Source organism: Gracilinanus agilis, chromosome 1 (assembly GCF_016433145.1).
Source record: "Gracilinanus agilis isolate LMUSP501 chromosome 1, AgileGrace, whole genome shotgun sequence".
Lineage (NCBI taxonomy): Eukaryota > Metazoa > Chordata > Mammalia > Didelphimorphia > Didelphidae > Gracilinanus > Gracilinanus agilis.
In genome coordinates this window covers 579,378,214-579,450,302 of record NC_058130.1, presented here as the reverse complement: position 1 = coordinate 579,450,302, position 72,089 = coordinate 579,378,214, and the positions used below count along the sequence as shown (strand labels likewise).

Genomic DNA, 72,089 nt, shown 5'->3' with positions numbered 1-72,089 from the left:
TTTCCATGCTGGGCAGGTGGCAGGCAATCAATAATTATTTACTGATTGATCATGATTCATTAATGAAATAACTGAATTGCAATATTTTATAAGTTTCTTGAGTTAGCAGTCGAGACACTCACAAGACTTCAAGACGGAAGGAATCTTCAAGATAATCCAGTTCAATTCTTCCATTTTACAGATGAAGGAACTGCATTCCAAGCTTAAGTGATTCTCCCAAGTTGAGGCTCAAACCTAGGTCTCCTGACTGAATCCCCGGCTCTTTCCGTTGCGCCTCTCCCGGTATTAGAACAAGCATAAGAAATACCATTCCATTTTGGAAGCTAGTTTTCGAGTTTGGAGACTTTGGCGCATCTAAGTTAAAGAATCTCAACTCAACTAAGTCGATTTTTGGAATCATGACCTGTATTTCGTGAGCAACCACCTTGGCTTGGAAGAGAGAACTCGCCGTGGGGAGTGCTTCACGCGTTCATATTCTAAATTCGGGTGCTTTGTGGGCAGGCGCGCAAGCTCAGCGGATTGCTTTTTAAGTGCAGTTCCCATGAGTGCTTTCGGCAAGAAGCACGGTCTCTTATTACAGGCAACAGAGTTGGCAAAAAGGTTGTGGTACAAAAATGTAATCTTTGATACTGTCCCTCCCTTTCAACACCTCTCTCACCCAGTCCCCTCAGCGAGTCCCCGATTCCCCAGGCACCCCTCCGAGATGACCGCTAAGGTCCCTTACAGCTTTAAATCTGAGATCCCATGATTCCTTCCCTGGAAGATCTTGATCTATGCTACAAGACAGATATCCTCCAAAAAGCTTAATATATGACCGTTAACAGGTGTAAGACTGAAAAAGAATACTCTGAGTATTTAAATTTAATAGTATTTTAGAACTACAAAAGTGAGAGAGAAAGGGTTCCTTCAGCCGAGTGAGTGGAGCAAAGAGCCAAAGACCCAGAAGGCTGCCCCACTCAAGCCAAAGAAAAGAAAGCCCCCAGCGGTGAGTTTCAGCAAATTTATAAACAAACCCACCCCAGGGCAGAACAAGGGGACGCAAGGCAAGGGAACCCTGGGAAGAGTAAAGAATGCTGGGAAATGAAGTCCCCAGGGTACAACTTTTTTAAACACACACAGGTAGTATTCTTTCAGGAGAGAATGACAACCCAAAGGAAAGTAATAGTTTTCTTTTTATTATTAATTAATTAATTAGTGAATTAATTAGCTAATATTTATTATGTGTTAGGTACTATTTGTATTTTACAACAACACCGGAAGGAAGGTGCTATTATTATTTTCATTTTACAGTTGACAAAACTTTCAAAAACAATTAGCCACAGAGGCTAACTGACTTATCCAAGGTCATACGGTTTTAGTAAATGTCTGAGACCATCTTTGAACCCAGATCTGCTGACTCCAGCCCCAATGTTTAGTCCCTGTGCTACCTACTTTGCCTTCTAAAAAAACGATCCTTACTAGTGACGATTGTAATTTAAGTCATTCTAATAAACCTTGGGAGATCCTTTGGGATAGATGGACTTTGGGTACTCCTCAAGTCATCACAGAGACCTGGCCCTGAAAGGAGAGGTCGATAGCGGAGCACAGTCACAGTACCAGGGAAACCGCCTGGTATCTCGACAAGGCTAATAAACCACAGTTTCCATTATTGCCTTTGCTCTGTGGCTAAGCTGCCATAGTGCCCCATCAAGATCCCCTTCTCTCCATGGCAAAGCCCCCAAATAGTGAGGCTGAGAGAAGAATAATTTGCAGATGACACGGTGAAAATAACGTGGTTCTCTGCTAGAATCATTTCAATTCAATGTGGGAAACCTTTGTCGAGCTCCTACGATGAGCTCCTATAGTAGCTAGAAAAGGACATTTTTGATGTAGTCTCAGGCTAGGCATTTGGGATCGAGTTGAAAACGCAAACCATCTCACACACAAATTAGGTTGTGATAGGAGGCCGAACACAGTAAGTGGTCAAACCAGGGATAGAGAAAATATTTATTAGAGAAGTTCAGGCAAAGGAAAGGGTGGTAGGAGCTTGTCTGGGAAGAGAAGGAATCCTGGAGATGGGGACATCCAATTTGGACTTCAGAATGAGGAAAATTTGGTTGAGGAGAGTAATCCAGATGAGGAGAATTACATGAGCAAAGGTCCAGAGATAGGAGTGAAGGATTGATGCCCCTCAGCTAAAAGTCTCTTCTCCCTCATCAGATTTCCCCAGAGCACTCTGGTTTCTCCTTCATCCTTATCACATTCCACCTGGTGTCATACCTTGATAGATGTTATACACACACATTATTCCTTGTAGATTGTAAACTCCTTAAGGGTAGGTAGGGACTATGTTATTTTTTTTTAAGCCCTTTATCTTCTATCTTAGAATCAATACTGTGTATTAGTTCCAAGGGAGAAGAGTGGAAAGGAATAGGCAATGGAGGTTAAGTGACTTGTCTAGGGTCACCCAGGTATCTGAGACCAGATCTGAATCCAGGTTCTCCTAACTCCAAGCCTGGCACTCTATCCGCTGTGCCATCTAGTTGCCCCAAAGGTTATTTTTAATTTTGCATTCTTATGTGCCTGGCACATAGTAGGAACTTTAACTGTCTAACAATTTCCAGTAAGGAGGCAGACCATTTCTGATCCTTCCATTTTAGTTTTCTTTCTCTTACTAATTCTTATCTTTGTCCTTTTTCGGCTTTCTTGACCAATTTCTTCCCCATTCTTTTGGAGATTTCTCATGAAATAGCACTCTCATTAGAAAGCAGCCAAAGGGCGGGGATGGCTCAAGCTAGATGATGTCCAAGATTCCTTCCAGCTCCAATCATGAAGTCATCGATATTATCAGGACTATCTCACTTAAACCAAGAAGCTGGCAGCCAAAAATGACCCTTGTAAAGGTAGAACAGCCATATCCTTTACTCCCTAGAAGATGCCATCACTTAGTTATTGACTATTAGATCACACACAGTTCTAACAAGCTCGATTACAAGGTCTGAAGTTCACAAGAAATTAAGTAAACAGCGACTGAATGGGAGGGGGGTGGATTCACAGGAATCCTGACGGCACTGAGAAGAGACTTTGGCAGGGAGTGAAGACAGAAAAAAAAAATGATAGAAAGTACAAGAATTAGGGTGGCTCAGTGGATAGAGAGCCAAGCCTGGAGAGGTCCTGGGTTCAAATATAGATTCAGACACTTCCTCACTGTGAAACCCTGGGCAAATCACTTAACCCCAGTTGTCTATACTTCACCACTCTTTTTGCCTTGGAACTGATACTAAGTATTGATTCTGACAGTTTTAGAAGAGAAAAGACGAAAGTGTAAGTAGCATAAAAGAAGGATGTGACCATTTAGGCATATAAGCACAAAAACTAAAATTCAAAATGATGATCATATTAAAAAAATAATGAGTATAAATGATCAAGACTAGGTTTTTAAGGGAGGCAGCCTGGCATAAAGGAATGATGTTTGAATGGAAGTCAAGGGTTCTGGATTCTAGTCCCTATTCTGCCACTAACAACAGCAAATTAGCAAGTCACAGTTTCTCTGAGCCTTCTTTGAATAGCCAGCTCTTACAAGGTTGGGGGTTAGTGACTCACTTCCCTAGTTTGCTCTCAGCATTTGTCATTTAATTCATAGCTGTTCAAATGCCAGTGATCTCAGAAATACATTCTCACTTGTCTTTCTTAGGATTCTTAGTTAACTCTTTAAGGGAGATATTTAAATCTCCCTTGACTCATTTTCTGTGCATCAGGCAAGTCAGCATTACTTTCTTTCAAACCCCACAAAGTTTTTGATTTTTTTGTGTGTTTTCATGGTCTTAACATCCTTGACACTGGGCAAGGGACAGGAAGGAAATTACTGACTTCATGAATCATTTATTTGTTCCTATGAACAGTCTACAATTGGAAATAAGCTCCAGTGGATTTCTCTAAAATGGGAAAGTCTGAATCTTCCTTTAATGAACACCACTAGCTTCCTAACCCTTTCCTATCTGTAGAGAGGGAGATATATTCCCACACATGACATAAACAATTTGACCGAAAAGAGATTTCCTCATAAGTATGGTAAGTTTACTCTTTGGGGATCCTAGGAACAAGAATTTCTTTGAAAGAGTTTTTGCAGATTCCAACTTGACTAGGTTGTGGCTTATTTTTTTCCCCTCAGAGAGTAAGCAAGGATGTTCCGGACAGTCTATTGGACCATTAGCTACATTAAAAAATCTTCGATAGCCCTAGCAGAGTGTCTTGTGTTTTTTAGGTGTAGACTAAATAGTTTAGAATGAAACAATGATCCAATCAAGCTCTAGCTTTCATATCTCACCCTATAGACTTAAGAAGATGATAAATAAAATAAAATAAAATAAAAATAAATAAAACTAGAAGATAATGAAAGGAGATCTTTGTGGACAGATGTGAGGAAATCATGGGATATATTTTTTAAAAGTGTTGGGCTCTGTTCAAATGTGTTTTTAAACATTTAATTTAATATTTCAGGTGAGGACTTAGCATTAACTTAAAGGTACAAATGGTTTTGTTTATTAGATCTGTATTATATCTAACTTCTAGCCCAGTTCCTGGCACATACTAGGCACTTAGTACATGTTTGTTAATTAATTCAAGGATCTAAATCTCAACTCAATTGTTCTTCCAGGTCTTTTTAGATTACTATGGCCAGAAATGAGTTAGGCTAGTCCTTAGATGACAGACATGTAGTCTCTTCCCAGGTATATTATAGAAATAGATACATATTTAAATATGTAGAGGTATTTGTATATAGCAACATTTGTAGACAAACATATACATAAATAGACTTGAAAATGTATTTTCTAGAGAAGAGCTATGATTCTTTAGAAGAAGACTGGAAGAATTGGGAATCAGCTAGAGCTATTTATAAAGGGGCCAACTACATAGGGATGCATATAATTAATTCGTCAAATACATGATGGAAAGGGAAAAATCCTCTTTTGAGGAGATAAATGATCTCTTCCTTATTGTAAAAAGAGCATTGCTGGAATTCCATATTATTGGCCTTTATGCATAGGGGGGTAACAATATTTTGTTTGGAGTTTTCTAAACCTCTGGAGCAGAATCCATTTTCTCCTTCATGCAAAGGACCGGTTAGATAAATAGTGAGAATGAAGCACTGGCTACAAAATGAGAAGTCCTTGTTAATCAAAAGGCTAATAGTTAAAGCCTCAAGCAGGAAAAATGCTGTGAAGGTTTGTTAATACCTAGTAGATTTGGCTACAGATGTCAGAGGAAGTAATTTGCTTCAAGCATAAAGACAGAACCAGATTTATGTGTAGCAATGATTTCTAACCCTCAATGTTTACTAGAAAAGGCAGCAGAATTGGCTGGGAGTCTGCACACTTTTTTAAAAAGCATAATTGGGTGGGAAAACATGCTCATCTATCTTAATTGACCATCTTAGGATAAAACTAGTCATTTAAAACAAGAACTTAGCACAGGCACAAGATTCACTTGTCGAGAGTTTACCTGTATCACAGCCACGTGGGTTTTCTAAGAATATGCCATTTCATGTAGGCTAGCTTTGCAAAGGGAAAACTATTCAGTGACAGCAAAACTCCTAGGATAGGTTTAAGATGGAAATCTGGACTTCATACTATTTGAACTAACTAAATTTAAGAGGATATGGGAGGACAGCTGGTAGAAATTTGATCCGTGATACATACACCATATTAAAGGAAAGTGTTGGGCTAGTCTTGGGTTCCATTTTTCATGAAGATACCTTGGCTAAAGAAAAGGCAATAAAAATTAGTTAGCAAAAAAGATAAGATAGTGGAACTGAATGACAGTTTTTTATTTTGAGTGACCTTTTATCTAGAACAAGAGTCTTTAAAGTGTTCTGAATAACAATTTATGGCCTTCAAACTAGTTTCCTATCATTTTGACATTTATAGCATCATAATATCTACATTCCAGAATAGGTATCAAGTGATAACAATTGTATAACCCAGTGGAATTGCTTGTTGGCTCTGGGATGTGGGAGGGAAGAGAGGAGGGAAAGAAAATGAATCATGTAAACATGGCAAAAAAATTTTTTTAGTGCTTTTCATAAGAAAGAAAGGAAGAGAGAAGAAGAAAGAAGGAAGAAAAAAGAAGAAAGAAGGAAAGAAAGAAAAGAAGGCTCTAGAAAAGCCTGGACTAATCAAATTCCTTTGTTATCCCCTTCAAAACTTGATCATTAGTACAAGGATGACTCTAGTTCAAGAAAGGGGTGATGCCAAACTTCCTGAACATCTCCTACTGGCAGGAATCCATGGTAAAAAATACACCTGCATCATCAAGGCATACTCTTTTTCACATTAGTTTATTTATGTTTTGATTTTGGGGTTTTGATTTTTATATGTGTATTCTCTTATAACAATGACCAATATGGAATTTTACAAATATACAAATCAAATTGCTAACATTTCTAAGAGTGGGTAGGGAAGGGATGGAGGGAGGCAATTTGTTTCTTATAATCCTAGAAAAAAATATGCTGAAATTTTTTATTACAAGTAACTAGAAAAATAAAATATCTTTGAATAAAAAAATCTATATTCCAGGAAGAATTTATTTTTGTTATCTCTTCAGAAGGACAGCATGAAATACTAGACAGAAAGGTAGTGAAGGAGTCAGGATAACCTAGGTTAAAGTCTCCCCACTGATACTCTCTGGCTATGTGAACCTGGGCAAGTCATTTGACTTCTCATTGACCCAGGCAGTTCATAAATGCTATAAATTGGTGAGAAAAAAAATGTTTTTCATTTCAGTGAGGGAAGTGTGGACTACAGGTCTGGTCCAAAAAAAAAAGCTTTTTTTCTTAATGTCCCCTCTGAATTAACCTAACCTTTTTTTAATAATTGGGAGTAGTTTCTGTTTTTGTTGTAGGGAGTGTGAAAGGAGGAAGAGAATTTGCAGGTGACACAAATGTTCCATGGGGTTTGCTGCTGTCCGGCCAGAGTGGTCTAGACTGAGAAAAGCATTGGAAATTAGAGGGAAGAACTGTGGGTATAACTTTCTTTGCAGTAAGTAAACAAACCAAAAGAAGGCCTTGTCTAAATTTGATTTCTAATAATAAAAAATAGTAGCATCTAGTATTTATAAAGTATTTGAAAGTTTTGAAAGGACTCAAATATTTCCTTATTTTATTCTAACAACAACCCTAGGAGATGGGTGTTATTATTATTCCTATTTTATAGATGAGGAAACCGAGGCAAAGAGACATTAAATGACTTGCCTAGAGTCACACAGATAGATCTAGTAAGTACCTAATTAATTAATTAGAACTCAGGTCTTCCTGTCCCCAGATGCCATGTTGTATCCAACCCACCATCTAGCTGCCTTCTTTCTGTTTCCTATCTGCAGATGAAGACTGCTCTGTGCTTCCCTTTTGGTCACTTGGGCTTCCAAAACAATTAGCTTTTTCTTGCTTATTTTCAATAAGGACTTCCTTCCCTCAGGAACAAAATTACAACTTGCATTTCTGAACTTCTCCAAATGGAGGCTCCATTCAAGGCATGAGAGAGACATAATGTGCATTTTGTGGAAAGAGAACCAGGAAGGAAAAAACAAGGAATCTGAATGCTATTCCCACTATTTCCAACTTTCTTTTAAAGAGATGAAGACAGTTAGTAAAGAAAATATTAATTTGTGCTGAAAAGGCAATGATATTTTTGTAGGGGAGCAGGAAGTGGGTATGTCTGCATTATGCTCTAGTTCGGGAACTTTGCACATTCTACTCTTGATTCTTGTGGCCTAGCAAGAGATCTAGTATTACGGGTATTTTATTTATTTATTTTTTTAAAAACCCTTACCTTACGTCTTGGAGTCAGTACTGTGTATTGGCTCCAAGGCAGAGGAGTGGTAAGGGCTAGGCAATGGGGGTTAAGTGACTTGCCCAGGGTCACACAGCTAGGAAGTGTCTGAGGCCTGGTTTTAACCTAGGACCGCCTGTCTCTAGGCCTGGCTCTCAATCCACTGAGTTACCCAGCTGCCCCCTATCACAGGTACTTTAAAGAGAGATTAAAAAAAAAAGGCAATTGTAATCCCATCTCTAGCAAAGGGTCAATTGACAAGAATTACTTTCCCCAATCCACCCCTAGCAAGGAATTTGGTATTCTGTGAGATTTTTTTTTTTTTTTCGTTTAAATTCTGATCAGGGTATAAATCCTGAGCAGTGGCTATTCTGCTCCTCTAAACTCCACAAAGGATCAGTGACATGTAGTGATTATGATACAACCAGATCAGAAAACTCTCCCTCCACTTCCTATTTCGCCCCCATAGGACAGCATCCACTGTGGTTCTTTATTCTCCTCATTGAATTCCAGGCACCATTATATCAGGCTTTTCTCCTTCATTGTTTATGGTCCATTGACAGGCCAGGGAATGTTCCTAAGTTCTCCACTGTTTACTTCTGGCTCCACATCAGAAATAAAATTCTAAACATTTCCTCAAAGCTTTATACTATTTCTTGGGGAGTTCCCTGACTCAACCTGAGACTCTCCAGAAACAAAGCAGGGAAGGAGTTGGGGGAAGGATAGTTATTCAATCTGATGCATCTTTGTGCTTCAATATCCCTCATCCTCCTCTGTAGTGTGTAACCTCTTTCCATTTTGATGTACCTATTTCACAATGATAAAACACCAGGTCCATTTTTTTGCCTCTGTTCTTCAAAGAACATGCAGTAGCTATCTCATATTTACCATAGTGAAGAACCTGGCTGGCACCGATTTGGGCAATGGTCACTCCAGAATAAGTAGCTAAAAAAAAACAATAAAACTTTGATGAAGAGGAATCCTAATCACACCCTATTCAATAAGGTCAGAAAATAGAAATCATTCCTAGCATCCACTTGGTCTGTATGAGAAAAGTGAGAAGGAAAAAGAAAAACACCCACTTGATTGGATTAATTAAGTGAAATTCTGAACTCCTAAAAATTAAATTTTCTATAGCTTTAGAAGAAATGCCATTTCAAGCATATATAGAAATCAAAATTGTTAACAAAGTGTTTCTGCATAAAGATATTTCAGAGCTTGATTTCTATAGATAAGACTCCTTTGTACTGCTCTACTCCTCTACAAGAAGCTCAAGTTTTGATTTTCCTTAAGTAGGTTAAGCACAACCCCTGCAATGTTTCGAACTCTGCAGATCCATTCTTTTCTCTAGCCTGGGTTGAAGGATCACCAGTCTTAATCAACAGTCTGAGCAGGGGTGACTTTGCTGTACTCACCATTCTTTTTAGTTTGGGATCCATTTGGATGCTGATCTGAGCCCTGATGCAGTGACCCTGGACTCGGAAGGGGAAAGAAGAGAGAATGAAAGCAGAAGGTGCTGAGCCAAGCTCATTTAATAGCTGTACAAGCATCCCGTCAGTTCATGCCCCCTCTCAAGAGGAAGATGAGGGTCACATGATGGAGCTATTCTTATTATGAAAACAAAGATGCTTCAGAGAGATTCAGTCCAGTTCTACAGTTGAGAAACAAACAATGTGTCTCACACTAATGACAATGGGATGAGGTAGTGGTCTGAAGGTCAAAAGATGCTATTGAAAATCAACTTGCTCAGGGACCTTCTCAGGACACTGACCAAGATCTAAAACAAAGGGTGAGAATCTTTCTTTTTTCTTTTCTTTTAAAATTTTCTTTATTTAAAAAAAATTTATTATCATGCAAAACTCACTTCCATATTGGTCACTGTTGTAAGGACAAATTCACCCATAACCAAAACCCCCAAATAAAATCATAAATACACTGATGACTCCAACAGCTCTTCCCTGGAGGTGCTTGACATTCCCTGTCATAAGTCTTTCAGGATTGTCCCAGATCAGTACATTGCTGAAAGTAGTCAAGTTTTCACAGATAATCATCATACAAATATTGCTGTTATTGTGTACAATGTTCTCCCGGTTCTGCTTGTTTCGCTCTGCATCAGTTTCTGCAGATCTTTCCAGATTTTTCTGAAATTATCTTGCTTATCATTTCTTTAGGAGAATCTTTCTTTTTTTTCTTACTTGTTTTTATTTCACCTCTTCTAAGCACCCAGAATCAATAACTGGATTTTAGAAAGATTCCTTTAAGAAACACAGAAGAAAAACAACTGCTTGATCACATGGGCTGATGGAGATATGATTGGGGATATAGACTCTAAGCAATCACCCTAATGCAAATATTAACAATATGGAAATAGGTCTTGATCAATGACACATGAAAAACCCAGGGGAATTGCTTGTTGGCTATGGGAGGGGGTGGGAGGAGAAGAGGGAAAGAACATGAATCATGTAACTATGGAAAAACATTCTTAATTAATTAATTAAAAATTTTCAATTAAAAAATAATTTACCTCAAAGTATTTAGGGAGGATGAGGTATGGTAGTAGGTTGCTGGTAACACAACCTGAGTGCTAGCTTTGGTTTATTTTCTTTAAATTCACTCAATTTTCCAGAGACTCTGACCAGGCATCAGCAGGACCAAAGAAACTTGGAGAGTGCCCCTGTGTTGTTCTTTTACTCTCAGAGAAACATCAGAACAGGAAAATTAATATGAATAATTGGAAGATGAAGCAATGACCAATCTCCATTCTTGTCCTTAGTGTCTACCTTACCTGGCATTGCTCCTTAAAAGGAGAGGAATTCAAAAGAAATTTCTGAGAAATAATGAAAAACTTTTCAAATATTGAGGCCAATTTAAATGACTCTCTCAGAAATGGGATCTGTTCAGAGTATTGCATTTCCAAGCCCAAGAAAATGGGGCATTTCTGTCATATACTACATAGCTCCATCCGAAAGAATGAAGATGATCAATATGGAGGATGTTCTAAGTTGGAAACAAATTTCCTTAATAATTATGACTGTTGGCAGATGGCATCATAAGAGTGACCTAAAATAAAGCTTATTCATGTTAATGAATTATTTGAGCAATTGTAAGAGCAAGTTAAAATCTGATTTTATGTTTTTGAACCAAGAAGGAAAGGTGGGATTTTAGGGATTTTATTTGAAGGCATTATATTTATGGTTGTTGCTCTGAAAATATTATGCAAAGTCAAAGTTAGCAAGAATAGATATAAACGGGACAGCAAAGAGGAAGGGTAGATAGAGAGCCAGAACTAGAGTTGGGACGATCTGGGTTAAAATCTGGTCTCAGACACTTTGTGTGATCCTGAGCAAATCACTTAACCCCAGTTACCTACCCCTAGCCCTTCTTTCTTAGTCATTACTAAGACAAAGTAAGGGTTTTTTAAAAAAAGAATAGATAAAAGGGTCCCCAGAAAAACAAAACAACTAAGAGGCTGTAGTAAGCACACCAAGCATGTGCCAGTGAGGCCCAAACATCACCATGAACTGGACTGTTTAAGGAAGAAGGATGCATGGAACCTAGCCAGGGCCAGATGTACCAGGCACAACTTCACCAAGTGGAAAAGAAGGCACTGAGGGAGTGTAGGAAAATATTTCACTCTTAGAGGTTGGGACAACCATTTCAATTTCCCTGTGGGCTTGGTACAACTCCTTTCATGCCAGTTCATGGTCATTATATATGGCCTCTGTATGATAAATCTACAAAGGCAAGGATAATTTAATGGGTATATCTGTGTGCCTATGTGAGTGGATGTGTGTATATGTATATATGTCCAAGCTTGAAGGTTGATGAAGCTTTTTATTCACCTTTGGAAACTGAAATTCTGTGCCCCTTGGTGGTTTGTCTTGGTCTCTCTCTATTCCAGGGCACCCCAGGGATGCTGGCTTCTTGAAGGCTTTTCTAATCTGACAGCATCACATCACTGTTACCAACATTCATGTGACTGTAGCCTCTTCTGCTTCTACTGGTGCCAACTTTGAGCTGTACCAGCTACTAGATGGTCTTTTGGCTTCTGTTCTATAATAAAAGGGGAAGATGTTTTCTTTCCTCAATGAATCCCATGTCTGGTCAGATTTTAATGTTCTGTCCTTCCCTTTCTTCCCCTGTTGCTGCCCCTCTCCACTTTGCTGTCATCTAAAATACTGATGCAAAACCAGAAGAAGAAAAAGAAACAAAAGCATTTGTATTTAACAATAAGAGCCTTTGCTGTGTCTGAGAGGCTGGGGGGCTGCATCCTTCCCCTCTCCCTTAAAGAGCTCTGCTTCTTCTAGACTCTTCTGGACTCTGGTTCCAACCTGGGAGAGTCTGACCTCCAAAAAGAAGGGACAGGCTCTTTTGTCTCATTTCTTTAGCTATTTGCATTCAGGAGCCTTGGGGAAAAATACTTAAAGCTTAGGTTTTGTTCAGTTCAAGGGTCTAGGATCTCCCCTTAAGAATTATCCAAGGCATAATGTAGATCAGGTATAGAACTTACAGTTTTGTTTTCTATTTATTTTCCCCTTAGCAAGGAAATGCCAAAAATATAAGATTCATAAGCATGTATTGACAAAAACCTAAAGAAACAACAGTAATAATTTATAACTACTATTACACTACTCTCCCAGTAGGCTGATACTTAAAACATCAAGATGTGAAGCAGTTTGCTGGATTGCTGGACAGTCTACACTGTTCAAACAATGATTCCTTCCAGGTTCATGTCTTCTGGCAAACTATGCCTGAATTTGGTGTCTGGTCATCTTCTTCTTCAACAAGTCCTATGGATAGAGAGAGGGTACCTCTTGTTCTAAGGACCCAGGATTTCTTTGAACTTGAAAGTCTCCAATCTTGAACATGTCCATCTTTGGCTTGATATTTGGTCATCTAACCTTTGGGAAGAAACACAAAACAGAGGAGGTAGCCAGAGTTCTGAGATCCAGCCCCAGGTTCACCGAGGTAGGTCATGTACTTTAGGGTGTATAAATGGAGACTTTGAACCTTGAACTTCATCCTCCAGAAATCCCTTAGGAATTCCCAAAATTCCCTTTAATCTCTCCTGCGCCACCACGTCTGCATGGTCACGTTATTGTTTTATAAGTTCTGTAGCTCCTCCTTCTTCCTCTTTCTTCTTCACAAGCGCGGCTGAGTTAGTTTAGAACCTCTTCACTCTAGTTTTTTATGTTAGTTTATTAATAAAATTTTATAAAAATATAATATTTAGTTCTTTGCATATTAATTTTAATCTCTACAAAGGAGAGGAAACAAGCATTTATTAAATGCCCAGTATATGCCAGGCACTGTGCTAAGTGCTATACAAATATTATCTCATTTGATTCTTAACCTAAAGAAGTAGGTGCTATTATTATCCCCATTTTATAATCAAGGAAACTGAGACAGAAAGAGGTAAGTGATTTGCCCAGGGTCATCCAGCTAGTCTAATGTCAGATTTGAACTCAGGTCTTCCTGATTCTGCTTTCCTCCCCCCTTTTCTGATTGTGAGTTTCTTGAAGGCAGGAACTATCTTTTGCCTCTTTTCATATCTTCAGCACTTGGCATATAGTAGGCACTTAAATATTTATCACTTGGCTGATTTGAGACCCAGTTCTCTATCCATTCTTCCATTTTAGCAGCAGTGTCTTCACAGCCACCACCAAGAGGCTAGAGGAGAGGTAGGTCATCAGCTTCTTCTTGTCCTCCTGGAGGGAGAAGCTAAAATAGGATGGTCAAGATCTCCAGACAGAGATAGAAGAGAGATCCAAGGGCTCCACGGAGAGTCAGTGAGTCAGGATCTCCTCCTGTTCAGTGGGCAAGGAGGGGATTCTTGGTCATCTCGAAGCACAAGCTCTTCAGTGCTGAGCCCTGGCAGTGGTCAAAGGAGCCCTGGAGCACCTTTCCTGGAGTGGCTCCTGTAGACCCACCTCTGCACAAGATCTTGGAGGTACTTCTCCAAGGCTGCGAAATGCTTCATCTGTCATCACATCTGATCTTCTCAATAACCACGTAGGGTAGGTACTCTCCCAGGACTCTCCTTATGCAGATCCCAATCCATTCCTGTTCCTCAGTCTTGTACAATGTCTTCCTATACATTCAACATGGAGGATATTCCTATTCAACATGTTGGGGCCATCACTGTTTTCTCTTAACAACGTGACAATATTGATTGAGTCCTTGGACTGTGTGCACCTGCTAGCTCTCACTTTGTCTAAATAACAACTTATTTTTATATTACAATCTCAATAAATTTAATTTATTTACTAATAAATTAATAAATTTTAATAAATAGAAAAAATTACATAACTTGAAATGAATTTGTAGCACATTATTCTCCAATTGCGAGAAATAGTTCTAAGTACCAAATTGTTATTTCACTTATGAGGAATAATTCCAAATTGAGAACATATTTTTTTTTTAAGTTACTAACAAAGTTTCAAAAGCAAGTAACAAAACTAGGTAGAGACCAATATCTCACACCCTATAGCAAGATAAGGTCAAAATGGATATGTGACTTTGACATAAAGAGTGATACCAAAAGCAAATTAGAGGAGCATAGAATAATTTATCTTTCAGATCTATGAATATGGGAAGAATTTATGACCAATCCAGAGACAGAGAACATTATGAGATATAAATGGAATCATTTTGATTATATTAAATTTAGAAAGATTTTGTACAAACAAAACCAATGCAACCAAGATTAGAAGGGAAAGAATAAACTGGGGGAAATTTTGTAGCAAATTTCTCTGATAAAGGAAAGGCTTCATTTCTCAAATATATAAGAACTGAATCAAATTTAAAATAATACAAGTCATTCCCCAATAACAAATGGTCAAAGAATATGAACATGAGAGAACTCTTTTTGTAGTGGCAAAGAACTGGAAATTATGGGAATGTCTGTCAATTAAGGAATGGCTGACCAAATTGTGGTATGTGCTCGTGATGGAATACTATTGTGCTATAAGAAATGATGAGCAGGATGATCCCAGAAAAAAACTGGAAAGACTAGCATGAACTGGTGCAGAGTGAAGTAAGCAGAACCAGGAACCCATTGTACATACTAACAGCAATAATGTATAATGATCTACTGTGAAAGACTTAAACTATTCTCAGCAATGCAATGATCTAATTCTGAAAGACATGACAAAGAATGTTAGCCATCTCCAGAAAAAGAATTGATGGAGTCTGCAGGCTCATCAAATACTATTTTTGATTTTATTTTGTGTGTTTTTATTTTTAGGGCTTTGATTTTATATACGTATTCTCTCAAAATAGGAGCAATTTGGAAATATATTTTGTTTGTTTTTTAAGCCCTTAACTTCTGTGTATTGGCTCCTTGGTGGAAGAGTGGTAAGGGTGGGCAATGGGGGTCAAGTGACTTGCCCAGGGTCACACAGCTGGGAAGTGTCTGACGCCAGATTTGAACCTAGGATCTCCTGTCTCTAGGCCTGACTCTCAATCGACTGAGCTACCCAGCTGCCCCTGGAAATATATTTTGCATGATCATACATGTGTAAGCCAGATCAAATTGTTTACCATCTCAGGGATGGGGAAGAGAATGTAGGGAGATAATTTGTATTTTATAATTTCAAGGAAAACATGTTTAAAAATTGTTATTTCATGTAACTGAGAAACAAATATATGTTAAAAAATAAAGCAAGTAACATCAAAAAAACGTTTTCTGGTAAGGGGATCCAGTACAGTCTTCTCTCCATTTCCCACTAGCTATCCTACTTTTGAATTTCTTTGATCTTTTCTATCATTCCCTATCCCTCTGATTGTCAACATCCTATTGTGTGTAATCTTCCCCCATTAGACTGTAACCTCCTTAAGGGCAAGAAATGTCTATTTTTATTTATATTTGTGTCTTCAGAACTTAGCATGGTGCTTGGCACATGAAAGGCACTTCATAAATGTTTATTGACTATTGGTATAGAACCAAAACTATAAAAAAGTTGTGTCTGAGTACCTGGAGAGTGCATCTGACTTACAAAAGGGAAATTTTAACAATATTTAGTTGATTGTCCATAGCCCACACAGACTTACAACTACACACGTTCATAGCAACATGTTGATAGATCCTAAAGAAAATGACACATTTTAAAAATGAAAAATTTAAAGTCATAACCCAGATGTTCTTTCATTTGGCAAACTCATGTTTGACTCCTAAGCTTATTCTATAAAATGATGTTTAGGAAATTTTTTGCAGATATTTTGAGTCACTCTTGGAAGTAAATAAAATAAAGGAGAAATAAATTAAAAGAGGCTTGTAAGCTGAAAAAAAAGTGCTTTCCAATATTTTCTCCTGACTTAAGTCTTGCAGTCTAATTAATGCAACACATTCCTTTTCTTATTTTCTGTATTGATGTCTATTTTCTCTGAAATAAATGCCATAGAAAGGTGGTCCAGCCATATACTTTAAATCCTGACCTTCCTGTTCTACAGAACAATGAAGAGTTCCTAAATGGCTTTAGCCAATTCCAAACCCAGCTGTAACAAGAGAAGAGTGAGCCCAGATCCTTCTGGTACCCAAGTAACTTGATGAAATCTGAATTGGCAGTGGGGTAGGAATAGTGTGGGATGGGGAATCTCAGTTTTCAGTTAAGACTTGGGAGCTCATTTTCTCCAATGATTAGCAATGATATCCCTGAAGTATTTTTCTTCTTGAGTGAAGTTTTGTTTCCTTAGGTGGTTAGCTTTCTTCTGTGGAGAAATGTAATCCTTAAGGTCATTCATCAATGGAATGTGCTCTTTCAGAGACAGTGTTTCCCTGATGCTTGAAATTCATTTTATAAGAGAGAGAAGTAGCACAATGACAGCTCTCCAGTAATGTTCTGATGGAGGGGAAGAGGAGTTTGCAAAGAGGGTCACCACCCTGAAAGGGTAGTTTCTCCACTGGAAAGGGAATCAACATTTATAGAGGGCTTTATCTGTGCCAGGACTTGTAATTGCTTTTACAAATAATGTTATTTGATCTTCATTAAAATCCTATAGGGAAGGTGCTATCATTATTCCTTTTTTCAGCTAAGGAAGAAGCCTGAGGCAAATCAGTTAAGTGACTCACTGGGAGTAAAAGCTAGTTATCTCATTTGAACCCAAAACTCCATCACCTGCACCATCTGCAGCCTCTGGGAATCTCCCTCTCTACCAATGAAATCCCATTCAAGCTTGTGAAGATGGGATTAACTCTCCCCTGCCCATTTTTAGATTTAATCACCTAAAGCATATACACCCCACTTATCCGTAAGTATGGGGAGGTCTGTGACCCACATGTGTGAAAGTGGGTGATGAATCAGAATTGACTGACTACCCCATGGGCAGTCCTAAGCAAAGCTTTAGCTGTTCTTTTAAAGTGGAAGGAAGGCACAGGAAGTGACGAAAAGGAATGGTCTTTAAAAGTGGCAAGAACTTCCTGTGAGGTCTTCTTGCCTTCAACTTGACCCTGGAGCTCTGGATGAGGACTGCTTTCTATTAGGACTACCATGTGGGTGAGTGAAAAAGGCTGATCCTTTCCCTGGAAGGTTCTGGAGGTACTAGCTTCTGGATAGGTCCCTCATCTTGGAGAGGCCTTGAGGCTAAAACTCATGTTTAATTTACCTCTGGGCCCCCTTTGCTGAGGCCTCTTAAGCCCTGCCTGGTTCTGATTGGGCCAGAGTAAATATCTACTCTCTCTCATTTTCTTACGTTCACACTTTCTCCTTTTGTAAATAAACTACCATAAAAAGTTATTTGGAATTGAGTGATAATTCCTGGCGACCACACTCATAAATTTAGTCCAACCCTTTTATTTTTACCCCTAACATTCTGGCCCTTTACAGGCTCTATTCCTATCCCTTATGTGGAACTGAAACCTTCCTCCCTGTAACGTCTATCTGTGGGCTCCAGCTGTCTTCTCTGCGGCTAGGCAGGAAAGATGAAACACTTTTCGGCTCCTCAGATACTTGATCCAGTCCAGGGGAGCAGCTCTAGACCCTTCAATAGATCGTGGTATTCTGTTTTTCATTTTCTCGACATTTTGATCATTCTCTTCTGGACTTGCCCCAATTTGTCAATGTCCATATAATATACTGTACTTAGAAATGGATTATTTCAGATGTGGTCTGGGCAGGGTAAGTGGACCCTGACTGCATCCTCCTGAACCCTGGGCTTCTGTGAGTGGTGACTGCAGGGCTGGTGGTACAGCTGTTCCTGTTGGCAGGAGCCATGAGCTTGGTAGAGGCAGAAAGATGGCGGCAGGGAGTAAAGGGCCTCGGTGGCTGTTTTGTGAGGACAGGTCAGAAGGAATAGAGGAAGGCTGGATTCCTCCCGGGCAGCCGGTGCAGAGGAGAGATTGGACCTGGAGTGGGGAAGACCCAAGCTGAAATCTAGGCTCTTGCCAGCTGACTCTGGGTGAGTCATTTCATGTGCTTGCCTCAGTTTCCTCGATTATAAAATGAAGACAGCAACAGTACCTGCCTCACAGGGTTGTTGTGAAGATCCAATAAGACCAATTTGTAAAAATGGGCTCAGTTCAGAGTCTAGAATTTGCTTATTCCCTTACTTGCCCCTGCTCTTGAAAATGAAGCCAGTGGTGTTTGCCATGAAAGGGTGGTAAAAGTTTAGCTTTATGGTGCCTGGCTCGCAGGTGCTTTCTACATAATATTCTTTATATCTTTGAGCTTTTTCTATTTCCTATAAGGCATTATTGGTTGTTTAAGTGATCTATGATTCGTGTTAGTTAATGCTAAGGTTTCTTCAATGGGAGGAAGAAGGGCTAGAATCTTAAAGTTTTACCTTAATAATAACTTTTATAATCTCCTGAATAGCAGATCACCCACATGATTTTAAGACTGTGCACCTACTAGGCTAAGAAAGTGTGGTAAAGAAGACAAGGCAATTTTTGTTTTAGGAAACCTTCAGCCTCTGACAGGAAGGGGGCAGAGTGGAGAAATGGACCAAGTAAAGATGCTGCTTCCTGTGTCAATGAAGAGAAAGATGTTGGTGCCTGGAAAAAAATCTGCCCTATTTCTGCAGTCAGGAGAGAGTGACACTTCCTTGTTTGCTTTCCAGCCTAAACCTCCCAAACCTTGCTAACTGGCACCATTTGCTAGTTCTACTTGTATTGATAATCTTACATCAGTCACAAAGGCTTTTTCTGGCTGCCACTTTAGTTTGCAGTACACCTAAAACTCCCACAAATTGCTCTCCAGTCATGTTTCCATTCTGTCACACCACTCAGTATTTGCATGTTCTAGAATTGTTTCATGTTTTAAGTTCCTTACTCAATTAAAACAAATTATATACAAATACAAATTGATATTAGGGAGTACTGAGTGATCAAAATGCTGTCTAGAAGATATTTACAGCCTTACCCAACTTAAAAACCCGTGAACCCAAGAAACCACTCTGTTTTCATAATGACTTTATTTTGTATTATTTCCTGCAAGAATCTGGCCAGTAGATGGCACTGATAGACATGGACTTTTCATGGATACTTTCCTGAAATTCTCACTGAATTGTTTACTTTAGAACTTAGGATCAGAAGATTTTAAAGTATTTTGCCTAGGGATTACATATTCTGATTTTTATTCAGTTTTTATAGTGTTGCATCTTTAGTCAAATCTCTCCCCTATTATTGTCTCAATATGGATTTTCTAGTAGTTCTTTGACCCTTTTTCCCTAATGACTAAATGTGTTTCCCAAGGTTATTTTATTACCTAAGTTAACCAATTCATTTAAATTCTCAAGAGAAATCTTGCAAAGTTTTTTCTTTTAGATGCATTCCTTACTTTTCATTCTCTTCCCAAGTCTGTTGTGATTCTGTGAATCTGTAAAATTTTTTGTTAACAAATTGTGGACACTAGCAGAGGGTTCTTGATTAAAAGGGAGAACACAGCTTCCGTGTTAAGGCAGTTTGGGAATAAGTGGACTAAGCTACCCTTTTCTGGAATGCAATGTTGAAGTAGGACAACAGTGTCAAGGCTTGTCTTACTTTCCTCAGTTCTTTTGGCAACATCATGGCATGCATTAAACAGAACCAGTTTTGCTCATACCAAATTGATTTCTTATCTATCCTTCCTATAACTGAACTTCCAAAATAACCAGATAAAATAACTTGGATTTTGTCTTCATGGTAGGCGATGAGAAACTTAACGTCAGCTCCAAAAGCACCTGATCTTAATGGCAAAATGATAGACTTCACTGAATACATTTTTTGGATTAAAAGAATTCATCTAGTAGCCCGGCTCACCCAAGCCTATCACTTCATTAACTCTTCAGGGCCCAGGAAAGGATGTCCACTGAGCAGTCAAATGGGGTTAGAGTGGGGGGAAGATCTGGACACGCGAGCTCATGGGTGTACAGTAGTCCCAGTGTATTAAACTAATTGCTTCTACCAGTGTGGATAAGCATGTGTTCTACACTCTGCAGCTAACCTTTAAGGTGTCGGGAGACCCTGACAAGTTTAATTACCTGCCAGGCTCACACTGTCAGAGGGACTGAGCTTGGCCTCATGTTCCTATGTCTGCCCTCAGCAGCACACCCTGCTGACGTTCAGATGAGAGGAAAAAAAATTCACAATGAGAGACAAGACATCATCTCTCCAGTTCCAGCATGTGAAGCTTGTAGGTACATATCAAGCATTGTTTCAATGAATGCTCCAGAACAAGTTAGGAGGTTTCATTTAAAATTTTTATTTAGCAGCACAGACATGAAAAAACAAAGGAGTTACTCTGGTTAAGTTCAATAGTCTGTCTATTATTTAAAGATAGGAAGGTCCGATTGCCAAAATCTTGAAGAAAAATAATGACACAGCTGCACTGCAGCAAGATAATGAGATGTTGTTAACAAAAGCCAAGGTGACTACCTTAATTGCTTCTAAAATTATTCAATATTTCCCTTATAAAATACATACATTAGGTGAGTCAGCTAAAAAAAGGAAGACATAGATAAGTAATAAATATTCACAAACTTAAAGCAATCTGTTGTTTGAAACATCAAGTCCTATTATTGAAGAGAGTTCACCAATTAAATAACATTTCTTTTAGAAGTCTTAGTTATTAGGGATTTTTAACCTGGGGTTCAGGAATAGATTTCAGAGGGTCTGTGAACTTAGATGGGAAAACAATCTTATTTTTCACTAACCTTTATATTCATTTGGAATAAAAAGCTATTCTGTAGCAACTTGGGAAATGGCCCAACTTGGACAAGGATATGTAAATTCAGAGCCCCTTGGTAGAGCTTAGGAAAACAAATATTTAAGACATCCTTATGTCTCCAAGTGGTTCCAGTTTTATAAAACAGAGCAATATGTATAGTGAAGGCAGATCTTCAAAGCTTTTGTAGGTACTTGTTTATATGGAAGAAAAAGAAAAAAAAAACAAGGCCTCTACTGAAGAGACTACTAATGAAAAATGGTCCAGGGACCAGCTTTCCAATCAGATGACACTCTCCGAGAAAGGGCGAATTAAGTATATGGCTCAGTTGAGTTGAGATACTTCATAGAGGTATGCACCCAGCATTTTAGTGCCTTCTATGTAGTTATGCCTAAAGAAAAATAGGAGAGGGTTATCAAATTGGCTACTGTCATAAGATTTAATAGCCATATGGCTGCTGAGCACACATTTGTATTTTACTTCTGAGGTCAGCAAACCTTTTCAAATATGCCAACAATACACAAAAAAGAATCAGGGAAACTTTTGATGAGTGGCAGGAGTAAGAGAGAGGCAAAAAAGAAAGCCTAGGCTAAGTTCTGTATGTAAAAAACCAACTTCTTTCTCTTCTCCACGGAACCCAAATTTGTCCTCCAATCACCTCACTGTTTTATCAACCAACAGAGGATGAAAGAAAGAAATGGTAGGAAGCAACCTCAGTTGGTTAGAGAACCTAAAGTATCTTGCTATTTCCCCTCTCCTCAAAAGTTGTACGAGGGAGAGCAGGGAATTAAAAAAAGGTCTTGACTTCCATAAAGGCTTGTCTACTCTACACCAGCAAATTATATAAGAGGTTTCTAGAGGCTAGCAAACTAAATGCAGCTATTCAGAACAGCTCCACAATAATAATAAATGGCATTACAATCAATCTAGAATTTGGGGGAAAGGATATTTATTTAACTCTTCTTGGACCAACACTAATACTGCTAATGGCAGCCTGGCTTAAGAGCCAACATCTACCCAAGGGTGTTACTCTAAATAAGCAGGCCTACAGATTTTCTAAATCTATACCACAGGAATATCATGGAGAAAATCTTAATATGTAATCAGCAGTTCCTAGACCTCTTTGGGCTTACCTGTTGAGTTTTTCATTCTGTGAATGAGCGCCATCATCCGAGGACCCAACAGGAAGCAGCATTACATTTTTACCTGTTGCCTCCTGGAAGGTCAAGGTCACAGGAATACTGCCCCCTTCCCTGGTCAAGTCTGGCTCAACACCAAAAACTGGGAAGAATGTGGAAAAACAGTTAAAAGCCTATTTTAAAAGAAAACAAAAAATTTTGTTGCTAATGTTGATTTCTGTAACCCAAGTTGTAAAATTTTAATCCCTGTATTTTGGGCCAGTGCTGCAAGAGCAGTGAAGTGTGAAACACTAGGAGGTAAGTGCAGGGTTTGGGGGAAGGGAGATGGCAAACATTTCCAGGAGTGACTGGTGAGTTACATAAGAATGTATACATACACTCTTCCCTGGCTAAGAACCCTGGCCACCAGGGCCTGAGAGAATGACCTTGTGGAGGTTTGGGTGAAAAACAAAGAAAACCCTCTTTTAAAAAATCAAGAACATTTTTCTGTATTGCTGGAAAGAGTTCTCAAGCTGAAGATAGCATGAATTTTTCAAAACACCAAAGAAAGAAGTAATGTGATGTAACACTTAGTTACCTAACTGTAGCATAGTGGATAGGAGATTGGCCTTAGAATAAGAAGGTATGGGTTCAAGTCATACCCCTCAGTGTTACAGATAATGCTCTAAGACCATAAATTGAAGGTCTTCATTGAGAGAAGGCATTTCCTGAAATAGTTCTATAAAGAAGGAAAATCTATTTGGATCCACCTAAATCCTGCTCAGGATGATAAGGGCAGAGGCCTTTTAGGGATGACTAAGCTACAAAGCCAACACCTGCAGCTTGATTCTGGATCTGCCAGGGGCATTTCCTTCCACTGGGTTCAAAGAATTATGTCAATCTGTCCCACTGATGGCCTGATAGTACCTTGAGCCCAAACAAGCTCAGAGTCTAAGGAAGTATGTCTGACCTCTTTTCAGGGCTTTTCTCCCAGCCATGTAATGAGGATGATTGAAGTCAGACACCCAGGGTTTTCCACCATGGCCCATATACGCCTTGAACTTGTTGGGACTCTTCAGCTCAGCAAACTTTGCATTCAAGTAACTTACAACCTTTTGTACAAATAAACAAAAAACAAACAATTGACCATAAATGTCACACTAACTGACTGACAATTAACAAACACTGAGTATTAAACTGCTTACTCAATATTGTTCTTTACAGATATCAATAATGAATGAATCTAACTAAATTATCAAGATAATTTCACTGCAGGGCAAAACAATAGTAAATTTTAGTTACTACAAAGGAACAAATAATACTGACACCTAGAATGGATGACTATATTAGCTTAAAGTGATATTCATTTTCATACTTTAAATGATGATGTGCATTCTAAGTTAGAACAAAAAAAGCAATGTTTCCTTATACTCATTTTTATGGTGAACCAAGGCCAAAGGTCTTATTTAATTTAAACTAAGATTTCCAGAACATCTAAAAGAGTGTATGTAGGTGATTCATTCACCCATTTATTAAGCATTTACTATGTGCAAAGTACTAGAGATGATAATTAGCCTTAGGCCACAACATTAGTTCTAAGCAGATTCACTCCTCAAAAGACTTACATCTTCTCTCCTCATGAAACCTGCAACCATCCATCACAAATCCTTTTGCTTCATTTTCTACCAAACAGAATTTACAAAATATTCGTTTTGTGTGTAATGAAATTTCACCAAAACAAAAAATCTGTTAGAGAAGAACATATATTTGGGAGCTCTAAATCTTCACTACAAACTGAGGTGCATTTCAGCAATACTGGTAGAAACTTTACTTCAGCAATATAAGTCCACAGTATTGACCATACCTTATTTGAATAATTATTTTTATATGCTTTATGTGTAAGAACACATATTATTTTATAACTCTTCATTTTGTACAGTACCTTAATATAGTGCTAATATTTGGTAGTTTATTAACATCTATCATTTACTTACTCATTTGGCTTGATATTCATGACCTGTTCCCAATTTATTTCTAACAACTGAGTTTAGAGAAATTAAAGATTAGGACCCTGCAGGCTTATGCTTAAAGAAATTCACATGGGCAAACTTTATAATAAATTGCAATTCTGACTATCAGAAAGCTGGATAACTGTTGTTCCATGGCAGACCCCATCCCAAAATACCTGTTTTTCAACAACCTCAGGTACCATATTTGGCACCAATCTTATTGAGAATTTGCCAGTCACTTTCCTAGGAATCACAGTTTTAGCTCCTGCTCCAGAGAATGCTCCTTCAATTCCATGGAGAGAGAGGGATGGGTATCTCCATCTATGCATTAAGATATCTTCCTGTAGGAGAAAGATGATATCTTTAATGAGATTAAGGAAAGTAAAACCAATTCACGTGTTGTTTTCAAATGCCAATGATAAGAAGAGCTAGTCATTTGCTTCTGAGACTGGAAATGAAGATCAGACACCTATAGGTACATTAGATAGGTACATTAAGCCTTAGTTCACTTGATAAATCTGAATCCAGGGGCCTCCCTCTCATGAGACCTTTGAGCCAGATTTGCAACAATTACCATCTAAGAGTTGTGTAGTTACTGTATGACTACACAATTCAGAACAAGCAATGTGGGTCTTCTTTTACAACATGAAGAACATGAAAATGTGTGTTGCATGATAGCACATGTATAACCTATATCATATTACCTGCTGTCTTGGGAAGAGAGAAGGGAGGAAGAGAACATGGATTGCAAAATGTCAGAAGATTTTGTGTAATAGAAGCAGAGTGAACATGGATAAAAAGTTGGCCTCAGAACCAGGGAGACCTACATCCCAGCCTGCCTCTGACACGTACTATTCTGTCTTGGAACCAATACATAGTATTAATTCTAAGATAAATGTTTTTAAGAAAACCCAACAAACAGAAAAAGCCCCATCAAACATCAGACTGGAGACTCATTCACTTGAGTGAGATCACGAAGCCCCTTCTGACTCAGCAGTGCTGATTGATACACACAAATTGAAGTCCTGAGGAAAGAGGAGATCAATCAGAACAATGGGGGCCATGGGCTAACTGGGATACAGGACAACTCAGAGGCCAAGTGACTTACTTATTCATGGCTACTGGCTAGTGAGTGTCAGAGGCAGGCTCTGAGAAACCACTTGCCACCTGAACACTTGTCCTGGAAGCAAGAACACAGCACTGTGTGTGGAAGAGAAGCTGCTGAAGACAGCGCCATAGGCACATCCTGTCAAAAAGGCTGAGATTGATTACATCCATTTTCTCTACTTATCTTCTGTGATTCAAGCAGTCCTGGTAGAAATCCTTTTTCCCCCAGCTATCTTTTCTTTTTGACAGTCACAAACATAGCATGTACTAAAGGTCAGGTCTCAAGATCTGATGGACAATTGCGTTTGTGTCAACAGAGACAGTGTCAGCATAATACTCTAAACCCATACCTTTGAGTCATGCAGAAGTTTCTTTGCTCCTACATCTTTTGCATATTCTTCCAAATCAAAGTCAATCTTCTGATATGACGAGAGCTCCTCATCACTAAGAGGAGCCACTGCTTCATTAATACCAGGAATAAGAATGTGTCCCTTTCTGTCCACCAAGCAGCCTGGAGAAAAATGACACAATATTAAAAACTCTCCATAAACATCCAGTACTTTACCATAGTCAGACAATTATTAAATGTACTAACTTGAGTACCCCACTCTGTAGGTTTTCTCATGCCGCCGTGGCACAAAGGCAAACCTGAATTTTTTGAATTTGGCCATGCCAAAGGAGCACAAACTCTGGGGACAGTTCCAAACACAATGGAAAGATTGTGAGCATGACATAGAATGGTCTAGCCTTGCTGTGTTCGGAAATACTAATTTCCAAAAAGTCGACCACAAATGATCTATTTTGACCCCAGCAACTCATAAAAGAGGGCAGCTAAATAGTGCAGTAGATAGAGTGCTGAGTCTGGAGTTAGGAGGATTCATTTTCATGAGTTCAAATATGGCTTCAGACACTTATTAGCTGTTACCCAGGTCAAGTCACTTCACCCTGTTTGCCTCAGCTTTCTCATCTGTAAAATGACCTAAAGAAGAAAATGGCAAACTACTCTAGTATCTTTACCTCTTTGCCAAGAAAATCCCAAATGGGATTATAAGGTATTGGACATGACAACTCAAAAATAAATACTATGGCAGGTAAGGACTGTATCTCTGCATACTCTGCATCAGTAGAGAAGAGTGTCTTCCTTGGTCAAAGTCAGAGTTTTTGAAGCAAAAGAATAATTACATTTACTATAAAAAACAAACAATACCAAATCCTTAAAAATCATTCTACTCAGAGTGAGAGGGGAAAGGACTCAAGGGAAGCTGTAACACGGTCAATCCAGCATGAGCCTTGCAATGATATTGACACTACATAAATAGCAGGAATGGCAAATACTAGACAAGAGTCCAATATACTTTAGCCTTTTTTTCAACAAAGAAAATTACATTTTACAGAGGCAGTAGCTGTGATATCTCTTTTTTATTTTTCTCGAGTGTGATAGTAGACACTTGGTAAGTATTTGTTGATTTTAGAGGGAAATGTTTGTGAGATTCATCGATGTGCACCTTTGGTACAGGCCTGTACCAAAATATAATTCACCAAGATTGGGTGAAAATGTAATACGATTGAATTTAGTGAATCTAGTGAATGAAGGTGCACATTCCTGGCATATTTTCACTGGTGTCTACATAGAAATCATTGATGAATCTCACAAACATTTCCCTCTAAAATCAACAAATACTTACTGAGTGTCTACTATCACACTCGAGAAAAATAAAAAAGAGATATTTGGAATGGACCATTCTGGTCAAAGTAACTTCTGCTTTCATGTAAATAAATAACTGATTATACTTTGTTAATAACCTTGGTAACTAAGCTTACCCATCAGAGTAATGAGATCTGACATGGCTTCATGCACCGAACCACCATACACACCAGAATGAAGGTCTTTGTCAGAGCATTCCACCTGGTTTGAAATAAGCATATTCTTACTTTGATGCATGGTAGGGGAAACTTAAAAAAAAAAGTGAGTGGAAACTATGTCAGTTCATGAACAAAACTGCTTTCTGCAATGCAAAATCATGAATTCCTCAAATTATAAGGCTTTAGTGGGGCCTGAAAATTGTAGACACAAAAACTTAAAATATGTCATTATATATTCATTGCAGCTTCTGTTTATTTTCAACTCCTCTGGCAAGAAGAGATGCAAATATAGTTTAAAAAATCTAACTGTCTATATTTGCTATAGGATAATTCTAAGATTTACGTTAACATTTCAGTTACTTTGCATAGACAATGTACAGTTCCATATAAATTTATGTTTTGGATGAAAATGATAATTTTTGATGAAAATTTAAGAGGCTATGCTTCCCTACTTCTCAATGCTAAACAGAATTTAATCTTTTCTTGACATTTTAGCATCATTTAAGAATAGTCATTCATCTGACAATTATCTGTTCATTATTATAGTATGATAATTTATGCTGGGGTGCCTATCCCTATACCAAAGAGCTGTTCTTACTTTATTCTTCTTTTTTTTTTTTTTTTTTTTTTTTTTTTTAAATTTTAAACCCTTAACTTCTGTGTATTGACTTATAGGTGGAAGATTGGTAAGGGTAGGCAATGGGGGTCAAGTGACTTGCCCAGGGTCACACAGCTGGGAAGTGTCTGAGGCCGGATATGAACCTAGGACCTCCTGTCTCTAGGCCTGGCTCTCAATCCACAGAGCTACCCAGCTGCCCCCTGTTCTTACTTTATTCTGTTTCTTCATAATGATACTTTCCCCCCTTTGCTTCTAAAATAACCTAAAATTCACAATCCTGCTGCCACCTTGGCTGTCTGCTAAGTTCTTTTCTGCCTTTCTTTGCTGTATGTCTGTTTTCCTGCCAAGCAGCAGAGGGTATATATCCATTACTAATCAGGGAGAGAGCTGCTAGCTTCTAAGCTGGTGAATTCCACCCATCACATCACATTGGGAGAAACCTTTGGTTTTCAGGATATTTTCTTTCAGTTATGACTGCTGTGTGTTTTTTTTTTAACCTATGGATTTCAGTCCTGGTTTTGATGGCTGACAGAGCCAGAAGCTTTACCTCTCTGCACATCAGAGGTATGTATCTAAGACATGAATACAGCACAGTAAGTGTTTGCCCAGAAGAACAATCTGCTTAAATGTATAATCTCGATGCTATTATATCAAATATAAGCATTACCTTAATGTCTTGGGGGGAAACAGGAGAAATGGCCAAGGATGAAACTCAGAAGCCTACCTCCATAAAAAAGTAGCAAATTCCTCTGAGGCCATATGTAACACAGGGCTTCTTTTTCCCCAACCAGTAGTTGTCAGAGATACAAACATAGTCCACATCTTTGAAGAAAGTATCTTTCTTAGAGAAAATCAAGTCATCCAGGCCTTCAGAACCAGATTCCTCCATGCCTTCTAGACAAAATTTGACATTGACAGGGATATCCTTTGAAAATAAAATAAGAAATCTCAGTAAACATCCAGCTTCTGACTATTTTTATAGCTTATCTTCTCTATCTTAAAGATAGAGAAAAGTATGTTTCAAACCACAAATTTTTATAAGTCATACTTTCAAGATATCTAAGATAGATCATGGCCAAGTCAGACCATCAATGTTGGAGATACTGTTATAGTGATCATAAATCTCAGATTTTTTTCATTTCAGGAGAAGAAACTCTATTTGTAAAAAAAAAGTTTCCCTCTTCAGACCAGATGTCCTGATTTTTGTTTCAGAAAATACAGTCACCATATGTACAACTAGTGCCAGACTCTTTTATAGATCTATCCCTGCCTTGATAAATTCAATCAAGAAATGTACAAGTGGGAAGTGTCTCTAATATAGTGTATATAAGTTACCTTATATTTTAAATTAATTTTTATTCTGAACTTAATAAACACAAAATAAGATGAACATCTATGTATACATGGAACAGAAAGAGGTCTGAACATGAAAGGACAGATCTCCACCCTATACAGTTTTTTCTTCTTTCCAAAGCTAAAACAAATGTAGCCTATCCTTACATAAACTATTTAAAAATAAAAGCAGGGTCATAAAATAATTACCATTAGTAATTTATAATATGAAAACAATATTTGCAATATTGGAATCATTCAATTCATTGAAAGATGGGCAAAATCCCTTTGATTTACAGTTCTCTTCTTTTTCAGATGCTAAATATGCATTTATCTAAGTTATCTGCTAAAAAGACTAATAATTAAAAACATCATCACTTTATATTTATATAGTTCCTTACAGTTTTCAAATAAGTTTCACATAATTAATTATTGAAATTCTCACAGCAACTCTGTGAGGTATGCAGAAAAAGTCACAAAGCTGCAAAGGCTCATTGTTCAGACTAGGCCAATGTTCCAATTATGCTATTTGACTTTCTAATCCAGTCCAACAAATATTTATTAAGCACCTAATATAAGCAAGGCATCATGCTAGGTACTGGAGATACAAAGAAAAAAATCCTAAAAACAGTGTTTGTCTTCAAGGAACTAAAATCCTTTACTAGGAGATCTTAACTACCACTCAAAACACTTCAGGTAACCTTTGGTTTAAGAAAAAACAATGCTCAAATATACAAAGCCTTCCAAACAATTAATGAGCTTATATTTGTATTACAGGAGAACTTATCACAGAGCTCCTGTAGATTCCATTTCCTTCATGTATTTAAACTATTACTTAATTTATGGCTATAGTTAGCTGAGCTGGGAAAATAAGGACATAGAGCCAGAAGCCCTGCCAGAGTCAGCCCTTGGGAACAATAGGGATTTCTTTTATGTAGGAGTTAGGCTGCATAACGACACGGCTCCTTTTCTCTCAAATTCTGCAGTTCTGTAACTCAAAGGACTCTTAGACCTCAAGCTAAGTGTTGCCTTTTGTCAAGTTGCTCAACTTCTCTAGGACTCATCTTCTTAAATTTTTTAAAACCCTAACCTTCTGTCTTAGATTCAATACTATGTACTGGTTCAAAGAGTGGTAGGGACTGTGTAATGGGGGTTAAGTGACTTGCCCAGGGTCACACAGCTAGGAAGTATCTCAGGCCCGATTTAAACCCAAGATCTCCCAAATCCTAGCCTGACTCCTTTACCACCATGCCACCCACCTTGTCCCCAGTACTACCAGTTTTGACTCAGACTAAAAGTTAAAATTCAACTTTAAATCAGAAGTTAATGAGAGAAAAAAAGCATAGTGATTTGAGTTAGTGCTGATTTATGGAATTGTGTTTCAAACTCCAAGGACTCAATCTTTATATAATAAGGATGATTATCCTGTACTACTTAGGAAGCAAGGTACACTTGGAAAAATGTGATTGACATACCTGATTTATTTGCTGAAAAGCTTCAAGGGCATTTAGCCAGCCAAGTACTGGTCCCTTGTCATCGGTTGCACCTCTTCCATACAGCTTTCCTAGAAGAAATGACAGCAAATTTGTGGGGAATCACAAATAAGACTGAAGGAAAAGTTCATTTCAAGTAAAAATCCAATATTTTGACTCTTGAATCCAGATATAACTTCATTTTCTGAATCAGAAGCACTCATTTCATCCCCTAAGGAGATTATCTCTTTTCTGAACTATCTTTAACAAGGAAATATGTCTAAGTAGGCTGTCTATACACATGTCAGATGTCTATAACCAGGGCACTTACCTAAAAGCAGGTGCATAATTGACCAGTATCACTGATAAATGGTCATAAAACTCTGTCACTGCTACAAAAGTTTAATTCACTATCCATCTATATTACAAGATCATATTTTTTCTACCTTTTTTCTCTCTCAACATAGCACATTTTTATGCAGAAGACGCTGACATTTTTTGAAATGAATATCATATATAGCCTGTATAATCTATATCAGATTGCTTGCCATCTCAGGGAGAAGGAAAAGAATTTGGATTTCAAAATGCCAAAAAACAAATGTTAAAAATTGTTTCTATGTTTACTTGGCAGTGGGCAGAAGGGTGGTAGTGGTGGTGAGCAACAAAATGAGGGGAAAAAGCAATGAACATCAGGAAGAAATGGCAAATGCTTATGCTAGCCACTATTTGACAACATTAAAATGTAACTTGAGGTCTTTCAAGAGATTCTTTCGTTCTCATCCTTTGTTTTTGAAGAGAACCTATGGCATCATGGGGTGATATCTTAACTTGTCAATGAAATGGATTTAAGTGAGGCAGGGCTGCACAAACTCCAAACCTCAGTGGCAAAGAAAAAAGTCAGGAGGACTGGTGATGACCTGGGATGCAGTGAATGACCTTGGCATCTTCCGTGTCTAAGCAGGCTTTCCGTGTCCTCTACAGCATTTGTTTCAGCTGCTTTCATGGCCATTCAAAAAATCTGCTCTCAACTGTCCATTCTGCCAGGGAAGTCTTGGGGTGGATATCCCCCTACCTCACCTATTGCTCTGTTGGTAGCCTGATTTAGTGGGCCTGTCCAGACAGTTTTACTGGGCTGGGACTGCTGCAGCTTCTTGGAGCCACAGGTGAGAGATGGGTCAAAGGTGAAAGAGCAGCCCTGAAAAGAGCTCAGCAAACCCTCACACCAGAAATGCTAGTGGCCCCTGAACACCCCATACACCCATTAATAATAATCACGTTGTTAATATAATGTCCATTTTCTCTTGGTATCTGTTTCTTTTAGTGTTACAGAACTTTCTGTTTAGCCAGGTGAGAGGAAACCACAAGTCACTTAGAGTAAGGAAGGAAGATTTATGATTATGTACACACACGAGGACCCAGAAGAGATCTTTCCTCACAGTTCTGGGCCCGTGGGAAGGGGCTCTGGGTATTTTATACACCATCAATCGGGGAGGATTTCCATAGGTTACATGATACCTACACAAGTTTCCATGTATGATACATACACAATCAGGGTTTCAATGGGTTATGAACACAAACATGATGGGCAAGCACGGGCATCAGAACATAGGCAAGGACAGACAGCGAGGGGTCAGGCAGACTTGTAGAGTCCTTAGTATGGTACAGACGGTACATCAATCCATCATGGATTTGTCAGGTCACAGCATGGGAAGTAACAGCACCCTAGAAAGTGGAACCACTTGCTTTGTCCTGGAGTCCCAGCAGGTGCAGGGGAAGGGAGGGGGGCATTGGTCACCCTGTTTGTAGCAAGCTTCTGGGTATGTCAGCCTTGCAAAGCCAGTCCTTAGAGCATAAGGGGGTCCCTAAAGGGGAGATCTGAGGATTTTCTTTTACATTACAACTATCCATTTAGAGCTGTATGTAGCTAAAGGGTGGCAAACAAGCTGCCAAACAGACAGGCTGAGCTAAAGGAAATGGATGTCCTATAGTGACCCCAGTGGTCAGGCCCACATTTATAACCGCTTTTCTATCTGAGAGGTCAAACTTAGTTAACTGTAATTCCACAGTTGCAGAAATGCTTCATTTCAGGATATGCTCTGGTCAGTGACATGGCTCTCTTCAGCTTGGATCTACCACCACCAAAATCACACACACACACACACACACACACACACACACACACACACACTTATACTGGGGCAGAAATGAACAGTATGGCAAGGTGGAAAAAACTTGCTTGATTTAGAGTTATAGAACCTGGGTTCAAATCTTGGCTCTGCTACTTATCTATTCTTTGTTGCTCAGGCAAGTACTTTACCCTCCCTGGATTAAATTAAAAGAGTACTGGACAAGGTGACCGAAGAGATCCCTCCTAGCCCTAAAGCCCCCAAATCAGCCACATACCTCCCACTCTTTTCTTTCTCTAAGAGGCTTCTTCTGAAGGTGCAACCTGTGTAGCAAACTAGACTGAGGCTAAGGCAGATGAATAGATGTGAGAACAGAAAGTACAACACTTCTGCTGTATTTTCTACTTCCACCTATTGTTAGTCCTCTTACTTCACAATTAAAATGTTTTATTTGGTAACTGCAAACTAATTCACCTATTGCCAATAAGCAGAAGGGAAAAGGAACAACTAGAAAATAATTGCTAGTGCAGAAGTAAATCAAAGGGCCTACATGATCAGGGTGAGGGACCATGGTATTAACTGGAAAAATGGATATTCCATAGCTGTAATCTTCCTTTTTCGGTTGTACTATCCTTCCCAAATTCCTATCTGCATTCCTTATGCTCTTTACATTCTTTACTTACTCAGTTTAGAGTCTACTAAGTAGTAGCTTTTCTTAATGGTTTAAAATAAAAGAAAGTCCCCACCACATAGCAGGGAAGGGAAGGAAGAGAATTTTTGCTCCTAGCATCTCAAGATGAAACTCTGGGCACATTTTCTCCCCATGGAAATGCTGTGATTAGACTTCAGATTTCTTATTTCCTACAGGTTAGTTAAATTTTTGTGAACTATTCTAGGAACCTAACTATTATGTATTTATATAAGTGTTTCAGGGTCTACAAAAAAAATTTTATTTAATCCTGACAACAATCTTGAGAGGTAGGTGCCATTTGACAGATGAGGAAACTGAGGAAGAAAGCAATTAAGTGTCTTGTCCAGGATTTCAGGTCTAGTAAGTGTCTGAATCTAGACTGAACTCAGAGCTTCCTTTCTGTAGCTCCAACACTCTATCTACTGCACCATCTGGCCGCCTAATTCCCATTTTCTATGGGAACATGGGGTCCAAAATCCAAGCAATAATTGACAAACTAATTTTTGGAGGAAACTATTTGCTAGCTGTCAACTGTAGACCCTACACTGAAGATGAAAGCAAAGTCACATTGAATGATTTACCAAAATTAAAGCTTTGGAACATTTCCCACTTTTTTAAAACCCCTGACCTTCCCTCTTAGAATCAATACTATGTATTAATTCCAAAGCAGAAGAATGGTAAAGACTAAGCAACTGAAATTAAGTGATTTGTCCAGGGTCACACAGCTAGGAAATGTCCAAGGTCACATTTCAATCCAGGACTTCCTGTCTCTAGATCTGGTCCTCTCTCCACTGAGCCACCTTCCCTTGGTTTTAATAGGAAAAATGTTGTTACCTCAAAACCAAACAAGTGTTAAAAAATAATACTGTTGCTCTTCCTTACCATCTTTTTCTACCAATGTGAAGGGTTCACTGTCCCAGCCATCCTCCAGGGCTGCTGGTTGTACATCCAGATGTCCATAAACACACACCGTTTTCTTTTGGGGATCTGAGCCCAATTTGCCAAGTAGAATGGGAGGAAGAGGAATTTCTGAGCCATCAGGGAGCTAAGAGTCAAAAAGGAAACAGTTAATTGTATCTAGTAGCCAAAGGCTATTCGAATACCCAAAAGACAGTCATACATGGTTATTGTTTACAGAATGTTAAATAGTTATGTTACACTAAGTGGCTTCTAATCTTCATATCTTCCTTGAAAATGTATCTGTTAAACTATGTAAAATAGTTTACTTTGGGTAAGAACAATTTGTTCAACTAAATCATTAATTCAAAAATATTTTCCCATCGACCAAAATTAATGAAAGTTGGTTATAAGCATGTACTCTCTAATTCCATTAGTTAATTATCTGTAGTATTCTATAGTATATGAAGCAATCAGTTTACTTTGTAAGCACCTTTAAGGACCTTGAGATTTACAGGAAAACTCTCTTCTAAGTTGACTTAGCATAGGTCATTTTCAAAGACCAAAGCAAACACCAGTTTTGGCAAATACATTCCTCCTTGTTTTGTGCCTTAATAACAATAAACAACTAAATTGGACAAACATGTAAGTATCTCTGTGCAAAGCACTATGTTAAGTGGTAGTGGTGGAAACACATAAAAAAGCCAAAACAATCCATTCCTGCCCTTAGGGAGCTTTCATTTGATAAGGAGAAAAATGTCATTTACACAAATAAAAAATGATCAAAATAAGTGAAAATAATTGGGGTGGGAGGGAAGGAAAATAATATTTGGGGGAATCAGGAAAGACTTCTTGGAGATGAAAGCATTTGAGCTGAGATATGAAAAGAAAGGAGGGCATTTCAGGCTCAGGAGCTAGGCAAGAAAATGAATATCACATACAGAAAAACAAAACAAACAAAAAAAACCAAATAGTCCAGCCTGGTTAAACTAAAGGGTTTACGAGGGTAATTAATTTTTTTTTTTAAACCCTTGTACTTCAGTGTATTGTCTCATAGGTGGAAGATTGGTAAGGGTGGGCAATGGGGGTCAAGTGACTTGCCCAGCTGGGAAGTGGCTGAGGCCGGGTTTGAACCTAGGACCTCCTGTCTCTAGGCCTGACTCTCACTCCACTGAGCTACCCAGCTGCCCCGGGTAATTAATTTTTAATCAGCCTAAAATGATAGACTGGAGCTGGGATGCAAAGACTATAAATATTAGGGTGTATATTTTAATTTAAAAGAAAATAGAAGTCAGTGAAGCTTCTTGAGCAGAGTAATGACATGGTCAGACCTGTGCTTTAGGAGGATCATTTTGTCAGCTATACAGAATGTGGATTAAAGAGGCTGAAGGTAGTGAGACTAATTAAGAAATGACATTAATAATAGTTCAAGAAAGAGTGACAAGGGCCTGTGAGTAGAAAGGAAGGGATACCTCCGAGAGATATTGTGGAGAAAGAATTGACAAGATTCAGCAATGAAATGGATAATGGAAGTTAAAGAAGAGGGAAAGATCAAGAATGACCAAGCTGATAAATACGGGGTGCCAGAAGTTTAGTAGTACCTTCAGTAAAAACTGACAATAGGGGGAAGGACAAATTTTGTGGCAAAATTAAATATGTTCTCTGTTTTGGATACCGTCAGTTTGACATGTCAGTGGGACATATGTGGAGATAGCTATCTAAGGAAGATAGCAGTGCATGACTGGTGCTCTGATAGAAGAGATGATAGGCAGATCTGGAAGACACCTGCAGAGAGCATTAAGTGAATCCATGGTAGATATCACTAAGAGAAACTAGAATGGGAAAACAGTCCAGGACATAGCCACGGATTTAGGATTCAGGACAGGGGCTAAGAGTTAAGATCTAGCCAAAGAGGCTGAGAAAAGAGTCATTTAGGCAGAAAGGAAACAAGAGCAGCAGCAAATAAAACCCAAGAGGAGAATATTCAAGAGAAAGGGGAGGCTAACAGCTCCACAGGCACAAGTAGGCCAGAGAAAAGAGATCATTGGTGACCTTAGGTTGTAGTCTCAGAGTCATGAGATTAAAAACCAGACTGCAAGGGGTGGGCAGTAGAAGTAATAAGCAAACAAAGTTTTTTTAATTCTAGGAATCCGTTTATGAAGTGAAGAAATCTAACAGAGCTCAAGTGAAGGTTAATGTAGGGGAGATCAAAGTATATCTGTATGCAAAAAGGAAAAATAAGTAGAGGGGAGAGACTGAGCATTAGATGGATGGGTGATCAAGGGTCACAATGAAGCAAGTAGAGGGATTTGCCTCATTAAGAAGAACCATTTTCTCCTCTGAGACTAGATCAAAAAATGATAGGGATCAGAGAATCACTGAGCAACACTCTATAAATTCATCAATGAATCTTGTACATTCTAAGCATGTACGTGAAAAACACAGTAGAGTTTTTAAAACTGTTCTGAGCTAAATGTTTTTGTTATTTAGAAATTTCAGCGGAATCTTATATTCCTCTTAGTTGCATGACTAGAAAGATGTATAGAAAAATAATTGGCAAAACCCTCCCCCTCCTCCTTTCCATTTCCATGAGTACTTATGATATGGGTAAATAATTTTAATAAAAATATAAATAATAAAGTAGGTACATAGGTATGGAATTGCTGAGATCATCTCAGGTTCTTTTTTTACAAGTAGCTGATACTAGCTGAGATTCTAATTGCTTGGTATTTCCTTAAGATATCTACAAAAAGATCATTCAGTGTCTTCAAAACTTTACTGTCTTCAACATGGATTTCTTCTTGTTTACTTGGTTTGGTCCACATTAATCTTCCTAACTTCATCTCTATCAAATGGCCACCAACCAAATTGAGATAATCAACCCCTCACACCTGACTAAAATAATCACCTAACTGGTCTTCCTGCCTCTAGTTTCTCACTCTTCTAATCCATTTTACATAGCAAGGTGAAATTCTTAAAATTAAACACCAAATATTTCAACATATAAAGATAATAATGAAACTGCTTATTATTAAAAAATCCAAACTATATGTAATAGAAGTGTATAATAGTTCACACAAGAATAGCAAAACTGCCCTTCTTGTCTCTATCTCTTTCTGAACTTCCTTCTACTCTTTTCTGTGTATTTTTTTTTTAAACCCTTGTACTTTCGGTGTATTGTCTCATAGGTGGAAGAGTGGCAAGGGTGGGCAATGGGGGTCAAGTGACCTGCCCAGGGTCACACAGCTAGGAAGTGGCTGAGGCCGGGTTTGAACCCAGGACCTCCTGTCTCTAGGCCTGACTCTCACTCCACTGAGCTACCCAGCTGCCCCTTCTGTGTATTTTTAAATGTTTCATTGACTCTTCTATTTTTTAAATCTATGACTGCCCAACTAAATCTGTCAAAGAAAAAAAAAGTCCTCCCTTATAACAAGGATAGTTGAAGAAATCAAGTCAATATATGGACCATATCTGAAAACATCTAAATTGGTATTTTTCAAGTATTGTTATGATCAGGTCACTTTCCTGCTCAAGAAGCACTGCCTTCCACCAGTAGGATAACAAATCTTCTCTTCTATTTAAGATTTTTCACAATTTCATCCAATCTTACATTTTCAGGCTCAAAACATCCTGACCAGCTAACTTCCTATCACAAACCATGAGCTCTATCTCTAAGACAAATGACCCTGGTACTTATGTATTTCTAAAGAAATCCTTGTGTCAGCAATGACAGACCAAAAGAAACTTTGAAGATTACCACTGGGTGAAGAGTACTCCTAACTGCAGCTGGACACTTTAATTGGCACCAAGGATATATGCTCTTGATATATTATTTTCCTTTGATCATAGAGTATAGAAACTGTATAAACATTGGACCTATATGCTCAATAAAATGGAATCTTTGATTCCATTCATGGCCCCTTTCACACTGTCAACTTCTCATTCACATGGAATTTCTCTCTCTCTTCTCCCTTCTCCCCTGGAGATAGTCTCCAGAGAGAACCAGCTCCTATTGTTCTACTTTTGATTGCATGCCACTGTGGAAAAGTGGCCTCCAAGGATTCTTTGCAGTTTTAGTTTTGACACCAAAGGAATGGAGAAAAAAATGAGCGCAAACTAGCAATAGTTTCCCACCAAAATGTTTAAAAGCATGGCAAGTTCTAAGAGTCCCTCAATTAAGATTCAATTATTTGTGCTTTCAAGAAAGTCCTTTTTTATGTCTTTTTTTTTTTTTTATCCTGGGACTCCATTCTAGGAGCATAGGGCCACAACCAGTAGGCAATGGGTCGCTCAGGGTCACCCAGCTGGGAAGTGTCTGAGCCCGGATTTGAACCTAGGACCTTTCGTCTCTAGGCCTGGCTCTCAATCCACTGAGCTAGCCCAGCTGCCCCTACTTTAGGTTGCAGTTTCTTTAGCAGATGTAGTTTTTTACAGGGTGGGGTTGCTAGCCCCACGCCCAACCCTCCTCCTTTTTCATCTGGGCTAGGGACCGTCCTTAGCCCAGGAGTGGTAAGGGTGGGCGATAGGGGTCAAGTGACTTGCCCAAGGTCACACAGCTGGAAGTGTCCGAGGCCCGGACTTGAACCTAGGACCTCCAGTCTCTAGGCCTAGCTCTCAATCCACTGAGCCACCCAGCTGCATTTGGTTGCAAATGTAAAATCAGATTACTTACTATCTCAGGGAAGGGGAGGGGAGGGAAAGAGAATTTGGAACTTAAAATAAACAAAAGAAGTTGTTTTTACATGTAATTGGAAAAAAACCCTTTTTAAAAGTACTTTTTGCCCATTGTTTCAATCATACCTTTTGCATCCCAATGTCTATCAGCTCAGTTGTCCCACCCAGTTGTTTTATATTTTCAGCTGCAACTTCCATCATTCGTTTGATTTCTTCTCTTTTCTCTGGCCATGCAGAAACACTCTGGATTGCCACCCATTCTGCAAGCTTCTGTTTGTGGATGACAAACAAGCATGGATTTTGGAATGCTATTTCATAAAAGAAGAACAGTAGCAAAAGCTTACAACATTTAATATCAGTGATGGCACTGAAAGTCTAGTCAAAACTGTTCCTTTGGGACTAAATTAACTAGAAGAATCAATAGTTCTTTTTTTCTTCTATGCTTTAAACTGACCATTCTTCAAGAATTATAACATAGCATCAATTTTGTAAAGTATATTTTAATCAAAATCCACAATTAATAGTGGGAATATAACACACTAATATGGCATACATGAGTCCACAAAAATATTTAGTAATGCCTAAAAATATGTACACATAAGCAAAAGATCTTGAAAATATCTAATCACTTTAGTTCTGGGATTCCATACAAATCATTCTAGCTTTTTACCAATGCCATCTCTTCCAAAACCCAGTTCTCTAAAGTACAATCTTGTGAAACAAAACTATGGTTTCATCTTAAATATTATCTCATTAGAAGCTCCAGCTCTAAAAGTCTATCATTTTTGTCTTCTAAACACAAGAACAAAGTTCACTTAAAATCAATTCCCCTTTATACCAGTGATTAAAAACCTTGGAGTTCGAGGCTTCAATAGATTCAAATTGAACAATTAAATAGTTTCCAACATCAGTTGCATCAGGTTTCCTAAACTAAAAAGATTTAAAAACCTGTCAGCACTAGTCAGCAACACAAATTAGAGATAAATCTAAAAATTGTCGACATGGAATCTAGAGTTCCCAAACTTGTAGCTTAGTGAGGTATGATGAACCCCAAGTTTAGAAATAGTTTGTAGGTTGGAGACCCCCAAAGCTTGTGCTCGGTCCCTGTTCTCGTGAGAATCCACCCTGAAGGGAATCTCAGGCTGGTGGTGGCAGACTGAATAATAGACCCCAGGGTAAATGCTAAATACCCTTTTGTCCTAGGTAGTCTTCCCCATAGTATCAAAGACCCTTCCCGGGAAGACTACCGGGGCAGGGACCATTCCTTTAGTATCCATTGTGTAAGCAGTCCCTTTCCCCTACACCCTAGCCTCTAGCTATGATCCCTTTCTCTAGCTTGATTGTATCCTGTCAGTATAAAGTCAATCATCTCTCCCAGCCCCTGTATCTTCCCAAAAGGTATATAAGTTCCCCAATTTCCTTTGTCCCTAGGAGTGGTCATCTAGCGCGGTGACACTCCCAGGGGGATCAGGGAGCAGAGCAAAGCAGTGTTCCTTTAGACTCAGCAGCTCTGCATAAGAGGCCCTCATCCCTTTCCCTTGATTAAAGAGTGGTTTTATGACTATTTAATAGTTCTGCGTTTTTTCTAAGTTAACAAAATCTAAAAACTTACTAAATTAAGTCACACTTAACGGGAAGCATTAGAAAACATTTAATGCAGATTAAAGAATATTTTCTTACCTTTACGTATTGTTCCTGATGTTTATCAATATGACTAAATAGGTTGGTGAGGATCGGCATTTTCTAACTCAAGGGTGACTTTGGAAACTCGGGAGAAGAAAAGACTAGTGTCCAATGCTTGAAATCTGTAACAGTAACAAAGACCGTGTAATCTGAAGGCACTGATATCCTATCATAAAACTTCTGACTCCACCCTTCTAGGAAAAGATTACAAAAGCAAAATACAAGAACATGAATTGCAACATCAGAAAGAAAAAAAGTTTTTCTTCCAGTGACACTAGAGAAGCTTTGGGAAAGTAAAAGTAAGATAAGCTGAACTCTATAACTGCTATATTTTTTCTTGAAGAGAAAATGTACCTCAATATGTTCAATGGCATTAGATGAAAGGTAGGTGTGGAATTTAAAAACAACAGGAATATGGAGGAGCCCCAGATGAGCCTTAATGCCTCCACTGCGATTCAGTCTTTCACAATAGCCTAGTACCAAAAAGTCAGATGACTTACACAGGGCCATTGTTTGAGTCAGAAGTTTCCTAAATTGAAATTAGCTTTCTCTATTCACACACTCACTAAAGAAATAGTAAATGAAAATGAAAGCAGTGTAAAATAATATTGTCTTTATCTTCATTCCTGTTTATATGAGATTGTTATCCTTTTAAAAGGAAAAAATTGCTAGTTTCTATGGAAATAACTCAATTTGAGAAGGCCCAGCAAATGAACTACCTTACTAGATTTTAGGAGGAAATAGTTGGGGGGCTGTGTGGGGAAGGGAGTAGAGAAAAGGGAGAGAGAGAAACACAATAAAGATAATAACCCTTTGAACTTTGGATCAAATGCATGTGACTCATTCTAGAGACAGCAAAGCAAAATACCACACTCAAATCAAGATTGAACTAGGAATAAGAGAAAACATTTTCAACATAGGGAATAGCCATTCAGGTTCAGGTCCTCCAGGAGAACAATCTTTTTGACAGAAAGCTTCTCATGCAAGAGACTGATCAAACTAACCCTACATTAGAAATGTAAAGTGAGAGAAAACCTCTTCCCCTGAATAAACTGCTAAATTTAAAACAAAAAACTACTTCTGGTATTGGGCCTTCTGACGCTGTAACTTCCTCTTCTTCAGCTATCCTAACTTGCTTCAATTGGGGAATTCAGATTCCTCTATCAAAACCCTGCAGTCCTGGTTGAGGAGCAGTGTTGACATACTGAGCAAATGAGCTCTGAAGTAACATTAAGTATTCTAGAATTGCAGCTGCTGCATGTGAGTATCCACTAAATCAGTCATGTTCTGAAGTGGAGTGCCAGATTAATGCCTATGCATTGACATATTGTGGTTAAATGACACTCTTCATACTTCAGGATTACAAAGTGATTTAAAGAGAAAGATGACTTTCTCTGCCTCTGAAATGGATAGTGGCAGTTGTTTAAACAGACTGGGAGAGTTATCACAATACTACAGCAATTCCCAAAGGCACCTAAAAGTTGCAGTTGGGATTTAGGTGATTAGGAACCAAAATTATCCAGTCTCCAGCATTCGCCTTCCCTCTCTTCAAAAACTCTCTTCCTAGAGAATGGAATATTTAAAAGTAACCCCCCAGCTAATGTGAACCTGGTGTGATAGGCCCTAGCACCTATAGATCTTAAAATTATGCAGCCTTTATCTAAATCAGCAAGATCTTTTTCCCTCTATCATAAAATGTTTCTTTATTACTCATAAAATGTTTAAATATTACATCTCTACAAAATTGGCAGTTTACAGAAGTCTTCATGCAAAGTCTAGATAACTACATGCTGCTGAAAAGACTCTTTTTAAAATCAGAGTTAATACAGACCAGGTGTCAAACTTGGCCAGCAAAAGGACTGGCAGAACCAGATTAAAATGTAATTGGGAAATATTAAGCAAAATAAATACAAATATACTACAGTATAGATAATGTCAATCTGTGATTTTCTGAGTTAAGATGTGACCTACGGGATCTTATTTCATTTGAGTTTGATACTGCTGGTATAGACATCCTGAAAAGTTTCTTCCTTCTAAGATTCTGTGATTTTACAAAGTTCTCTCATTTAATATTCATGAATTACCTAATAAAATAGACAGAAGACAGTTTAGTCCCAGTTTTAAAGATTAAGAAACTGATACTTAGATAATGTGACTAGGCCTGTGATTGGGAACATTTTAGAGACAGAGTGCCAGGTCCTCCCCTCCCCATCTCCCTCCCAGAGACCAAGTGTCGTGCCCCACATCCCCACACAGGGGAGAGAGGAAGGGCTCTCACTAGGCTGCTGGGCAGGTGATGAGAAGCACATGAGGAGAGTAGCCTGAGCATTCCACTCCCTTCCAGCTATGTGCCACACTGTGAGCTCTGCTTCCCTCAAACCTAGCTCCTCTCCAACCCCATCAAAGAAATCACTTTCACCACAGACTCAATAGGCTGCTATTTGTGTGGTACCTCATGCACATGTGAGCCATTGCACCGCCCCCCCCCCCCCCCAGGGGAAGGAGGAAGCACTCCATTGGGCTGCTGGACAGTGAGGAATGTCCTAAGGCACATGAGGGGAGGGGAACAGTTCCTACCGAGTCCCTCTGGCTTTCTAGTAATGAACTCTGGCCAGCAACTGCAGGCATGCCCACAGAGAGGGCTCTACATGCCTTTTTTGGCACCTGTGCTATAGGTTCACCATCACTGGACTAGGCCCAAGTTCATACAATAAACAAGTGTTTAAAACCTGAATTTAAATCTATGGTACAATGAAAAATACATATTACTTAGGAAAGAACTTTCTATTTGATAGAAATTGCTGAGAAAATCAGAAAACAGTATGATAGAAATTAGGTTTAGATCCTCATTTTATGACATATTCCATTAGGCATTCAAAATGGAAATGGGACTTTAAGAAGAAGATCATATATCTCTCACAGATACAAGTAGGCCATAAATTCAACCTAACAAGAAAGAGACAAATTACAAAAAAGTTAATTTTGAGTACATGAAACTGGGATTAAAAGGGAAGTGGTAGAATGAGGAAAATCTGTACCAAATTTATGAGATAAGGATTTTGGTATCCAAGATACATAAACAGGTACATACATATATAAAACCAAAATCAATGGTCTAATAGATAAATGGTCAAAGGATACAAACAACTAGCAACCACATGAAATAATACTCCAAATTATTGATAAGAGAAATACAAATCAAAACATCTCTGAGGTTTCACCTCACATCTTACAAATGAGCAAAAATGGCAAAAGATGAAAATTATCAATGTTGGCAGAGTTATGGAAAGACAGGTACAAATGGTACATTGTTTGTGGAGCTGTAATAAATCAATACAACCATTATGGAAAATAATTTGTAATTAAGTAAATAAAAATGCCCATATCCATTGACCCAAAGATTCCATTACTAAACTTTTAACCCCAAGAAGGCCAAAGAATATTTATAGCAATACAAAAGAATTGGAAACAAAATATATATCCATTGATTAGGCTGGCTGATGAATATAACAGATTATGCTGCAAGAAAAAATGAATATGACAAATATCAAGAAGCATAAACAGATCTACATGATACAGACTGTAAGCAAAATCAAGGAAAAAATATGATTACAACAATGTAAACTGGAAGAACCCCTTCCCCCCCCCCCCAATCTAAGTAATGCTACAAAAAACAACATGGCTTGAAAGAGACATGAAAAGACATTCTCACCCTCTTTCTTTACAGAGGGGGAAGGTCTATACTATAGACTCTATAGGATGGTATTTTGTATTTATTTTCAGATTTTTTCTGATGGTTGACCAGTTATTCTGTTTCACCAAGTGAAGAAGTACAAAAGGAGAAGAGGGAACAGAGTAGAACCCTGTGGGACATCAGAAGGAATGATCAGGAAGAAGACACTGAGCAAAAGAAAAAAAGAGCAGTTTGATAGGTAGGAAAACTAGAGAAGTATTTCCTAAAAAGCTGAAGAGAGAATGATCAATAATATCAAAGGCTATAATTAATGTTATAAAAAGTAAAGTAATCTAAGTGGGTCTCAAACGCAATTTGGGTGTGAGGAAGGATAAAGGGGATATAGGTGATTATAAGGTGAATGGAGGAGGAATGAAGGTAAGGGAAGGTATATAGGAGATAAAGGAAATGGGGTATGTAGGAGAGGGCAGCTCAAACAGGTTTATTCCCAGAGGCTTGAGACAGAGGATACAGGGAGGAAATTAGGGCCAGTAAGAAATGTTTAGGTTTTTTCTGGAGGGTTTTTCTTGTTAGTTTCTAAAGTCTCTTGAGGGAGGAGTCAAGAGAGCCCCTCCCTGCCAGTCAAACTGATGGCTGGAGGAAGTCTTGGGTAGGTACTTCCTGCCAAGATGGATGCCCCCAGTTCTCTCAAGAAATAAAAAGAAAATGATTCCTTCCCTCTTTAGCCCTTGCCTCAATCTTTGATACAATGATTCACCAGAGGCTTTGAGTAGGTAACAAGGGGATTTATTAATCCCAGGTTAGTCAGAGGGAAAGAGGTTCAGGATTTCTAACTGCTGCTAGGGAGAGGGGTGATAGTAGGGGATGGATCACAGGAGAGGTTTAGACTGAGAGAGCCTGCTCTCCCAGTCGGGAAATTTGACTGCCTTTAAGTAAAGTCCTTATTAAATCGCTAAAACTAGGGGTAACTTATTTGAGAATACTCTACTTGTCTATAGAAACTAAAACCCACAATGTTCAATCACCAAGCCTTCCCTTCCACCCAGGGCCCAAAGGAAAGTCAGGGGAAGGGAAGGGAATGTAGATGGAGAGGTCAGGGAGAGGTCCAGAGAAATGAGAAAGGTCTAAATTTCCCCAAGACAAGGGAATACCCGATGCAATTAGGCCAAAGCCATGCTGAAAGGCCAAGGCTAACAGGCTAAGCTAAAGCAAAGGCCTCCAGCCACAGCGAAAGCCAGAAGGCAAAAGCCTCATCAGTTGGAACTTCACCTCTATTTATAGCTTTAAGTTCTAACTGACTTTCTGAAGATTCTAAGACTTCTAACTGACATTTTGTGACTATTAGAAATTACAGAAACAAAAAGTTTCTGTTAGCCACCTTGCATTACAAATGTTATAACCATATGGTTGAGCTTTTTAGTTGTGACTGACTCTTCATGACCCCATTTGGGTTTTTCTTGAAAAAGATACTGGAGTGTTTTGACATTTCTTTCTCCAGCTCATTTTACATATGAGGAAATTGAGGCAAACAGGATTAAGTGACTTATTTGGGGTCACGCAGGCAGTGTCTGAAATCATGTTTGAAACAGGTCTTCCTAATTCTAGGCCCCAGCTCTCCTATTCACCAAACTGCCAACTGTCCATAAGAAAACCAGAAGCATAATACATGAAGGGGTATGTGAAATATTAGGGGTGAAAGAGACCAAAAGTACAAAAATATTAAAGATATTTTAATTTGGATCTAACAGGTATGGGGAATTAGTTCTCAATGTATAAACTCCCTCATCAATATAGATCAACAACTTCTCTATAACTTATGCTTTTTTTTTTTTTAACCCTTTACCATCTGTCTTAGTTTCACTCTAAGGCAGAATAGTAAGGGCTAAGCAATGGAGGTTAAGTGACTTGCCCAGGGTCACACAGCCAGTAAGTGTCTGAGGCCAGACTTGAACCCAGGACCTCCTGACTCCAGGTCTGATACCTAACTGCCCCACAACTTACAGTCTTAACAGAGATGCCTAGGGCACTGAGGGATTAAGTGATTTTTCCTATGATTATGGAACTTGTATGCATCAAAGGGAAAACTTGAACCCAGGCTTGATTCCAAGGCTAGTTTTCCATTCAATATTTCATGTAGCCTCTCCAGTAAATCTATAGTGGATGATGAAATGATGCTCATCCTCATCTTTCTGGGTCTGATAAAGTTGGGACAGGACTTAAGCCCCACTGCCTAGCCCTTACCACTCTTTGGGCTTGGAACCAAGACAATCAATTGATTTTTAAGATAGGGACTATGAGATGTATGAAAACCTCACCTGGGGCTCACTCCTCCTTCAAGGGAAATAAAGAATAAATGGCAGAGTGAGGCAGGAACAGACCAGGAGATAGGTTCCGGGGCCTCCCAGGATCAATAAGTTTTATCTCTTATACCTAACTATAATTTCCTGGATCATAAGGGCTATCTTTGGGTGTTTTAGCACTTTATCTCCAATGCCTTGGGCATAGTTCTTCTTAAACCAAGTAGAAAATGTGTGCTGTTGACACAATACTGTCAAGAATGCTACTGAGACATTACTAGTAGGTTCTCCAAACCATAATATGAATGACCAAGATTTTTGTCGTGTTTGAAAGAACGGGTAATTAAGTGGGCCACAGATAAGCATTCAGTTCTACCTGTAAGATTCTACTACAAAAATCACAACACAACAAATCACAACAAATTCAGCTCAATATTTAAAATTCAATACATTAAGCACCTGCTATGCCAGTTTAAGGAAAAAAATTTTCCAATTCTAGCCAATAGCTTTTACTCTAAGCAGTAGTCTCCATAAATTAATTCAGCCTTTTGGATAATTTGGTTTATTTTTTTAAAAATGGTACTGGAGAAGCTAGGTGGCCCAGTGGACAAAAAGAATGCCAGACCTGGAGTCTGGACTTCTTGGGTTCAAATCTGAGCTCGTATACTTCCTAGCTGTGTGATGCTGAGCATGTCACTTAACTCCCAATTACCTACCCCTTATGGCTTCTGTCTTGGAACAGATATCTGTAGCAATTCTAAGACAAAAGGTAAGGTTTCTGGTTTGTTTGTTTTTTAATAGTATCACTTCTCATTTGATCAATTTACATTTAAAGTCATGTCAAAAGAACAAAACTAACTGTTCAAACCCATGACTTTTAGAATGGTAAAATTAGAAGTTTTCTCTTTTCTCTATGTAAGCAATTGTCTAAATAGGAGCTAAAATTTTGGTCTTTTCATCAGTTTCCTCAAAGCTCCTTTTTGGATAAACTTTGCCTTATATGTAAAAACAGATTAAATACCTTATTTATCAATGTGCTCCAACTTCAAAATGACCCTGCCTACAATTACTGTGCACACAGATAATTAGTGCACTGTTAAACAGAATTCGCCTTCCAAAGAACTTTTAGTCTTACAACTTAATCTGAATTCTTGCCTGGTAGGTCAACAACAGCAATTTATTCCACTTTGAACTTAAGTCTTAAGTACACCTTCCAACACAATCTTCCTTCAGAGGAGACTTTTGACATTCTAAACAGATTTCTTTGGCTGTTATCTTTTTACTATCATTAGGCATATTTGCTAGTTTGCATTTCTCAAATTTCTAAGTCATCATTTCTCTTTTAGTACAACCTGCCTCAAAAGCATCTTAAATATAATACATAATAATATTTAATTTAGAATTATTAACTGACAACCAAATCACCTTTTCTGGCCACCTACAGAGCTCACTTTTTTAGGACTAAGAAGGCTTTAAAAAAAAAAAAAAGATGGGAGGGGCAGCAAGGTGGCACCAGGCCTGGAGTTTGGGGGGCCCTGGATTCAAATTTGACCTCAGACACTTTCTAATTGTATGACTCTGGGCAAGTCATTTAACCTTGTTTGCCTAGCTCTTGCTCTTAGAGTTATTACTAAGACTGTTAAGTAAGGGTTTAAAGAAAAAAAAAATGTTGGGTAAAGCCAGAATTCCCTTGATGCTCTTAACTTATCCACCTACTGCCTTACTTTTCTCCTCCCCCTTTCCGTTGTGTCTATCCCCAGTGCTCAGCAGCAAGATGGCGAATATTAAATAAACTCTTAATAAATACTTCTCCACTGATATTTTGGAAGGTAAATTCCTTACCTTGGAATTTAATAATCTACAATCTGGCTCTAATCTACCTTTTTCACTTTCCTTCACAAAAACTCCCCTTCATGCATTCCAATTCCAGCCAAAACAGGATTCAGGAAGCTCATCCCATACCAGCTTTTCTCCATGCATTAAAGGAGGCTGCCTCTCTTCTCATGTCTACAATATTAGCCCTGAAATCCTTCACCAATTCAGATCCATTTCAACTTTATTTAACACTCATTAAGCATTTTTACATGAAGCAGTATAATGGAATGTAGTGAATCCAGTACTAAGAGTCAAAAAGAATGGATTCAAACAAATACCTGATGGGACCCTGTACAAAGTTACAATCTCAGTCTCAGTTTCCTCATCTGTCAAATGGGGATAACACCTAACAGGATTATGATCAAATGGCAGTGCTTGTAACATGCCTTGCAAAATTAAGGGGCTCTAAAGTTGATAGCTATTATTAATATATGTTAGATGCTGTTTTAGGCCGTAGGAATACAAAGACAAAAAAAAAAAAACTATCAAAGGTCGGCATAGATAAGTGCACCAGAAATCTTCTCAGATGGCCTTAACAAAGATTCAGATTTACCCAGGTTCGCTAGGCAATGCATAAGGCAAATATAGAATGAAATGTTTCATTTCAAAAGCAAAAATATTTTTATTTCGAATTCAATGGATACGCCTGGGTCTTCCAGTTTTAAGGGAGGAAGACACAAAAATTGGATACAATAGGGAAACTTCGACATGAAGTTAACTTGAATGCGATTTCTCTTATCCTTAAGCATTTCTCCAGTACTGTTTGTAGCAAAATGGCACTTTATTCCTTTATTACTGCCTCATTCCCACCCTATGAAATTAAGTTCCATTGGGTTAGATATGGTGCCCAGTTCAAATTTTGATCACTGGTTCCTAGTAGAATCTCCAAAGTGGAGGTTTAATTATTTTTTAAATTGAAATGAATCTACAAAGCAGACCCTAAGGAATATGGAAAAGAAGATCCTGCGTTCATAGGACATCCACCATTTGTGAATTTAATAGTGGGAGTTGGTGGTGGGGTGAGGCATCGATTATAAGTGAGGAGACATCTGGGTGCTCCTCCCACAAGGGGAACGCTGAGTCAGAGCCACCTGCCCCGCGGGGGGGAAGGTAGGGGTTGGTTCCGGCGCCAGGTGGGATCCTCTCACGGCGGAAAATGAGGAGGTGCAAGCAGGAGCAGCCCAAACGAATAGCGGGTTGGGAGCAGGGGTCACTCCCGCGCCAGAGGCCTTAAGCCCCCTCGGCCCCGGTTTCCGGGGAGCTGCACCTTCCGCAGCTTCGCTTCCCCGGGCCGGGGAGGACATCCCGGCTCTCGTCCACCCCAGCCCCGCGGGGACTCGGAGGCTCCTCCGGACTTAGAACCCGAGGCCACGCGGAGGAGGTAACGGGAAACTCGGTGGACTCCTGCCCGCTGCACAGAGGAAGGTCCGAGCCCCGCTCACTAGTCCCAGGTCAACAGCCCCTCGCAAACCCCTCCCCCCAGAGCGATTCCACTTACCTCTCAACGCCGCAGCTACTTCTGTACCACGTGTTCCGTTTTTTCTTTTCCTTTTTTCTCCCTTCTTTTGCCCGCCCTTTTATCTACCCGTTCCACCAATCACTATGTACTCTCTCGGTGATTGACAGCAACTCGGCCGTGATGGGGCGGGACCTGGGGTAAGAGGGTGAGATCTGAGGAACTGTGTGCTGGAAATGAGACTTAAGTTTGCTATTTTCATAGAGCTGCTCCCAGGCCGGGCTAGAAAGGATGGTGGCCCAGAGAGGACCTGCTGCTGGGAATTCCTTTACGAGCTGTAATGATGACCTCGTGTGGGACCTTCCCCGGGGAGGGCGGTTGGGTTAAGACTGTTCCGAAGACTCGTGGACGGAATCGCTCACCCCTTTTATGAATTTTTCTCCTCCGGAAGTATTTTGCAGTTCACCAGCGGTCCCTTTGAATATCTCTGTTCATTGTTGTCAGCATCTTTTATCGTTATACAGTCAGTTCATTGCACAGTCAAAACAAAGATTCTGTTATTGTTCAATCGTGTTTTCTTGGCAAAGATACTGAAGTGGTTTGCTATTTTCTTTTCCGTGTCGTTTTACAGATGATGAAGCTCAGGCGAACAGGGTTAAGTGAATTAACCAGGGTCAAACATCCAGTAAACGGCTGAGGTAATATCTGAATCCCGGTTTTCCTGACTCCATTTACTAGGTGCCTATTATCCTTTCTTGCAGGGCTCTGTGCTAGCACAAAGGTACTTAAACCCTGTGATCTCAGCTCTTCAAAAATATCCACCTGGGATTTATTCTTCCTCTTACAGATTGAAAAAGAATATATTGGGTCCCTGGGGCCAGATGGAAAACTCAAAGTGGCTCTTCTGGCAACTCAGGATTTTAGAATTAGAAGGAGCTTTAGAGATCATCTAAAAAGGGTTTCTTAAGATTGCTTGTGAATCATGAACCACCTCGAAGAATCGTGGTTTTAAAAGCTTCAAATAAAATACATGGGATTAAAAAGGAAACCAATTACATTGAAGTACAGTTATCAAAATATTTTTTAAAAAAGAATTTCATAAGTTCCAGGTTATGAACTCCTGGTGTACAACACTTAAATTATATAATTTGGGGAGTTTCTCCCTGATACAGATCACAGTGGTTAAAGATAGGAGGTTATTCTGAAGGTGAGGAGATTTATTAACTTGTTATGGAAAATACTGTTGCTAATAAATTCAGATTCCTGGGGTACAGATTTGGTTTTTATAACAGTTCAGATCCACTTAAAGTACACAGCCAATCAGCACTAATTTGACATTTTAGGATAGATAAATAAAGCATTTCACTGGAGAGGGAAAGGTAGAAAAAGAGGAGCATCCTTTAAGGGAGAAAAGGGCAGTATTTGGCATTCAACTGGAAGGATTTATTATGAGAATACAAAACCATTCTCTGTTCCAGGGCAAGAGATAAAGGAAGAGAACAAACTTATGATTATTAAAAACAATCCTATAAGATAAAATTGTTATCTAAGAACATCAAGTAGTTAAAACAGCGGGATTAGGTCAATGAATTTTATCACCTACTTGCATAGGGATTGGCTATTTTCCAATGTCAGGCCAGCTGGTAGGGGATTTCTAAATTGCTAGCCTATCAATATGTTGAAAAATAATTGTGGTTTTATCCCCACATAGATAAGAAGACTAAAACCAACGAGAAAGTATGATGGGGCTGAGCCAGAATTTGAACAAATTTTCAGGCCCCAAATCCAGAACATATTTTTTTTATTTCCTAGTAGATTATAAGCTTCATGTGGGCTTATAGGTTCTTATTTGTTTTTGTAGTCCCCAAAGAACCTAACACAGTGCCTTGAACATAGTAGATACCTAAGAAATGTTTGCTAGAAGGAAAAGAATAGATTCAGAAGAAAGGGCATGTATGGAGTATAGTAGTCATAGTATAGTCCATAGAACTTTGAGAATCCTTCTCCCAACTCCCACTTTCAGAGAGATCCATTAGTATGTAAGGTCCTTGAGGGATAGGAGTTCCCTGTCTCTGTTTTTTATTGTAATTGTGTCTCCAGTGTTTAACACAATGCCTGGTACTAGTAAACTCAACAAATTATTGTTGACTTGACTTTTCCATAGAAAATGAGAATCCAGGCTAGTCTTAATACCAAGCTTTAAAATTTTTGCTTAAAGAGATTTTTTTTGAGCCCTCATTTGTTCACTTGAAAACATTAAAAATCCCACCCCTTAAAACTTTACTATATGAGAGACAAGGTGCTAGGAGTCACTTGGGCCAGTATTCTACTTTTATCAAGATTGAGAAGTAATCTAGGCAGAGCTCTTTAAAGATAAACAGATATATTATTCTTTGTCACTTAAATTGGGCTAAAAGTATTTGGCTCATATTAAGAGAGACAACCTAGATGAAAGAGGCAGAATAGTTAATTCTGTATCTTTCCATGATGTAGATAGAACCAATACAGCTGCAGACCAGAATTCTGATTCTAATATATATCATGCCTAACGACACCGTAATTGATCTACACTTCATATTGGATACAGTATTGGATGAAATACAATATATGAAACAACGTGTATATATTAGCGGTGAGCAGTTGTTTGCTTCTAAGGATGAACGAAAAATGCAATGGACAGTTCTTGGTTCTAGAAGGCCAGTTATGAAATACACTTGTGTGGGACAGAGTTGTGAACAGTGCATCCCACCACTATCATAAATTCACAGACTTGGAGTTTAGAAGCCAAAGTATGAGATAGTAAGTCATTCTTTTGAAAAAGAAGGACACTCCCAGCTTTGGGTGCTTAGGGAATGCCAAAGTACTGAATTCAAAGAACCAATTTATAGGATTTTCTAATCATAGAAACCTTTCCCTATCTCTCTCCTACTATTCTTTGTTCCAGTCAGACTCTGGTCATCAGAACCATAACCTGCAGGTTAGGGTTTGAAGAACAGTAAGTTCAAAGATGCAACAAGGTATATATGTAAAGAGAATATGAACCTTCTTTGATACCCTCAAGAGATAAGGGAGTTACTAAGTTGTGAAATATATAAAGTACAATAAATAAATATACTGACTCTAAGGGCCTAAAGGGAGTGATGGGGTGATTAGGTTAACTGCCAACACACAAATACACAAAGAAATCACACCCACTCCCCACAAATACAGGACAGTGCTAGGGAATGAGTGGTGACAGGACTGAGAATGACAGTTGAAATCAACAGTCTTTCTAACTTAAGCCAGGGGTTAAACTACACAGATAGTGGGTACTTTTTAGTTATGGAGAAAGAAACAAACAGGAAATAACAAAAATAGTTTAATGAAGGTAAGGAAGGAAGGTGGGAGAGGTTTAGACTAATCTAATACCTATAGGGCTCAGCCAACTGTCAGTTAGAAGGAACTGACTTCACTGACTAGCATAGACAGACAGTCTGGCTGGAAACAGGAGTGACTACATTGGGCTATGGAGACAAAGGGAATTTCTCACATCCTTGGAGATGCTGCTGCAAGTTGAATTCACGGTGATATAGGTAACTGGATAAATCTTTGGTCAGCTAGTAATCCACAAAACTGAGGTTAGAGGTCCCCTGTAATTGGTCCACCCAATCACAGTGACTTGCCCATCCTCAGTCTAGGTATTTGCTAGATGTTAACCCAAGATCTCCAAAGTTCAGGATACGAAACAGCTAACAGGATCCTAGCAGCCACGCTACTTGCTTCTGTACTTGGCAGTTCCCAACAACCAAACAACTCCTCCAGCACATGCTGCATTCCATAGAGAATGTCCATGTCTCCTAGCAAAGATCTTGTCTCCTGCTGCCTGTGCATTGCTATATATATCTGTCTACCTCTCTTTATATTTGCCCATAACAGTTGTGAATTTCCATTGGATGGGAATCTTGAGTCAGAAATATATTTACAAATAGAGTGGAAACAATAAAGAAGAGAAATGTCAGAGGGATAGAGAAGTTATCTATCCTATCAACCTAAATGTTTTGCTTCGGGTCTGCTTAGTCCAGGCACAGATCAATTAGCTCTCAACCAGGAAGGCTGGTAGTGAGTAACCACATAACCTCCTCCAAAATGAAAGCTAGTTTCTCCAGAAACTAGGAAAGGAGTCAGCCTTCTACTCACCCAACAAAGTAATCCAAGAGTCAGAGTCCACGATCCAATCCTTAGTCTCCAGCAAAACTCTCTCAAAGACTATCTAAGTCTATCTTCAGAAGACAATCTTCTCTGAAGGAGTTTGGGGCTTGCTTTTTATAGTGACTTCTTGTCCCCTTCCCTCTTCACAGGGCCAATCCCAAATTATCTAGCACTGCCTAGGGGGAAGTGTCTGTAGGATCAACTTCTTACCTTCTGAAGGTTAAATTCTCATCAAAAAGATTCACAGATTCCTGGCTGATTGAATTTTTAAGGGTGTGAATTCTCTAAATACCTTGCTAGCTTCTCACCTAATACTAAGTAGAGTGTTTAATCTTTTGTTGATTCAATTCAAAAATAGACAGAGGAGAGTTAATCCTGTCTTCACAATCTAGTGAGGTAACCAAATAGGGGTACTTGAGTTTTTGTTCACTCAATATAGACAATGAATTCTCTTTCACAATGGAGACTTCACATCTTCTGAAAACCACTAATTCCTTGAGGTCTTTGAAATTTAAAGCGGACAGGTTTTGTTTTTAGAGAAGGGGGTATTCTTATTCTAAAGGGTGTAAAGGGAAATACTAACTTCTATCCAGGTTCTTGAGAATATTGAGGTACAGGCTAAAAGGATTTAAAGAACCATTTCTTATGGGAAAGACATTATATCCCACTCCCACTTCTTCATCTGTTGGCATATAGGTGGTTAATTATGAGTACAAAATATCTCATATGCTATCAGTCATGAACACTGCCCACTGGTTTTGCTTAATTATTTTTTTCTTTGTTAGAAAAGTTTTGTGGGGCCAGGGTGGATTAGGAAAATGATTGTAGTATAAAAACAAAATCAATAAAACATTAAAACAGGAAATGGAAAGCAAAAGGGGATTTTAAAATAGGCCAAAGCTGGCATGTCCAATCAAGTGGAAAGTATGGACAGAGTCCAGGAGGTATGTTGTACCCTACAGAGCAAGAAGGAAAGAATCAGGCAGATAGTTGCATATATGGTTTAATAACATATTTTATAAATTTAAATAACTATAAATTATGTTGTGTTCTGATTCCTATGCATTTGTTAAACACTTTTTCCCCCTAGTCATTGTGCTAAGCTCCAGGGATATAAAAAACCAAACAAATAAGCATAATGCCTTCCCCTAGTGTGGAATGAGAAATTCATGTGCTATTCTTGAGTTATTAATTATTAATATTTCAAAGAAATAGTAAGTTAGTAAAGCTGGTTCCCCACCCCTATTCTCCCTCCAGGTTGGGATTTGTTAGTCTGGGAACTTGCCCTAGGGAGATGTCCCAGGCTGATTTGTTCTTAGACCCAATGATCAAATCTTAAGCACCAATCTTTTTTTCTTAATTTTTTTTTTAAATTTAAAATTTCTTTTTAAAAATATTTTTCCATGTTTACATGATTCATTTTCTTTCCCTCCCCTCTTCCCTCCCCCCTCCCAGAGCTGACAAGCAATTCCACTCTGTTGTATGAATGTTATCACTTGGTACCTATTTTCATATGTAATACAGGGTTGCAGCAAAAGTTCTTGCTTTTGCAAACCAACTGTAGCAGCCCTGACAGTTGGAAGGAATAGAATGTTGACCCTGGCCTCAGGACAAAACTGTTGGAGCCTGGGAGTATAAATATTTCTGCAGAATCAACTGGGGGGCCTTTTGCTTTTGGGGCTTTGCCTGATTTCCCTTGACCTCTCCCTTGATATCCTGCTATTCTCTGGATTTCCCCACTGGGCCCTGGGAGAAAGGTATTTTGGTGGGTGGAGATCATGGGAATTAGCTTCTGTAGGCTGGCAGGACAACCTAAATCAAGCCATCCCTTTATCTAGTGATCTGATAAACCTTATTACCTCAGAGCAGTGAAATTATCCCTGACTGAGGGAGCCAGCCTCCCTCAGTCTGCCCCCCCTCTTCTGTCATCCTTCCTCAGCACCAGCTTCTCCCCTAGCAGTAATTACCAGACCTCAACCCCTTTTCCCCTCAGCTTACCCTTGGCTTTAATAAACCCCCTTTGGCTTTTATACAAAGAGCTTCTGGTGAATCATTGTACTGAGCACTAGTAGGGCAAAGGCTGAAGAAGGAAAGGAATTAATTTCTTTTATTTCTTGAGGGCTAAACCAGGCAACCATCTTGGGCAGGAAGTGACCAGCATTCCTCTTCCTGTACACTGGGGTTGGTTCTCCAGAAGGGAGGGGCTCTTTACTCCTCCCCTCAAGGGGGCTTAGAATAACAGCAGGGGGCTGAATAAAACTTTCAGCCAGGCTTCTCAGAATTTCTGGCTGACATAAGTTACTCTGTATCAAGAGATAGCCTTCCTTGCCTGGACACCCAGCTGATACAACCCAGTGCCCTCAAGTACAAGCCTCATTTGATTAGCAGCCCTATCATATACTTCCCATTTATTCTATGACACATATTATTCATTTTTACTGAGAACTGAAACCCCAAATCATATATCCACATAAACAGGCAATAAGTGAATGATAAGTTTTTCTTTTGTGTTTCTACTCCCATAGTTCTTTCTCTCAATGTGGATATTGTAAGGGGTTCTAACCTTTTTCTAAAAAATAAAGATTGATATTGGTATGGGTATTACCAATAGTTGTTGTTGGTGTGGATAAACTCTTGAGGTTGACCATTGAGGAAATTGGCTGCTCGAGCAGCTAAAAAGAAAACTCCTACTTAGGTCAGTTATATAAACCCTATTTATTATAACTATAAATAATTGTACAAAAAGGAAGGTAAAAGGAGAATGAGTATTGATAAGGGATTCCCTATTAACTAATCAATTCTATATAAGTTTCCCACAACCCAACTTTCCCTCGTGGGAATGCTTCTTGATCACATTAATTATGTGATCCTGCTTATTCTTCTCTATCTATCTAAATCCCCAAATATCTATCTTTCTATCCTATACTAAATATAACCTTATAATCAGAGAGGAATCAGTCAGATTTCTGTTCCAGTTGCTCAGATGAAAAAAAAGCAGATTTCAGAATCTTCACAAACTTTCTCCACTCAGACATCTCTCTCTTTTCTGCCATCTACTGGGCTCAGCATAGCTACTGCACCCAATACAATCCTTCTTGGTCTCTGGTCTGCTAGAATGATTTCAAGAGATAAATTCACCAGAAATTTCTCCCAACTCATAGAGCAGCCTTCTCAAACAACCATCCTTATTCAGGATCATTCAAAGAGTCCATCCATTGCTCCAACTGTCTTAACAAAAGCTCCTTGAGAAAATTCTCTTCCTATGAGCCATCTTTAAGATTCTATTTTGGCTTAAAGAAATCCAACCCACTCAATTCTCTTTATCCATCTATCAAAACAATATCCTAGGGGGCAGCTGGGTAGCTCAGTGGAGTGAGAGTCAGGCCTAGAGACAGGAGGTCCTAGGTTCAAACCTGGCCTCAGCCACTTCCCAGCTGTGTGACCCTGGGCAAGTCACTTGACCCCCATTGCCCACCCTTACCAATCTTCCACCTATGAGACAATACACCAAAGTACAAGGGTTAAAAAAAAAAAAACAATATCCTATTTCCTAATCATTTGACTACACTCCATTCTTAACGAAGCTAATTACTCCTACATTACAATTATCATTACAATAGTATTCTTTCTCATAAGTCTTAAGCACCAATCTTAAGTACTCTTTTGTTTTAGAAGTCTCTCCTATTATATTGTAGGTTTCTTCCAGGAGGTCAAACCCAATGTGTGTGTGTGGGGGGGAGGGGGGTAATGATCCTATTCTCAGCCCCTCCCAGATAATCCAGGCCTGAACTCCTGAACTCCTCCTCTCTTTGAATACTATTCTTGTCCTTTATTTCTGGATTAAAACTTTGTCTCCAACTTTTTATTATTTCTTTAAAATGTTAAAATGCTTGTATGTACCCACTGTAAAGCTATTCTCCAACTTCTTGAAAATGTTAATTTGCTTGAATGTATGAAATAAGTCTATTGTATTTTCCTAAAAGTCAAGAGTCTTTCTGTAACTCAGAGTCAGTGAGTCTGTCTCTGGACAGTCTAAAGCATGACCACATATCTCTCTCTCTGCCTCTCTGTCTCTCTGTCTGTCTCTCTCTGTCTGTCTCTCTGTAAATTTTGGGGGGGGCATTTGTCTTAGGTCAATGACTTGTGGCAGTGCCCCCACATATTTCACTCTCAATAAATACATTTGCATTGGTGGCTACCCAGTTTCTTGAATAGTGGTTAAAAAAGGGTGGACTTTGATACTTTCAAGGTCCCCTCAACTTCCACTTCACACATATAGTTCCCTGACCAGAAAACCAGCATAATAGAGAGTATCTCAGTTAGTCCATCTGAAGAAATTATTTGTTAACATGGGCAAATTAGGTCTTTCATGCTTCTAAGGAAGCTTAGTATTGAGAGAACAGTGAGAAGGAGAGACAGCAGGCAGAAAGCAGTATATCATTCCTTCAGAGAAGGACAGTCTGAGAATTGTTTCATGAGTATGAATTGTGTAGAGGGAGTTTCATCCCCTCCCCTTCCCAGCTTGCTGACCTGGTTCATCCCATTTTGTGTGCCAGCCCTGAATCCATGAATGTGAATAAAAAGGTGTGGATATGACCCTACTGCTCACTACTTCCCTGAATGCAGCAGGGGAGATGGACAGAGAATCCTGCAGTATGAGCTAAATGTCATCAGACTTAGAGTAGAAAAGAGACTTTAAATCTAGGCCTATCTCTTTTCTCTATTTCAAGTGATTATTAATAAACTCTATGGAAATAAATACCTAACAGTTTATGGCAATCAGCAAAGTTGGAAAGAGAATTCTCAAAAAAATTTTTGGAGAAAGCCTTTGAGTATAGAATAGAGAGTAGGTGAATTTTACAAAGCTGCTCTTCTCTCCCAATGTTTGTTCCTGTGATAAGCTGTTTTTCACCATACCATTTTTCCTGTCCCACCTGTCCAATTTCATTTGCCTCTTTAAGGGCTTCAATAAGATCTAATTATTCGTACTCCTATATGGCAAAATGTTATGTGTAATCCTCTGTAGTGAACTCTATTCACTATTATAATAATTAGAAGAATTATTCACAGGGAGAGGTTGGAGTACTAAATGGTCCAAGATGATATGGGGGTGGGTGGGAAAGAGGGGGGTGAATAGTAGATGGAACCAAGGAAACTTGAATGAATAAGAAAAATAGGATATTCTATTATACATAAAGAGGGCATGGGAAGGGGAGGGGATGAATACTGTTATAAGAAGGAGAGGAAGAGAGCATTAAGAGGTAATATTTAAACCTTACCATCAGTGGAATTAATCCTGAGAGGGAAGAGTAGCTATATCCATTGGGATATAGAACTATCTAACCCTACCAAGAAAGTCAGAAGGGATAAACCAAGGGGAGCAAGGGAGTGGGGAGGTCAAAAAAGGGAGGGCAGGAGAAGGGGGAGAGAATTCATTAGGCCTTAAAAATAAAAACAGGAGAATAAGGGAGGGGGTGGAAAGGGAAGTAAATCAAGGGAGGGGACAAGGGTTACTGTTTTAAAACAAATCACTGGTTTAAAAGGAAATAGCATGAGAAGGGGTAGAACTAGGAGAGGATACCAAAATACTGAGGAATACACAACTGATAATTATAACTGAATGTGAATGTGATGAACTCGCCCATAAAACAGAAGCGAATAGCAGAGTGGATTAGAAACCAAAAGCCTACCATATGTTGTATACAAGAAACACATATGAGGTGGGTGGGCATACACAGATTTAAGGTAAAGGGCTGGAGCAAAATATTTTGGGCTTCAAATGAGAAAAAGAAGGCAGGAGTGGCAATCATGATTTCTGACAAAGCCAAAGTAAAAATAGATATGGTTAAAAAAAGACAGGGAAGGTCATTACATCCTGATAAAAAGCAGTATAGACAATGAGAAAATAACAGTGCTCAATATGTATGCACCAAATGGCAGAGCATCCAAATTCCTAAAGGAGAAACTGGCAGAGCTCAAGAAGGAAATAGATAGTAAAACCATACTAGTGGGAGATCTAAATATTCCTCTTTCAGATCTAGATAAATCAAACCAAAAAATAAATAAGAGAGAAGAGAGATGAATGAAGTCCTAGAAGAATTAGATTTAATAGATATGTGGAGAAAAATAAATAGGGACAAAAGGGAAAACACATTCTTTTCAGCTGCACATGGTACATTCACAAAGATTGACCATGTACTAGGGCAGGGGTTGGCAAACTTTTTAGCTGTGAGAGCCATAAACACCACATTTTTAAAAATGTAATTTCGTGAGAGTTGTACAGTGCTCACAGTGCTCACTCCTGTAACAGCACCTGAAAAAAAATTGACTTTATGGCTCCTGCAGAAGGAACCATATCAAGCCCTCAAAAGAGCCAGATATGGCTCGAGAGCCATACATTGCCGACCCTGGTACTAGGGCATAGAAACATTGCAAACAAATGCAAAAGAGCAGAAATAATAAATGTAACCTCAGATCATAATGCAATAAAAATAATAATAAGGGCACATGGACAGGCAAATAAAAAACTAATTGGAAATTAAATAATATGATTCTCCAAAACCAGTCAGCTAAAGAAGAAATCATAGAAACAATCAACAATTTCATTGAAGAGAATGACAATTATAAGACATCCTACCAAAGTCTGTGGGATGCAGCTAAGGCAGTACTAAGGGGGAAATTTATACCCTTGAATGCATATATTAACAAATTAGGGAGGACAGAGATTAATGAATTGGGCATGCAACTTAAAAAACTAGAAAGCAAGCAAATTAAAAATCCCCAGATGAAAACTAAATTAGAAATACTAAAAATCAAGGGAGAAATTAGTAAAATCCAAAGTAAAAGAACTATTGAATTAATAAATAAGACTAGAATCTGGTATTTTGAAAAAACAGATAAAATAGACAAAGTACTGGTCAATCTAATAAAAAAAAAGGAAAGAAGAAAACCAAATTCACAGTATCAAAGATGAAAAGGCAGACCTCACCTCTAATGAAGAGGAAATTAAGGCAATCATTAAAAACTATTTTGCCCAATTATATGGCAATAAACATAGCAATCTAGGTGATATGGATGAATATTTACAAAAATATAAATTGCCTAGATTAACAGCAGAAGAAATAGAATACCTAAACAATCCCATATCAGAAAAAGAAATTGAACAAGCCATCAAAGAACTCCTAAGAAAAAATCGCCAGGGCCTGATGGATTCACAAGTGAATTCTATCAGACTTTCAAAGAACAACTAATTCCAATACTATACAAACTATTTGACATAATAAGAAAAGAAGGAGTCCTACCAAACTCCTTTAATGACACAAATATGGTATTGATTCCAAAGCCAGGTAGATCAAAAACAGAGAAAGAAAACTATAGACCAATCTCCCTAATGAATATAGATGCAAAAATCTTAAACAGAATACTAGCAAAAAGACTCCAGCAAGTGATCAAGAGGATCATCCTCCATGATCAGGTGGGATTTATACCAGGAATGCAAGGATGGTTCAACATTAGGAAAACCATCCACATAATTGACCATGTCAACAAGCTAACAAACAAAAAACCACATGATTATCTCAATAGATGCTGAAAAAACCTTTGACAAAATACAGCACCCATTCCTATTGAAAACACCGGAAAGTATAGGAATAGAAAGACCTTTCCTAAAAATAATAAACAGTATATATCTAAAACCATCAACCAGCATCATATGCAATGGGGATAAATTAGAAGCCTTCCCAGTAAGATCAGGCGTGAAACAAGGATGCCTATTATCACCTCTATTGTTCAACATTGTACTAGAAACACTAGCAGTAGCAATTAGAGAAGAAAAAGAAATTGAAGGCATTAAAATAGGCAATGAGGAGACTAAGCTATCACTCTTTGCAGATGATATGATGATATACTTGAAAAATCCTAGAGAATCAACTAAAAAGCTAGTAGAAATAATAAACAACTTTAGCAAAGTTGCAGGATACAAAATAAATGCACATAAATCATCAGCATTTCTATATATTTCCAACACATCACAGCAGCAAGAGGTACAAAGAGAAATGCCATCTAAAATCACCCTAGACCAGGGGTCGGCAACCTTTTTGGCTGTGAGAGCCATAAACGCCACCTTTTTTAAAATGTAATTTCGTGAGAGTCGCACAGTACTCACAGTGCGAGCTCCTGTAACAGTGTGAGCTCCTGTAACAGCGCCTGAAAAAAACATTGACTTTATGGCTCCTGCAGAAAGAGCCACACGTTGCCGACCCCTGCCCTAGAGAATATAAAATACTATAGGAATCTATCTACCAAAACAAGCACAGGAATTATAGGAATACAACTACAAAACACTTTCCAAACAATTAAAACTAGATCTAAACAATTGGAAAAGCATTGATTGCTCATGGGTAGGACAAGCTAACATAACAAAAATGACAATTCTACCCAAATTAATTTACCTATTTAGTGCCATACCTATGAAACTAACAAAAAACTTCTTTACTGAATTAGAAAAAACTATAACAAAGTTCATTTGGAAGAACAAAAGATCAAGAATATCAAGGAAAATAATGAAAAAAAATGTGAAGGAAGGGGGCCTAGCAGTACCAGTTCTTAAACTATGCTATAAAGCAGTGGTCATCAAAACAATATGGTATTGCCTAAGAGACAGAAGGGAGGATCAGTGGAATAGACTTGGGGTAACTGACATCAACAAGACAATGTATGATAAACCTAAAGAGCCTAACTTTTGGGACAAAAATCCACTATTTGACAAAAACTGTTGGAAAAGTTAGAAAACAATATGGGAGAGATTAGGTTTAGATCAGCATCTCACACCCTACACCAAGATAAATTCAGAGTGGGTGAATGACCTGAATATAAAGAGGGAAAGTATAAATAAATTAGGTCAACACAGAATAGTATTCTTGTCAGATCTCTGGGAAAGGAAAGATTTTAAACCCAAGCAAGAGTTAGAGAAAATTACAAAATGTAAAATAAATTACTTTGATTATATTAAATTAAAAAGGTTTTGTACAAACAAAAATAATGCAACCAAAATCAGAAGGGAAACAACAAATTGGGAAAAAATCTTTATAACAAAAAACTCTGACAGGGGTCTAATTACCCAAATATACAAGGAGTTAAATCAATTGTATAAAAAAAATCAAGCCATTCCCCAATTGATAAATGGGTAAGGGACATGAATAGGCAATTTTCAGATAAAGAAATCAAAGCTCTCAATAAGCACATGAGAAAGTGTTCTAAATCTCTAATAATTAGAGAAATGCAAATCAAAATAACTCTGAGGTACCACCTCACACCTAGTAGATTAGCTAAAATGACAACAGGGGAGAATAATGAATGTTGGAGGGTTTGTGGCAAAACTGGGACACTGATGCATTGCTGGTGGAGTTGTGAACTGATCCAACCATTCTGGATGGCAATTTGGAATTACGCTCAAAGGGCTATAAAATATTGCCTGCCCTTTGATCCAGCCATACCATTGTTGAGTTTGTACCCCAAAGAGATCATAGATAAACAGACTTGTATGAAAATATTTATAGATGCACTTTTTGTGGTGGCAAAAAACTGGAAAACAAGGGTCTACCCTTCAATTGGGGAAAATAGCTGAACAAATTGTGGTATATGCTGGTGATGGAATACTATTGTGCTCAAAGGAATAATAAACTGGAGGAATTCCATGTAAACTGGAAAGACCTCCAGGAATTGATGAAAGGAGCAGAACCAGAAGAACATTGTACACAGAGACCAATACACTGTGGTAAAATAGAATGTAATGGACTTCTGTTATAGCAGTAATGCAATGATCAATAACAATTCTGAGGGACTTATGGAAAAGAACGATACCCACATAAAGAGGAAGAACTGCAGGAGTGGAAACACAGAAGAAAAGCAACTGCTTGAACACATGGGTTGAGGCAGACAAGATTGGGGATGTAGACTTGAAACTACCACACCAATGCAACTAACAACAATTTGGAAATAGGTCTTGATTGATGACACATGTTAAAACCAGTGGAAATGCGCATTGGCTATGGGGGGGGGGGGAGGTGGGTGGGTGAAGGGGAAAGTAAGAACATGAATCATATAACCATGATAACTTTTCTAAAAAATAAAAATTATTAAAAATAAGTCAGGAGGATGCATAGACTTCCCCCCCCCCCTCCCCCAGGGGGAAAAATAAATAAAATGTTTGTTAATTGAATAAATTGAAGTTGAGGATTGAAATGTAATGGGTAGCTAGCCTGATTGACCCACTATTTGCTAGCTGTTTATGAAAATAAGGGTTTAATGTTGTATAATGTATAATATTAAGAAGATTATGTATAATCTAAATGGTTAGGCTTACTATTAAATAAACATCAAGTGAAAATGTAATGACCACTGGGAATTGAGAAGTTTTAAGTTTTATAAATTTGAGATGGAACTTGTACTAAGAGTTTGGATTACTGTTAAAAATAATTCCTGGATTTGTGACTAAAATTGTGATAAATTTAGTGTTACCAAAATACATGTGTATGGTTGCAATTTGTTAGAATTTGATTTTGTTTACTTTCAAGTGATTTATAATTTGTAGTACAAACTAAATGTTTGGGGTGAACTGGCTATGACAAAAGATATTATGTAGATAATGTAATTGTTATTAAGATTGATAATGTAGGCTCTTCTGAGTCCCTGACAGCAGGCAGAAATATGATTTGCAGGAGAGTAAGAGTAGATATTTTATTTGTAAACTTGAAAGGCTTTGAGAAGCCATACAAAAAGTTTGAGTTATGAAAATTTTAGGAATGAAAATGGATTATTGAGAGAGTAATTTTCTCTGAGATAAAACAGGTAAGACTTGTCATTTAAGGCAAAAAGGCTTTTGGGATCTCAACTGAGGCTATTGTAAGCTTGAAAATCCAGTTATGGCTGTCTGGTGATTGACCTCTCCTCAAAAAAAGAGAATTATGCTGAGATACTCAGAGGAAAGCCCTTAGGAGAAGCTGAAGGGGAAGTCCTAGCCTCAACCTAGAGTGGAATCCTTCTGACTCAATGAAAATGATGATCCCTAAATAGAAGTTATATGGCATAAGCCAGTAACAATTTTGGCTTGTACAGCTTGTACAGGAAGCCACTCACAGTCCCTGCCCCTTTCTCCTACAAAAAGCACATTGTAAGATGGAAGTTCTAAGTTCCTTTTCCCAAACAATGTAGATTAGTAGTTAAGCATTAGAGTTTAGGTTTCCAGGAAGTTCTTTATCTTTTACAGGACCTGGGATTGAGAAATTTGTTTGTAAAAAGTGTTATGTGTTAAAATTTCTCTTTAGCTCTAAGAGCATTTCCAAAGCTCCTACAAACAATATGGAGCAGAGAGAGAAAGTTGCTGCAAACAATTGAGAAGAATCATCTTGGATGACTTCTGAAAATGGGGCAATTCTAGTTAGCAGTGTTTGTGGTTGTTATTGTTGTAGTATATATGGGAGGCAGGTGAGAATAACACAGCTTTGAAAGTTAAAATTGGAGGGTTTGTGTGGAGTGAGAAATTAGTGTGTTATTCTCAAGTTATTAATTATTAATATCTCAAGGTAATAGAAAAATAAAACTGGTTCCCCATCTCCATTCTTTTCCATTCAGGTTGGAGTTTTTCTGGGAACTTGACCTAGGGAGATGTCCCAGTCTGATCTGTTCTTAGATCCAATGATCAAATCTTAAGAACCAATCTTAAGTACTCTTTTATTTTAGAAGCCTCTTCCATTGTATTGGAGGTTTCTTCCGGAGATCAAGCCCAAAGAATGATCCTATTATCAGCTCCTCCCAGATAATCCAGTTCTGAACTCCTCCTCTCTTTGTATAATATTCTTGTCCTTAATTTCTGGATTAAAACTTTTGTCTCCAACTCTTGATCATGTCTTTAAAATGTTAAAATGCGTGAATGTACCCATTATAAAGCTATTCTCCAACTTCTTGAAAAAGTTAATTTGCTTGAATGTGTAAAATAAGTCTATTGTATTTTCCTAGAAGTCAAGAGTCTTTCTGTAACTCAGAGACAGTGAGTCTGTCTCTTGACAATCTGAGGCATGGCCTCATTCTCTCTCTGTAAATTTTGGGGGTCATTTGTCTTAGGTCAATGACTTGAGGAAGTGCCCCCACATTTCTCTCTCAACAGATACATTCTACTTGAATTGATGGCTTCTCAGTTCCTTGAATAGTGGTTAAAGAGGATGGACTTTGATATTTTCAAGGTTTCCTCAGCTTCTACTTCACACACCCTCAAGGAGTTTACATTCAAATAGTGATTTCACACATAGATCAGAATGTATAAGATATATACAGAGTATATGGATGATAGCTAGAGGGGATGGCATTAGCAGCCAGGGAGTGACAACCTGGTTTTACAAAACTCCAAAATGACCCTTTGTCCCAGATAGAACCATACATCCTCAAGTACCCTTGATTACTTTAGATAGGATTAGCAGGTATAATCAAGTCTTAAGTACCCTTTTTGTTTTCTTAGTTTCTCCTGGTGTCTCTAGGCTACTTCCAGGTACCCTAGCTTTTGGCTAATTGTTTCTAGACCTCTTCCAGTTTAGACTGGCTAGTAAAGGTCCCAAATGAGTGACAGGGCATTAATCCCCCTCCCCCCTTCTCCAAAATCTGTATAAGTACATTGCTTTCTGTAGGGTCAGTAGAAATCTCAGTACCAAGGCTCTGTGTGACTTCACAGCAATTAAAAATCCTTGTTGTGACTAATTTGGTAGTTCTGTTATTTTTCAGATTGACAGGAGACCATTTCAGAAATGGGGACAACCCCCATTTGATAAATTGATAAATCCCCTTAAAGATAAGAATAGTCAACAATAAGAATTAATTGTTTGCTATGTGCCAAGCATTGTACCAAGATCTGGGAATTTTTACAAATAAAATTGATATAGAAGGGTATATTTAAAAATATTAAGGGTTTATTATAATCCATATTGGTAATTAAGAAAGCCATGTGCATGCTAAGATCTAATTCAAAATGCCCACCATACCTTCACTCTCACTGCTTCATAGGAAAGAGCGCGTACAAATCAAGTTCTGAGACTTTATACCTTTGCCTACATAATCACACTTCCTGCCCACCTGTATTACACAAGAGGAATCACGGGAAATGTAGTTTTCAAGTCTTCTAAACGTCCACAGGAAGTTTATATCATAGATCTAAAAATCAGTTCCAAGAACCCCAAATTTCCAATATGACAGAATATAAAACAAACAGAAAGGCATTTTCTGCCCTCAAAAAACTTAAGGTCTAATGGGAGAAGACAAGGCATAAAATGAAACTGAAAAGCAGGAAGTAGGGAAAGAGATGAGGCTATCCTGTTAGATATTGTAAATAAAGTCTGGGGAGAGTGAGGAATACAGCCTGAAGAGGAATGAAGACCTGTCTGACTGAGACATCTTCCTAAAAATTGGAGGATCTAAGACAGTGGTTCCCAAACTTTTTTGGCCTACCGCCCCCTTTCCAGAAAAAATATTACTTAGCCCTGTGGAAATTAATTTTTAAGAAATTTTAATAGCAATTAATAGGAAAGATAAATGCACCTGTGGCCATCACCACTTTCCTGGATCATTGCAGCACTCACCAGGGTACTACACATTGTGAGAAGAGAAATATTGAGGAGAGGCAGAGATGTACTGGTAAATGTAAAATGTGCAGGATATATTTTTAAGTATATAATCTGCAATATTAACATCTTCTCCATCACTTTCTTAAGTATAGGGGGCCATGCCTCTATATGATTTTTTGGAGTCCTGAGTGGCGTGGTGGCATAGGATGGTTAAAGCAGGAGAAAGAAAATGAGAACAACTAGACTAGTGGTTAGCCCATGCTGTTCCAAATTCTGTGGGCATGGAAGTTTATTATATATCCTTCTCAAAGAGGTCACAGTTGGTAAGGGGCAATAAATCACACATAATCCATTGAAGTCTAAAGAATACAGATGCAAAGACAAATGGTCAAATTCCAAACCCCAATTTCAGGAGGGGATAATTCCAGGAGAGGAAATATCCCAGGGAGATGCTCATCAATTGAAATCTGCATACAGACTAAAGACTCAGGTTTTAATCTGAGTATGGAATCAGCGTCTGTTTAAGATTAAGGCTTCTTCAATTATCAAGGGAGGAAATTATCAATTCAATAGAAGCTGGTCTACCACTTCAAGGCTCTCCAATAAGAATTGTAAAAAAGGTGGGGATCAAAGACTGAGTCAGAAGAGGAGCCTCAGATTTTTATCTTAGATGACCCATTCAGTCTGCATCCTGACATGCAGGGCAGAAAAATCATACACACAGTTTTACTTGCCGATGATTTTGTAATGGGATCCAGATAAAATATCTGTTACAGACTCTGTTTCTCTAAATGACTCCTAATAGCCTTCTTGGAGGGATCAAGTTGATTTTGGATTAACCTACCTGCTGGTACCAGAGCCTTTTTGGGGGCTCAGGTGACCAGGACCAAACACAAAGACTGCCTCAGCCTGGATTGGTCACGTAGGGAATCCAGATAACAGGCCCTAAATTTGATCCTATTTCTCCAAAGGTTTTAATACATAGAACGGCTTCCCACACTTAAGTCTAGACAATCCATATCCTGATTTTGTGACCTTTCATGATTTCTGACATGTAAATGCTCACCCTGAAAATTTGATTGCTAACTTTTTGAAGCTGATTTTGTTCTGGCTCTATCATGTCCCTGGGAGGGGTGTCTGACTTTAGAAGAAACACTGATTAGGGCAGCTTGGAGGCTCAGTGGTTAGAGAACCAGGCCTGGAGTCACCTGGAGGACCTGTTTTCAAATCTGGCCTGGAACCCTGGACAAATCACTTAACTTCAATTACCTAGCCTTTACCACTCTTCTGCCTTGGAACAGATACTTAGTATGGATTCTAAGATAAAAGGTAAGGTTTAAAAAAAAAGAAAAAGAAAGAAAAAGCAAAGACCATGAAGCAGTTGGCCTTTCTTCACATAACAAACACCTTTGCCACTTTCTAGCCCAAGTGGGTGAGGAGGAAGCTGATCCAGGCCAAGATGCTATGAAGGAAGGTCAATTGTGCTGCAGTGGAAGTCAGGGTGTAGCCCAAAAGGAGGCCAATAGGATTTTCAACTAATCTGATCCCTACAATAATTGAATATAAACCCAAAATGACAGGAGAGAAAGATTAATCTGAAGACTGACTCTGGGATAGAAAGCAAAGCTGAGGACTTTGTATTGTGTTGCTTAAATCCAATTTCTGTGCAAGTCATCACCCATGATGTCATTGGTCCTCTTCTAATAGGATGGATAAACAACAATTATAAGGAAATAAGATTTTGATCACAAGGGAGGAGTAGTCAAGGAAGGAACCCAGTGATTTGGTTTATTGTTGTGTTGTTTTTTTTTGTCACTCACAGTAATTTTATTTTATTTTTTTAAATTTTTTCCATGGTTACATGATGCTTATTGTCTTCATTCCCTCTTTCCTCCCCCCCTCTCAGAGTTGATAAACAATTTCACTGGAACCAGTAATTTTAGTAGAAGATTAAGGACTATTTGTTTTAGAATGTTGTTGATACCCAAACGTGACCTTTTCCTTGTTAGACACTCCTATAATTATTATCTCGGATTATTCTACAGTGGAAAAATGATGTCCAAGAACACAGGGTGAGGTGTGAGAGTGACAAGATGGAATTTAGTTGAGATATTTCTTTCTTTAAATTACAAGATATCTGTTTTTAGAATAATGTTAAATGAATAAAAATAAGGATTGTTTCTGAAAGATTGATGCCTAAAGCAGAATATAGTATTAACATTTTCTTTAATACTTCTCATACCAAGTTTTTTCATAGTTGCTCCTATTACTTCACTTCTGATATAAACCAGAGGAATATTTTTACCAACTATTTTGTAAGCACAAGTTTTTTAGTAGCTCTACAAATCTATTTTAATAAAGGCATAAATATTAAATGCATCCCTTTCAGATTATAATGAAATAAATTTTATATTAATAAAGGACCATGTTTTTTCCAAAAATTAAACTGTTCATTATTTCTTAGGCTCTTAGTACTCCATCACAATCATATACCATAACTTGCTTGGTCATTTCTCATTTGATGGGCATCCCTTCAATTTCTAGTTCTTTGCCACCACAAAGAGATACATATTTTAGAATATTTTCTTGGACCACCTTAGGAAATTATTTTAATAGTGGTATTGCTGGGTCAAAAGGTATGCACAGTTTTATAACATCTTTAGCAGAATTCCAGATCACTCACCTAAATGGTTGAATAATTTTTTCTAAATGCCTTTTTAAAAGGTGAAATCATTTACTAGTGGTTTATTTTTCTTTACAAGAAATTAATGGAATATTGATTAAAGGAGGTATTGACCATCTTGTGCATAGGCTTAACATTCCATAGCAATTTTTTCTTTTATGGTATGTGAAGCTTAACATATTTTCACAACTCGAAGTTATTGATCATGAAATGTAAAGATATTAATGATTTAATTCCCCATGGCTCAGTGGATAAAGCACTGGTCTTTGAGTCAGAAAGTCAGAGGCAATATTTGAATTCAGGTCTTTCTGACACCACTCACAAATCTATCAGCTGTACCGTCTAGTTCAGGAGGCAATCGATTAGTAGATAGAGATGGAAGAAAATGGCAAGTCCCTTCTTCCCAAGGAATGTTCTCCTTGAGAGTGACTGCTGGGGTTGGCTGGGTGGGAGGCAGCACTGATGGTCTGGGGTGAGCGTGGGAGTGGTTGGAAGAGTGGGGAATATGGATATGGGGGCATGGTAGAGGGCATCTGACATAACTGGATCTCCTATTACTTTTCCTGAAAGCAGTTACCTCCTTACCTAATTTTAACAGTTTTATGAGGTTATTATTCGATTGTTTTAGTCCTTTCTGACGCTTATGACCCCATTTGGGGTTTTCTTGGTAAAGATACTAAAATAGTTTGCCATTTCCTTCTCCAGCTTATTTTACAGCTGAGGAAACAGAGGCAAACAGGGTTGAGTGACTTGTCCAAGCTTACACAGCTAGTGGATTTGATCTCAGTTCTACCTGACTCCAGATCTAGCACTCTTTCCACTGAGCCTCATAGCTGCTCCTTTATGAGAGCATTCTACTCATAAAATATTGAGGCAGGGGACATCTAGGTGACTCAGTGGATTGAGAGCCAGGCCCAGAGATGGGAGGTCTTGGGTTCAAATCTGGCCCAGACCCTGGGCAAGTTACTTAACCCCCATTGCCTAGCCCTTACCACTCTTCTGCCCTTGGAGCCAATACCCAGTATTGATTCTAAGATGTAAGGTCCTTACCTTAAAAATATATATGTATATATAGTGGCAGTGATACAATGAAGAGACCTGAGGGTAGGGCTTGAAATCAAGAAGACCTGACTTCACATTTTGTCTTAAACACTTACTACCTGTGTAATCCTGAGCAAATCTCCACATTTCTTGGTGTCTCAATTTTCTTATCTTTGAAATGAGAGGATTTACGGGCAGCTGGGTGGCACAGTGGATAGAGTGCCAGATTTGGAGTCAGGAGGGCTTGGGTTAAAATCTGACCTCAGATACTTCTTCGCTGTGTGATTCTGGGTTAGTTATTTAACCCTCTTTGCCTAGCCCTTGGCTTTCTGTCTTAGGGTTGTTACTAAGATGGAAAATTAGAGTTTAAAATAAAATAAAACTGAATGAGAGGATTGGACTGGATGCCCCTCAAAAGCCTTTTTAATCCTAAATATATAATCCTATGATATTCATAAATGATTCTCCTTCATAATGCTGTGCAAATTAGCTAGGTCTCTAATCTAGTGCTGCCCTTAGCTACTATTCATGTATTACTAGTAAAGTGATTAAATGTTTGCTGTCTGAGGCAGTTTCTGAACCTTCATACTGTGGTGATTATTAAAAAGTCAATCAACAAATATAATTTTTTTGACATATTATTTATTTTTAACTTTTTTCGTCTAAATTTTGAGTTCTAAGTTCTTTCTCTAGCCCCTTTCCTTCATACTGAA

At 38.4% G+C, this 72,089-nt stretch overlaps 1 protein-coding gene across 1 annotated transcript; it reads right to left on the bottom strand.

Moving 5' to 3' along the window:
* Positions 1–20,462: 20,462 nt before the first annotated feature.
* CNDP2 (carnosine dipeptidase 2) lies at positions 20,463–50,322 on the bottom strand. The gene is made up of 12 exons (XM_044658102.1): positions 49,900–50,322; positions 40,533–40,657; positions 38,979–39,122; positions 34,164–34,326; positions 30,468–30,556; positions 28,385–28,585; positions 27,000–27,084; positions 25,529–25,689; positions 24,248–24,412; positions 23,033–23,174; positions 22,078–22,225; positions 20,463–21,335 (listed from the first exon to the last, which is right to left on the bottom strand). The coding sequence occupies exons 2-12, from the start codon at positions 40,590–40,592 to the stop codon at positions 21,269–21,271; spliced, it is 1,425 nt and encodes a 474-aa protein (XP_044514037.1). The 5' UTR covers positions 40,593–40,657; positions 49,900–50,322; the 3' UTR covers positions 20,463–21,268.
* Between the last annotated feature and the right edge of the window lie 21,767 nt (positions 50,323–72,089).

Bases quoted from the DNA above. Each gene is read 5' to 3' on its own strand.
- CNDP2 (XM_044658102.1), bottom strand. From the start codon at position 40,592: ATGCCGATCCTCACCAACCTATTTAGTCATATTGATAAACATCAGGAA. The intron at 34,327-38,978 runs GTATGATTGAAA...TTTGACTCTTAG, and splicing joins TAGACATTGGGATGCAAAAG to CTCCCTGATGGCTCAGAAAT. The intron at 30,557-34,163 runs GTAAGGAAGAGC...CATTTCTTCTAG, and splicing joins CACATTGGTAGAAAAAGATG to GAAAGCTGTATGGAAGAGGT.